Raw genomic sequence first — 72089 nt, forward strand, 5'->3', positions numbered from 1 at the left:
GTGTGCCTGAGTGTGGATGGTCATACTCTATCAGCGGATGAAATAAAGATTAAAAAACAAGGGGCTCATCACGTGCCAAAACATGACACGCGCGCCAGATCCAATCCATTCATCAGTGGCGAGAACTGTCAAAAACCGTTGCACATATGCCAGAGTAGTCCACTCATCATGCGGCCTACCTGATGAATGGACCTGATTCAACACGTGTATGGAAACACCGTTTACAGGGAGTTCCGGTGATACAAAGCCCTGTGGGGCCCACCAAGATGTCAGGATGGAATTCATCCGGTTCATCCGTTTGGCCAGTTCATATTACAATAAGAGTTAAAAAATGAACTACATCCAATAAACAAATGAACCACACCACAAGAAAATGTGGGGAATGAATCCCCACCATTGAAACCTTATCGGGGGCCTATAGAAGTTTTGGATCGGTCTATTAATTTTTCCCTCTGACCCTGGTGGGAATCACATTATCAACGGTGTAGATTGTATACAAACATCACGGAAAACCCCAAGAAGGTCCCAACGCTGGGGAGTTTCCGTGCCGACTGTCTACTGTGGTGTGGCCCACTTGGTTCTTGGATCTTCGAGTTCTCATCCTAAAATGATCTCGGGAAACTTATGAACGGAGTAGATTTCACACGGACATCTCGGTGGGCCCCACAGGGCTTTGTGTTGCAGGAACTCCCTGTAACTGGTGGCAGGAAACTCGCGCCCAGAAAAAAACGGACATTGGCGGTCCGTGCATGAAAAGACCAAATTACCCTTTCATAATAGGGAGGAATTCCGAAAGCAGTCTGCCATTTTTAAATAACTTATAGGTTTTTATGTAATTTTGTACTTTTTTAAACTTCAAAACCTTCTCCTATTGGCCCTAGAGACCCGCGGAAACGAGAATGGTAACGGCGTCAATCTCGCCGTTACGTGTATCCATTTGATGACGAGGAAGAATCTCAGCCGTCCGATTCCCGCTCCTTCGGGCTATATAATGCCTCCTGGCTTTCCTTATGAAGCAAACGCTCGCTAATTTCTCGTTCGATTTCCGTTATCTGAATTTGAGTTCTCAGAGCGAGAGAGAAGGATAGGAAAAGCTTCGAAACCCTATGCCTAGATTCGATCTGGTAAGAATTTCGATTATTTTCAAACACGATCGTTTCTGCTATTGATCCGTTCATTAATTATTTTCTCCATTATTTTCTCCATTTTTTGAATGAAATTTCATGAATTTCCACGACAAATTGCTGATATCCAGAGCTCTTAAGATGAATTATACGATCCTCGGCCCGAGGATGAATAGAGTATCTCTGTTTTGCTCAAGTGGGCCCAGATGTATGGAGATCCAGACCGTTGATCTGTGTGAACCATTGTGATTGCCCGTTTATAAGTAATTCTACCAGATTGGAAGATCCTATCAATCCAATTTTGAGTGTGTGTATATATATATATATATATATATATATATAGATGGTAGGCCATTTCCATCTACCCGCCACGTTTGTATTTTAGGCTGCCAATCGAAGGGTTTTGATTTTCCCTCAGAATATTCTTGGGGCGATGTATCAGCTGTTGGGCCCATCAGATCGAGGGTCTGGATCTACATTCTTTTGGCCTGTTTTCACCTAGAAATATTTTCTTCTTTAGAATTGATATAACAAATTTCTGTATTTTTTAATATATGATTATCTTTATCCGTTGGCTGTGATCTATTTTTTAGTTTTTGGCTTATCGTTTATTCTTGATTTTTAGGAGAAAATGTCAGATCCTGTTGAAGATATCAGTTCTGAATCTGTGATGAAGAAGATTCATGAGAAGATCCATCATTACCAAGATTCTTCCTCGTCTTCAGATTCAGAGAGCGAGAAGCTGATGCAGGCGTCAAAGAAGGTTCGCTTGTTTGGGAGGCAGCAGCCTGTGCATGCCCTCTTCGGAGGCGGAAAATGTAATGCATGTCTACTTCATTTATTATTTTTATTTTAATTTCAGTGCATTTGATAAGGAATTCGTGAATATCATATATTTCCCTGTTTGTTGCATTTATCAGTATCTGTTTTATTTTATTGTCCAAAAGAAATATCTGCAGACTCTGATACCACACCCATAGGATAGATAACAAAAGGTTTCCTTAGGTATTAGGCAAGCCATTGTATACATGATACATATGAGACCCGGACCTGTCAACCTGCAGGCCCGATTGCTGGTGGACCCAAAAATCAAGCTGATTGGATGATCTTAATCATCCGATTAAATGAATTTTGAGGATTACAAATGGATGGTTAAATAAAGATGACAAGCATCCTTGTGCAGTGGGCAGAAGTCATTTGAATGAGTGGTTAGGATTGTCTGGCTGGTGTGTTTTTCTCAGTATGACCTGCCCACACAGGGGTTGGAACGAGTTTGGATCCCAAACACATACCACTTGTATGGAGTTAGAGTATTTGGTATCTATGGGAAAATATGTGTATAACGTTTTGTCGTTTCCCAGTACAAGATTCTATTTCTAACTATTGTTATCTGTGTGGAGATGCCTGGATTGATTAGATTGGTGTATTTCAAATGTTCATTTTCTCTACTTTTATCTTAGGCCATGTTTGGAAACTGTAGACTGTGCCAAACAGTGGAAAAGGAAGAGGGTTTTCCTTTGATTTGACTATTTGTATTGTGTGGATAGCAAAGAAAAGGGTGATTCCACCAAATAATCACACACTTTTTCCATATTTTGGGTTCTTGGCCAGAGAAACTAGGTGAGTATCGTGAAAGGACTATGAGTTTTCCACTTGCCATCCAAACAAAACTCTAAATTGGATTCCATGTTTCAATAGTTCTCATGGAAACCATCATTGCATAATTAATATTTGTCCCTTTCTTTTCCCTTGGATTCCACGTATATAAACATGCCCTGAAGGTGACATGTATCCGTATCAATGCCATGATTTTTGGGTATTTGAAGAATGGTTCAAAAGTCATAACTTGGCTAAGTGATTCAATGCTCGAAAGGAGTCCGAATCTCAAAAATCAAGGAAACAGATTATACCTGGTTTCACTGGTTTGGACAGAAGTTCTGTCAGAACAGAAGATTCGAAGGATCTGTTTGCTCAAACTTGTATACCAGATTCAATGTCTATATGGAGGAATGATAAATGCAGGAAAAGAAAACTTTTGAATGAGATTTCAACTGTTTATAGGCATCACTAATTTAGGGATCGTCGCACCCAAAGAACTGAGTAATCACTCTTCATAGCAAAGAGAATCTGTGTTAAAAAGAAAATGAAGAAGTTAAAATTTTCACTTGAATTCATGATAGAACCACATTGATCTTAGGCTCATTTCAAAGCTAAGTTGATAGGCTTTCAAACGGGTACCTATTTTGTGTCATTTAGACATTGCGTGATATAAAAAGAAAAATAGCAGACTAAATTAGTATTGTAAATTACTTAAGCCCCCTGACTTAATTGTCTAGAACTATAATTGTTCCTAATTAAGACTATTAACTCGTAAGCCACTAAATTAAGAAATCCAAAATGTGTGACTTTATGAACTCATAAGATGATCCCTCTGATCATGGATCCGCGTACGATCAAACAACGTGGTCATGGGGAGGCCTGATAGATGCACATACTAGGAACAATCTGATCTGTTGAAGAATAGATTACAGGGGAGGCCTGATAGATGCACATATTAGGAACAATCTGATCAGTTGAAGAATAGATTAGAGGACCTCATCGATCATTGGGGTCCACCCTTGGATCTACATCACTAAGAGTGACAGGGAGTTTCTTGGTTTGATTTGTCTTGGAGTTCCTGAAAATATTATGAGTTTCCACACATGCAAAAGACTTAGACTATTTGAGGAGATTTTGCTAATCAGAAACTGAAAGTGTGTGTTTTGCAAGATCAAACAAATGGGCTAAATTTTGTTCTTGTGCTCAACATCAAACATTTCCCTTTTTGAATCATTTGGTCTGGAGTATGGATCATTGGCCATCTGGTCACTACTTCTAGCAACCTGAAATTGTGGTTCTATACTTTTATGTTGCTTAAGTTTAATGCAAATTTCTATTTACAATTTAGATCTTCATCCCTTGATTTATTTATAACCATAATACTATGCATGCAGGGGTCTAAAATATCAACATTCATCATTTCAAATGTACATTGCAATATGAATTCTCGTATAGAACTATATTTGCATAAGTTTAGTGTATGCATTGGAGTGGTCCGCATGATCCTACCCTTGCATATTATGCATTGTTGTAAGTAGCATACCACGTACCCATCCCTGTACCTCATACCAAAGTGATCCACAATCCAAGTAGCCTTGGTTTGAGATGGCTTGCTATTCGATGATTTAAATATCAATAGAATTGGCCAATACTATCAATATCGCATGTGGTGCCCGGTGGGAGTTTTTAAATTCTCGTATCACATGAAATATCACATTGTATCGCCGATATATTCCAATATATTGATACATTGCGATATTTCACAAAATTCCCCTGTATCGTCGATACATGTGATACATTGTGTATGTACTGGCGATACATTGCAATACATTCACCCACCTGAAATTTGATAAAAATTCAGAAAAAAACGCACAAAATCCATTTTCTTCCATTTTTTTGGGGAGAATCTGTTTTCCTTCATGTATTGTATGAACTCATTTTGGATATAGTTGCATCACTTTTGTCAAAAAATGCATAATTTAGGATTATACAAAGGAAACTTGGTTTGCACACTTTTTTTTCTTGTGGTCTTTGATTTCTAAGTGTGTAATCATGTCTCTTTCAACATATCTTGAAGTTTTATTGGAAATTTCCATTGTTTCCCGATATTTTCCACAAATAGCTACATTTCTCGATTCATGCAATACCGATATGCTTCCATATCCCAAGGGTGCAGTGCATGCATTGATACCGATATTTAAATTACTACTTGCTATGATGATTTTTTTTTTTAACCATGGAGTTATGAGTGAATCATCTGCTTTGCCACTGTAGATTCAATCAAAGCTTATATTTGTGTTGGAGAAAATTTTATTTTATTAGAAGATTTAAATGGATTGCTGATTTTATTTTATGCATATAATATGTTGTTTGAAACAATCACAGCTTGCACGTGCGCACACATAGTGATTGGGTTTTCTTGTTCTCTTGTTGAAATTACTGTCCCCTTTCATTGTGATTCTTTGTTCTTGGATGTTTTAGATCTTTGGTTCTCAATCTTATCTTCTTGCATGTTTTTGTTCTCGGATGCTTTAGATTTGTGGTTCTCAAGTCATGCATGTGATTCATTGTTTCTGCCTAGTAAATAACTGTTGGTTGGGTTTTCAGCTGCTGATATTATACTATGGAGAAACAAGCAGATATCAGCAGGCATACTCACTGGCATGACGGTCTTGTGGCTTATCTTTGAATGGCTTGGCTATCACTTGCTTACTTTCATTTGCCATGCCCTCATAATTTCATTGGGGGTATTGTGCTGCTGGTCCCATGTATCTTGCGCCATCAATAAGTAAGTTCTATTCCCTCCAGTTTGTTTACAATTTTTTGTCATGTTTCTTTAGAATCCCCTTCTTCTGCTTCTTCCTTTTCTTTTATCAATAATATGTATTTATCTATAGAGATATCAATGGCAATGTTTTAAATAGCAAATAGCATGTAGCATAGCATTCACTCCTCCGAAGGCCATGTGGGACATTATGTGGATGAAAGTTTCTCTTGCGCTGTCACGCATCAGTGATAGTTGCCATTTTTTTCACGTGAACGTGAATAATGCGTTGTGATGTTAGTCCAACTTTGGTTATGAGGCCACTGTGGTGGTTAGCTGGCTCTGCCATGTGAATGGGATATGCGACACATGTCATTGTTGTCGCCAACTGGGCTTACCCTTTTTGAGCTACTCACGACTTTATGAATTTTGATCTTATTTGGTTGTTAGAGCAGCTCAAGAAATCTTCCTTCTGTCTCTGATGGATATTTCATTGCTTCGTGACATCATCTAAGTCATGATGTTACGCAGTTAAATCAGGTGTAAACAATGCCCCCCCATGTCTCTTCGCATTTGACCGATATCTGAAGAGATGTAGCCATATTGTTTGGAGAATCGTACCGGCGTCCCCATGTCACAGCGCTGAGTTAATCCATAGTTTGCATCAGCTGCCTTTGTCTTAGGAATTTGACTAGCATTATTATCTGCATTAAATGTGAGCCTGTGATAGACTTGCAACACGTATACTAGCTCGAGTTCCATCTTCATGTTTGCCTACTGCGTTTAGGCTTCTTTCTTCTCTTTACTGGAAAGGACCTCCATTGCATTTGCTCCATCTTCATCTTCTAGACTTGCCAACTTCATGGATTTCGGGAATTCGTCATCGTCCAAATCCACTCCTTGTTTGGTGATCACTTTGCTCAAGCCACTAGAAAAAGCCATCAACAATCAGGTGCTTTTTTCCCTTGATGCATCCACACCTGATTTAGACTTGATTCGAGGCCCCACATTCATTCCAACTTTTTCTGTAGATCTCTTTCTTCTTTCTCTTTTATTTTCATCTTGTAAGGAAGAACTGTTCCTTCAGAGCTCCAACTGGCTTAATTGGTGATTTTGATCACCCCACAAACAACTTAAGACCTAGCCAAAAGTTCATGAAAAATGGCCTTCTTGGTTTAACCGAGTTTGAACCCAATATGGAGATCTCCAGAAGGATCTGGGGATCTTTGAATGCATTCGTTTTTCTTATCTCGACATACCCATGAACCCTTATCTCATAGCATTGGTCAGTTGTTTTTGGTGCTTATCTACTAATACCTTCCATTTCTGATGTGGACCGATGAGCCCCGACCATATTTGACATTTGTGCCCTTACTGGCCTCCCTGTACATGGTGAACCCATTTATCCAAGTTTCACTGTCAAAGCCACTGATGATGTTTTTAACAACGATAATTCCGGTGTCTCATACAACATTTATCTCAAGAAGGAAGCTAAGACTGTGGGACCAGTAACCAGTCAAGAACATTGTATGTTCCTACTCATGTGGTTATGTCGATACTTTTTTGCGTTCTGGTTGGAGAAACAACCAAGTAGTAAACGATTGTGGTCAAAAGCTTGGCTTTTGACCTAAAACTAGCCTTAGCCCCTTATGTTTTGTCACATTTGTATCAAGGTTTGTTTTACATTTGTACTGGGGGCTTGCAAGTAATAGGTAGTCCCCTGTGGATTTTGCAACTTTGGCTTTATACATGTTTTTTTGTTCATATGGACACTGTATATTTTTAAACAAACCAGCCAGTTCCTTTTCTTCTTATGGACACTGTATATTTTTAGCCATTTTGATAGACTGTAATTTCCCCAATTGCTTTTCGTTCTTTTACCATCTAGCCGTAGATCAGCTAGACAACGAATTCTTTCCCTTCAGGAATGGGGAAATTGTTCCAGATTGGTTTACTGGCCAAAATTTCAACCATACGATATTCGAGTCTGTTCATCAAAGGGATCACGTCTGGATAGTTACCTCTGGGCTGGACATATCCCTTTTGGCTATTCACTCGTTGCCAAAGGTCTGAACACCAAATCAAGGGTCAAAATATATTCTCCAAACTTCTGCTCTCGTCAGTTTGACTTGATTCAGTCGATTCCAATGCCGCTTTGTCACCTTACCAAGAGCTGATCGCCTATCCAATGTGATATTATCTCTACTGTGGACGATTATCCATTGTTGGCGAATGAATACAAATGCCAAGTCTTGAAGTTTTTGTTGCCGACCTGGCCTTCATCAATTGTTTCTTTTAGATCATAGTGGTCATCTTAGGGATCGTTTGGCATCTCTAGTGATATGAGCTTATTTTCTTATTCTAAAGCGACAAGCTCTCATTTTGAAAATAGACTGTTTGGTAAAGCCCTTTAAAAAAAAAAAAAAAAACCTAGTAAAAAAGCTCTTAAAAAATAAGTGGAGAGGTCATTTAATTTTTATGAGCTTATTTGGCTTAAACGGGTAAATATTTTTGGCCGATTTGGGACATGTTTGTCTTTAAACTTTTTAAGTAATTCCCATCTTATCCTTTTCTCTTCTGTTTACCATCTTTCTAAGGTGGGCACACATGATGAACAACTTATATTGAAGGTGGGGTCCCACATGATGAATGGACCACATCAAGGTGGGGCCACATAATGCATGGTCAATGTCGCATCAAAGGTTGGCCCCACATAATGCATTCTCAATTTCACATCAAAGGTGGGCCCCACATGATGGAAGGCCCACATCAAAGTGTGGCCCCACGTAATGGACGATCCACATCAAGCGGGCCCCACCTGATGGATGGTCTATATCAGAAGTGGGACCCCATGATGTATAGTGGACATTAAAGGTGGGACCACATGATGGAAGGTTGACATAAAAGGTAAGCCCACATGATGAATGGCCCATATTGAAAGTTGGGCCCTGCATTATGAATGGTCCACATCAAGGTGGGCCCACATAATGCTAACAATTCATTCTTATGAAAATAGCTGGATTGAGCTTTTTTCTCGGAATCCAGCTTTTAACTTAATGCGAAAGTACCGTGAGAAAAAAAGAGGCTCCAGATAGTGGTATTATTATTATTATTTTATATAACTGTGCTACGAGAATAGCAAATTATCTATCATTATGGCCCCATTTTTATGCTAAAAATAGTGCTATTATGCGTGCCAAATGGGCCCTTAAAGTTTGATGTCTCGCTATATATGCGTGCCAATTGTTTATGCTAAAAGTAGCACTAAACATTGTAATTCAATGAGAAATCAGGGGGAGTGACCCTTGAATCATGGATCATGGTTACAATAAAGTTCATAAAAGATAAAACCATTGTAATGTTGAAATACTGAAAGCATCATGAACATTAGTATAACTGTCCAGCAGCATCATCGTCACCTTCACTTTAAAGGGTTACATTTGCTTCCAATTACCAAAACAGGAACATTCCTTTTCTTTTTTTTTTTTTTTTGTCATGAAAAAATCAGTCAGTCCAGTTATCTATTTTAATGAATTATTGATTGTTTTATCTTCTTTCCAAAAATCAGGTCTCCGCCAAAACTTCCTGAGGTTATCTTACCTGAAGACCTTTTCATGAGCATCGCTTTGTCATTGAGACATGAAATGAACAATGCTTTTGCAACCTTCCGGGAAATAGCTTCCGGGAGGGACTTCAGAAAATTTCTGATGGTAATTTTTCTTACACAAAGCTATCTTAATGCTCTCCTTATTTGGACATAAAATGATGTTGGAAAAAAAAAAAAAACTTCTGTGCAGGTGATTGTGAGCTTGTGGGTTGTTTCTGTAATTGGCACTTGGTTCAATTTCTTGACCCTCTTCTACATAGGTCAGTTCTCTTCAATTCTGAAATGGAATTTCTAATTTGCACTAAGTACACTCTCATCTGCTCATTTCTAGTTACATGATTGGAGGTATTTAATGAAAATGCAGTTGATATATTTTTTTCCTACTTAAAATTTTAATATGCTTTCTTTTCTACACCATTTTTTTAAGGCACTTTCTTTGTTATTGTTGTGCATGTTAGAGGGACAAACCGTTAGATGAGGCAGCGATCATTCTCAGATACTTGCTTTTCAAACCATTTGATTTCCAACATCTGTATCTGGGCTGCCCATGAACTTTGGTTCAAGTTGTTGTGCTTCTTGGAATTTTGGTGTCAGTAGTCCTGTCTATTTGGAAAATCTTGTCCAAGTTATATTTTCTTTTTGGCATAGATACCATTGCGTTTTGGTACGGTCCCAAAACAATGTCCATGACTTAAAAAGTGTCTCAAGTCACATACAGGGGGTGTATGTGGGGTTCCGAAAACCATAAATGCAGCATACATAGATGAGATCTGAATTGCTTATCAGGTTTCCATGCAGTGTCCATGTGTGGAATGATACTGATTGGATGACCGTAGGATTGACGGCTCACCAGATGAGCACTAATAAACATAATGAAACAACAGTCTATACACTCGACAGGTGAAGCTCTCCCTTCCACTCAAGAAGGGCTACTGTATTCTGAGCAGTGTATATATATATATATTTTTAAACATGGACCAAATCACTTTAGGGCCCACCCGAACAGGAGCCCAGATCTTCGTATAATCAGCTATTTTTCATGTGGATGGCAACTTCATGTCAATTCCTTTTTTGTATGTCCATTGGTGTTTGCAGTGTTTGTGATTTTACACACGGTGCCAGTGCTTTATGAGAAGCATGAGGATCATGTGGACACCTTTGCAGAGAAAGCAATGAATGAGATCAACAAACAGTACAAGGTATTTGACGCCAAAGTACTCCGAAAGCTGCCAAAGGGTCTATCCATGCACAAGAAGCAGCAGTGAGAAATCCAAGATAAGAGAAAGCTTCCTTCTGCTTAATCGTTTTAGAAGGCAGTGATTGGTCATATGGAACAACCTCTTCATTTTTTCTTTCTTTTTGCCTTATTGAGTTTTGGTTTACATTTGGAAGGTTAGCTTTATGTAGTTTAGGCACACTTTAGGAGTAATCTACAGGGTGAGGATAGCATGAGCTGATGGTGATTATTTTAGCTCTGCCTCTGATGGCTTCGCTATTTCTATCCTTCAGTTTTCTTTCTACTAGGAGCTTGCTAGTAGTGTTTAATGACAGTGTGGAATTGATTGCCTTTAAATTTGGCAAGCTTAAAGGTGTGAGTTTGGATGCGCTGCTTTTTTTTTTTTTTGGGTCATTTCCTCGAGAAAAAAGATATATCACAACAGTTTTTGTTCCCAATTCAATTCGCTTGTGCATAAAAACAGGGCTGTTGTGGAAACATACAATTATCTTAGGGGCTGTTTGGATTCACAGAATGTGGAGCTGGTAAATGTCTTTTGTGAAAAATGATTTTGCCTCGTTTGTTTTGAATATTTTCACACAAAATAATCACTTTCTGTAGTCTATCTTGAAATAGGAAAATCTACCTAAACTAAGGAAAAGTACAATATTAATAACTTTGTTATTTTAAACCTTACATGGGAGAGTCTGAAGCACCAAAAACACATCAACTAAAAATATCTTGGGCCTGACTCCATTGCTCAGTGGTAGACAGACCGTGATTCAACACTGAGGTCAAGGGTTCGAGTGCCCATGTGGTGTGGGTAGATCCAAATCTTGTGTATTTCCACATTGGCTTATCTTTAGATGATCTTAACCATGTATTTTTCTATGTGAATCTATGTGAAGCTATTGGTAGATTATCTTAACCAACCAAACAGACACATTGATTGGATGATCTTTAAAAAAAAAAAAAAAACACACATGCCACACACGCACTTACACCAGTGGGATTTCAGCAAAATGGGTTCTTGAACCCATGACGTCGTGTTGAAACTCTTGTGAGTCTACCACTAAGGCATGAGTAAGGACCCATTGATTGGATGATCCTAACCATACTATCAACAGCTAAGAAATGGACCATCCATATTTATCATACCATAAAGGGTCAGATAATTATCCATTGCGTGTGGACTGCCTCTGAAAATTGCTTTTGACCTTATGATGCTTATTATCCAATCAATGTCTTGGAAAATGGATGGTCCGTATTAATTATCCCAGAAAGGGTCATTAATTTGGACATTGTATCATGTGGGGGCCACCTTCAATAGCCATCTCTCCGGATGATCATTTTAATAGGATGATAATGATCATCCAATCCCTCTATAGAGGGTGGAGCATTGGATGAAGAGAAGGTTTGAGCACTAGTACCGGGACATGCACTTGAATCAGAGGAGAGATTTTACAGAGAGAGGCGAGAATGGCTACGATGATAACATCAGGAAGGAAGATAGGTGGTGAATTCTTCTTGATTTTCTTCCTTAGAATTTTTTTCAACGAACGGGTTTTGCTGATGCAGAGGAATGACTTCATGCGCAAACGGTTGATATGGGACACCATTAAAATCGCCTATGTGAACTCCACCATGGTGTGTATGCGTGCGCTGTCCAATCAGGACAGCAGATTGCCTGTCACCAAGGATATCCCTGGTGACCCGACTCTGTGGGACCCACAATGATGTATGTGTTTTATCCGCCACGTCCATCCATTCCGTCAGTTCATTTACAATGAGGTGGACCCAACTGGCCCCATCTAGCTTGCAGAAGTTCCTGTAAATTTGAATTTAAAACCTGAACTTTTGATACTCTGGCAGAATGTGATGATTGATACACAGGCACTAGGTATTTAAAAATTGCTACGCAGCGTACAAGTGATACACAGGCACTAGGTATTTAAAAATTGCTACGCAGCATACAAGTGATACACAGGCACTAGGTATTTAAGAATTGCTACGCAGCATAAAAGTAATTAAAAAAAATCCGTTTGACAGTTTAAAAAAAATCTAAAGGTTTTATTTTAACATGTCCTCGAATCAAGGTTAGATTGTTGGACCAATCTGATTTTAGGACTGTGATTTAGTGACGGTGTGTTCTACAATTTAGTAGATAAATTTACTAAGATTATCCAACAACAAATGACTTTTCATACATTATTGAGATTAGAAGTCATAAATCCTTGCTATTCTACAATTCAAGATTCCCAGAATACAATCATATAGTTCAAGAGACTGTATTCATATGGTCCCACAGATGAAGGGACAGCATACACACGGTTACTGATCAAAATGTACAGTATTTTCATGGTTATGATCGAAATGGATCGCACACATAAGGTTATGTCGGAATTGTTAATTGTAGGTCTTTGTGAGGCTGTTGTCGCATCATCACTGGCCTTATTGAATGAAGGAGGGAGGGGAAGCGTCGAAGCCTCGCCCTAAACAAATGAATTAAGCAAAGTAGGGTTTACTAAAGCTTATAGGTTGAGGTAAATGGTAGGTCTGGCTCGATCGATAAGTTGAGGTGTGTTAGACCTCGACCTATAGCCCGAAACAGGAGTTTTATCTAAGCTTGTACATGGAACCGCATACGAACGGATGTATGGGATTAAGTGGCAAGATCGCATACGCCCATCTATATTTTGAATAGTTCTGGCTTGATAGGTGTGAATGCCACCCGCAGGGCGCGGATAACACTTGCGGGCTGCACTTCACAGCTGCTCGATTTAGAATTTTGAACACTTTTGTGCTTTTAAGTTGAATAGGCTGTATTTTTATTTTCTTTTTCAACATTGATTGTGTAATATTACAAGGATGATGGAATTGCCACTGGCCAAATAAGCTTACAGTATTTAGGGTTGCCCTAGCACAATCTTCAAATTCGGAAAATCTTAAGATTCCTGCTTCTGAATGACTCCCATGGTATTTAGGGTTGGTTAGATGTTTTCGCTCGCACGTTGTGCGGTCTCCATCTTTCAAAGTTTGTCAGCTTTTTCTTCTTCTTGTTTTTTTTTTTTTTAAAAAACGAAACTTTAGCAGTATCACATTCGGCCCTATTGTACAGAGATTTTATTTTGCAGGTAGGCAAACATATAAAAGAAAAGTAAAATGGATAGGGAAAGATGCTATGTAAAGAAATGCACGAGAATTGTCTGGATCTTTGGAATGCATGGAGTTGGAATTGGTTTAATTTTGAGAGGCGGGAAAAAAAAAGGGAGAAATTCAATACTCTTTACACCCTGAAGTCCATAACCCTAGAATCCCTATGCCTGTAACCGGCGTAGTCTCACATGCCCCTTATCACTCGTTCCTCTCTCAGGTATGGTCTTTGTGATGCAGTTTATATAGACGAAAATGGGTAGCTATTAGAAGACCACCTCTAGCCTTATAGCTCATAGTTACTATTAAGATAGAAGGTCAGAACGCGGGGTCTATGGGAGCATAGCTTTGGAAAATAGGCAGTCATTCAATTTTTTTTCCCCCATTTTTGGGCCTCAGCTGATGTGTGAATAATTCCTTAAAGTTTTGGGACTTACAGTAAACAATTTTAGATATTTCGTTTTTGGTTCATTTTCGAGTCGACCGGAGTCAGTAGTTGTATTTAGCAGGTGCCAAGGATCCGACTGGACCAAATTTGGGTTAGACTTGCTACCGTTGGAGTCGGAGAAATGCACCCTAATTAAGCATGTTTGTGATCATTCCTTGCAGACCATCGATTGTCCTCATCTCGGGCCTGCCGATTTGGACTGTTGATTGTTCTTGGGTCAAGTTATAGACCCATTCTTGCCAAGATATCTGGGCTTTCGGGGCTTCGGTTTTGTATATGCTCGATATTTGTGCTTGATATTTGTAAGGTTATGATCATATCGATTTGAAAGCTTTTTTATCAGACGATTTGTTCCGTTCAGTACTCCCCTAATGGTTCAATTTTATGGAAGCATGGTTAAGATGACAAGTATATGTCTCTCATATTGGGTGGGGTGTCTACGATAGGCCCAACATAGATTGGACCAACCGCAAGCCTACCCATTGGCGTACACATCCGTAGGATGTGCACATCCACACAATCAATTGCTTAAATCTCTTCCTAGAGTAATCTTCTCTCTATTTCTCTCCTCTCACGTGATGTAGGGAAGAGTGTGAAAAAGTGAAGAAGAAGATCACCGACTTCCTCAAATAGACAAAACCTTGAATCAACAAAGGGGGTTCTTGAGTCCACAAGAAAATAAGAGAGAATTTAGATATTTTATTGAATAATGCATGTATGATTTCTCGATTACACCATAATAAAGAAAACCCAAACCTTAATTCAAAATTACCCAAAAGAGTAAAACTCTTAGCTACCCAAAATAACATAACTCTTCTAAAGTTTAATTTTCTAAAAATAGAAAGTTTAGGTAAATCTTACCGGAGCATTCTTAGCATTATTAAGAGCAATTTTTTAAAAAGACGAAAATTCTAAAACTCTAAAAATAAGAAGATATGAAAAAATAACATTACAAAAAGTAGTAAAATTTTCTAAAATCACAATTTTGAATTGGAAGTGCATTTTCGTGCGAAATGAATGTCACCCCATAACCATCGTTACATCAAGATACATATGTTATGTGTTTCGGGATGATGCCTGGGTCGAAAGTTATTGTTGATTTATGGTCCACACTTTGAATGATAATTTCAACCCATCCAGAATAAATTTCTTTGAACTGGACATGCATAGGATCCGATTACTATATGCCCTACATAGGACTAGGCCCAAATTTGACGGATTAGTATCGGTTTCGTTGGGATTTATTTTGTCTAGCCATATAAGGAATGCATCTATGGCACATCCTACATCATCAAGTAGGTACATACATTTATTGTAGTGAGAATTAGTTCTTGAGTGCTCCATATATTATTAGTCCTTGCCTAGAGTTAGCCAAGTTTGGAAAGAACTCTTGTTTTACTAAAAGACTAATTTCATTTGGACTATTTTAGCAATGGGGTAGGAGATAATAAAGATCCAATAACTAGAGCAAACACCCTTACACACGCACACGCACATGTGTACGCGTGTAGTAAGAAAGTAAGTCTAAAACTATCTACAATCTTCCATATTTCACAGTTGGTGCATATGTTTTGTGTGATTTGACATTCATGTAATTTCTATTGAGTTATTCTTTTAGTTAAACATGTGGCTATAAATTTTCTTTGTTGTGAAGTGATTGTTGCTAGGTAAGAAAGTAAAGGTGAACTCCTTACATATCACAAAATTCTTCATATTTAATTTATGTATATTATATTAAATCTAAGAACTGAGACATTTATTGTATTCAATTAATGAATTTGACTATTACTTCATTGTTTATTTATATCATAGAATGTATACACAAAAGAAGAAGAAGAAGCTACTGAGACATGGGAGGAAATTGACCGTTAGGGGCTGTTTGGTTGGGATATGGATTGCGTCCTGGCCCGTGGTTATCTAGCCACGAATGGACAGTTATATGGGCGGGCCCACCATGATGTATCTGTTTATCCATGCCGTCAATCTCTCCTCTCATATCATTTTAAGGTATGTGCACAAAAATGAGTTAGATCCAATGCTCAAGTAGACCAAACCAAATAATAAGCTTGGGTTGCATTAAATGCACAAAGTATTAAATACAGGGTCGGTGTGGTAAACTTAAGGGCCTATTTGGCCGGACCGATCCCACGGTATTAGGAGGGATGGGATCACGATATCCCGGGATATGCATGATGAGCCAAACGGACCTGGTGAACTTGTCATAGGACAAAAGTAATCCCATGGATCTTAAAACAATCCACTGACATCACCATCGTTACCTTAAAATTGATCCCATCCCTTGGTTGGATGGATTGGAAGGTAAAATCCCGGGATACGCCGGGCGTGGCAAACAGATCCAGTGAACTTGTCCCGGGATATAGCAATCCCATGGATCTTAAACCAATCCACTAACACCACCATCATTACCTTAAAATCCATCCCATCCCTCCTAATCCCACGGGATTCGCCCGGCCAAACAGGCCCTTAGAGTTGAATATTCCTCATTTTTGTGTTCGTACTTTAAAATGATATAAGAAAAGGAATGGACAGCCTTGATAAACAATTACATCACGGTGGGCATGCCAACAAAATTGCCCATTCGGCGCGTCCCCTGGGTTGGATGCATTTAAAGGGAATTGTAATGTATTTTACATTTTTAACCATTAATTAATTATATAGGGATCGGGTGGTGGAATGGATGCCGTGGGACATTTGGCAGCAACAACTTTTAGGTACAAAAAAACGAGAGGGAATCTGTGGGTCCCATCATGATGTATATGTTCTATATGTAATGCACAAGTCTATGCTATTAGTTAATTGGTATACTTTCCAATTTTGTTTTTGATAGCATGAAATAGTAACATACTTGCATTATTCTCAGCAGTAAAGAGTTTGATAACCTTACTTGGTATATATTAACTCGAAGTTAAATAAAATAAATTGTACAAATTACAATCCTCTTACATCTCGGTTAAAAAATCCCTACCTTGGATTGCCAAATAATTATTTTTTGAAGTAAGACTACTGAATATTTTTCATTTTCAATGTCCAATAAATATCTACCAATTGGATAGTCAGATTAAAAAGAAGAAGAAGAAGAGTGTATATAAATATATGTTCATTCATAATACATTTAAAATAAGAACCATGTGGATAGTTTAATTTGAATTTATTATATGTAAATCGTGTAATTTTTAAATAATTTTTAAGTTAAGATCCTACGGCCCATCATAGCAATAATATCATTTTTTTTAAGGGAAGGAGTTAACAAGCACTGATAACTGTATCTAGTTTATCAAATCTAAATAACACTGTTTGAACTATCCTAACCTTTTATTTTTTACACTTATTAGCTTAATTCCTATCATTTTCTATTTTCCATCTCAACTGTCTAATTGATGTCATTCAATTGGCTAATTGGTTAATTAAACTAGTGTGACTTTGGTTTATTATTCATCTAAACTAGACCTCCCAATTTAAATAGTCTATGATGAAATATTCTGGTACACTTTTTCCTTGGATGCTGCGTATTAGCCATTAAGAGCATGTGAGCCAAAGTTATAGTTTGTTACATTTTATTAAGAATGTGAGCCACATCAGTGTTACAATTTAGTATGGGTTTGGACAGCCCAATTGGATCACATGTGATCGATCTTGGCCATTCATCAAGACCAAAAATGATATATGTCCTTTGATCAGGCACACCACACTAGCACCAAAGAAATTGATAGCTAGCAAAAAGTCCATTAATCCAAAATTAACCTAAATATTGTAAGAATTACATGCCACTCATGTTATTGTTTAAACAGACCACCTTAGATGACTATAGATAAAATAACAGACACTCTTAGACCCTTTGATCATTTGACTCATTTCCTTTGAACACGGATGACCTTTTTAAACTTTGAATGTGCCATTTCTCTCCAACATCTCCCATCCATGGTTGGTCCATCAGACATAAGGTTTTCATCATTTTTCATCATTAAAAAGAACCCTAATCCAACAGCTAACGTCTCGACATACCTGCTGCAGACTTGATATGAACAAAGTAAACCAATGGCTGGAAACAATTTATTTTGGCCATTCATTTATTTTGTACTATTGACACCAATCTGACCTGTCTACATCAAATGAGACCCTAGATGTTACACCTATATCCCAAATTTCATCCTAATCAATAACTCAGGTGGGCCAAACCAAGGGGAATAATGGGTACATTGGGTAAGAGGAAGCCCACAATAGAAACTTTGCAACTTGAATATCATCCAACCCAATACTCAGGTTCAACCCACCAGGATGAATGGACACAACAAGGCTCCAGCCATTCCAAAATTCAGGCAGGCAACAAAAAGTGAATATATATGATTTTGGCATGATTGTGCATTGATACTGTGGTGTCTTACCTGGGTTTGTGACAAGGGATGATTCTTGGGTTGTATGGTTCTTTCTTATAGTTTGGATAGGTGTGACCTAGGGGACTATGATCTAGACCATGTATTTGTTGGGCCCCATTGTGGATGGATCGTATCACAAAAATTTATTTAATGGACGGTTGGAACCCGTTACGAGTGGACCATATCCCAAAAGTCTCCACTATACCAAGAATATAGGCTGTGATTCTTCCATTTAATGAGAGATTTAGGACTTGTAAATCCATGGCGACGCCCAACAGATCAACGGTCTCGATCAGCGAACCACAGGTCCCATCATAGAAACTGAAAACCCAAGTAGTCTATGGATATCATCAGTTCCATAATGATGATCATGTGACTCTTTTAACTTCTTGAAAACTTTCTCTCAGATTTTCAAATCAACTGTCAAACCTTTTTCATAACTTGTGGTGCGTTTGGCTGCATCAAATATCATGAAATATTATGACATTCCATGATATTTGAATTATACTCAACCTTTGAAACAAGTTACAGACATTAGACAGAGAAACAACAAAAGAGCTCTGAGAAGTTTGCCTACAACTCACAGAAAAATGCTGGAAATACAGTAAGATGGCGAAAGCGCAAAATGATTTATGCAGCTCTTTTACTTGAAACCGGCGGCAGAAAGGATTCCCACCATCCAAACTCGTATTTTGGATAGGGAGCCACCCAATTTTCTGGCTTCTCGAACTGCAAGTCAGTGGGATTGCAAGCCAACGCTTCTTCTAAACTATCGGCTTCGTAGTTATCTGCTAACACTCGGTCCAGTCTCAGCTTCATGAACCTATAAATCCCATTTCAAAATCAATCAAATGAAAATTGAAGGAAAAAAGTAACTAATGCTATACATTATCATCTTAGTTACCAAACATTCAATTCCCATACATGTAGCATGTACATCAATTTGAGATTTATGTAAAAAAAATAAGCCAAGGAAGAGCGAGAAACTGTCCTTCACATTTCATAATCACTCTGCACTGGCATGGTTTGTGGGATAAAACAAGGTTCTTACAATTGATAATTTAAGAAAGTAGAGAATGACTCAAACCAATATTTGCTTGCTATGTGTGTGTAGTGAAGAATTGGTGAATCATCTTTTAAATTGTTCCTTCATGTCGGAAATGTGGCAATGATTTTTGGACATTTTCGGCACAGCTTGTTGATGCCAGGATCTATTGAGGGCCTCCTTCTGTCTTGGCGGATGGGGTTGTCAAGAGAAGGAAGAGTCTATTATGGGACTTATGGGGAGAGACCTGATGATTCCACAATCTTTGTGGAGATGCATTGGAGTTGTTCAAAAGGGCTAAAGTGGATGTAATGGAATGGGTTTCAATTTTAGGTGCGGTTCACAATTGCGATCTTTCTTGTATTTCACGTATTTCACGGTTTTCTTCGTCATTTTTTGGATTTTTTTGGCCTTAATTAATAAAATCTTAATCTTTCAAAAAAGATGAAGAAAAGAGAGCATTAGAAGAGAGATACTTGTGTAGTATAGGGAATCTTCTCATAAAAGGAAATTCCCTATTTTTGAGGGGAGAGAAAATCAAGATCTTTCCCAGAAAGAACTCTATGGGCCCCACAGTTTCTCACATCCAAAATGCTAGATGAAAATGCCGTAATTATTTAAAAAACTTCAGTCAGCAAGTTAACCCAAATAAAAGTAGTTTCAGGTTAACTATGGGATATAGGATTAAAAGATCTGTGGGATATAGGAGAGCTGTCCTTCCTATTTCTTATTTGGGGTTCCATTGTAAAAGAGTACATCTTCGGCTTTTTTTTTTTCTTCTGCCAATTGTTCAGAAAATTGCAAACACTGTAAGTCCATATATGGTTATCAGCTGGAGTTAAGCTATCGTTATTGGAAAATGTCATAGCTGGCATTCCCATTCATGAGATGGCAGCTGTTCCTGTTCCAGTTAGTCTGATGAATGCATTGGAGCTGCATTTGTTGATTCTTTTGATGGAAAAAAGAAGTTATTAATAAGAAACATTGGGTGAAATGGGAGAGAATTTGCAATCCAAAATCTGAAGATGGCTTAGGAATTATGAGGCTGGTTGTTGTGATGAAGAGTTTCTGGATGTGGTTTTACTGGAACTTGCTGAACGACGACTGTTTTTGGCAAGTATCTGAAGGCAAATTGCGTATATTTATGGGTTTTGCTAACGTCCCCACCCACTTTAGGGGGATGTTGCCAACATCCCCAAACCTTTTGAATGACAGTTGAGATGCTCAATCATCAATCGGGACGGTTCATTCAGTGGACCACCATGAGCAACCCATGGTGCAAGAATCGCGCCAATCTAATGATCCTAAAGATTTGAAAGGAGCCAATTTCTTATATTTGTCCATTGTTTATGAGCCATAGATCACATGGTTAGAATCATCAAACCAAAGTGCTACCTTGGTATCATAAGCACAATATAATATGTAATATGTATGTATAGATATAATATAATATGTATGTATTTATAGCTCGTATTTCTAATGCTGTCCTTGTTTCTAATGGCTCAAAAACATGCAAGTATTCAGACATGCCTTAATGATGTGTAGAAATATTTAGTAGATGCTGGACAAAGGTGAGGAGAAATTTTGATTGGATCAGCAGTTGATAGGCATTTGATTGACCAGGTCAACGAGCATCATATACCTATAAATAAGAATGTCAGCGGTATGAAAGGGTGCTCTGATTTTGATGTTTCTGTTAGAGAGTATATTTTGTATTCGTATTTGGTGCTCCCTCAGGGAGTTTTGTGCTATCATTGCCAATCAGCCCGGATGAAGGAGGGTTGTGTTAGGTTGGCAATCGGCATCAAACTTATGCCATAACCTCCAACATGAATCCAAACAATATGACATTCCAAACTCATGCTAGAGCATTAGTTTAGATGAAGTTATGACCCTTGATAAAGCGGAATGGCCGAAAAGGATTCATGTAGCCGACCCCAATTCATTGGGATAAGGCTTAGATGATGATGATTAGGTGCTCCCTCATGATACTTGAAATGCATGCATTTTGAATTCTATCCTTCCTCATCTTGCCACTCATACACATCAACATCCTCATTTCAGCTACACTCATTCTACAAACATGTTCCTTGACTGCCCGACATTTAGTCCAGTAGGGCATAGCTAGTCTTATACCTCTTTTATCAAAATCTCCCCTTCATTCTGATGAGCCTGTGGGGATGCATAAATCTCATAGGCAGATCTCCACTTCATCTGCCCAGCTCTAATTCTATGAGATCATCCTTCTTAATCTTTAAGACTCTAGTGAGACAAAATAAGTAGCCTTTGATCATAAATAATCTAAAGGCAACTACTTACATTATTGAAACACCACCTATCTATTGTCATATAACCTCGATTAAACTGAATGCTTGCAATGCATTTCATTTGTTGACCCCGTTAGGATCTATGGAGCCTGATCATTAGAGATGTACTGTTCATCCAACCAACACTTTTGCAGAGGGCAATTTCATAATTTCACATGGAGTTTTTATGTAAACCCTAATTCATTTTTGGGTAATATATATTCTATCATGAGAGAGAGAGAGAGAGCCGTCATTGTATTGAGAGCTGCTTCTTCAGTTTTTTTGTTGCTTTTGAGCATAGTGGATCGCTGTGAATCTGTGGACGAACCGAAAAGGAACCATGTAAATCTGTGTTGTGGACCTGTGATTTGCATCTTTTCTCTATTTTCTTTTGATTTTAATATTGTTGTGTGTGTAGTTGAGAAGGGATCCTTCTCCCAACAGACCCAAATGCATCATTAGTGGCACAATTCGAACAAAGTGGGATGAATGATGGCAACTATAAAGAATAGAAGAGCATACAAAAATAATTTCTAATGCAAAAATAGGTTCAATATCTCAGACGGGGCTATGATGGTGGTGGTGGTGCTGAGGATAACTTAAATCTTGGCGCAATATGCTAAAATGTTTCTTTGATTAGCAAAATTCTTTTATCGTTACATTTGCTCTAGTTGCTATAGTGAAAATTGGGAACATGGCCATTTCCCAAAGTCCCCTTGAAGCACTAGTGCAAGATTCTTTTCAAAGTTCAATGTACTATGATTCTCTCACACTGACCCATCTAGCTCTATTTGTAGTTACAGAAACAAATTTTCTTGAAATCGACATGCATTTATATATACATACACACTATACCTGTATATAGAAAAAGATAAAATTCCCCTGGAAGAACAAATTTTCACAAGTCAAACTTCTTTACCAATATGGTGTGTGTAAAAAACGAACCATTGATTCATCAGGTGGAGCCATGAATGGGCCATATGTTGTAGGCTAGGTTGATTCATTAATCTTATGGTAAGGGCTCAATATTGTGTGATGCAATAGGCATAACAGATATGAAAAACTCAAGAAGTAATGATAGAGTGACCTCCGTAGGCTTATAGATTATCAAAGATGTGAGCACCCATCTCTACCTGGCTGTGACTTAGTCACTGCCAGAGTACTCATCCAATTCCATAACAACCTTTCTGATACACTTCCCACTTCATTGGTTGAGAACCAGTTTTTTATGTTACGGAACTGCAAGGCCAAGTCTCTCAGTGTCATTGACTGAATCAGTTCAATTGGCTGACTACAATGTTATCAGTGGACTCATTGAATTATATCGACCTATGTTTTAGAATAGAGCCGTTAAGATGCATTTAATTAGAATGGGAGAAATTTATACTGAACCATGGCGCATTGTGAACAGGCTCCTAGCAACTGATTGGCTTTTTATAGGCACAAAAGCCTACACCATAGACCAAAAAGTGCAGTCTGGTTCAACAGCGCCCTCCTGAAAGTAGCTGCTTTTGCTTGGTTGGTGGGCAGAAATCACATTCTGATTGTGGATAATCTTCGCAAAAGAGCAAAGATCCTCCCCAACGTTTGCCAGCTTTGCTACAAGGATGCTGAGTTGGTGAATCTCTTTGTTCGCAGTGATTTTGCATTGGAGATTTGGAGCAGAATCCTTCAAGCTCTCAAAGTCCTTTGGGTCATATGCCAGAGTTGATCGAAGCTCTGTTTAGGTCCTTGTTGGTGCGAAGGAATAAGAAGAAGAGAAAGTCCAGTTGGGATCTATCTTTGCTGCCAGTTATCTGGGGTATTTGGGCAGAAAGAAACGATTGTTGCTTTAGTAACAGGAGTTCCTCATCTTCGGGGGTAAACCAGTAGGGTCTTCTCCATGGTGAGAGACTGGACATCTAAAGTCCCTTTTGGGTTGGGTTGCCCTTGGGCTGTTGAACTTTTATTTTTCCCTTTTGTTTTGTTTATCTTTGCCGTTAATCCTTAATAATAGTCAGTATCTTTTTTTCTTTTTTTTAGTTCAGTTATTAGACGATCCTAAATATTTTAAAGGTGGTTTAAAAAATTACTGGAACTCACTCAGTGATTTTTACGCCGTTTTTACATGGCTACAAATGTTCAATCATTATGATTTATGGTCTACGGTCAGTTCGTGGTTGTCCATCACACAGCATTTATACACTATGAAAAGTAGAGGCCTGAAATTATGTGCTCCAACATAAATAAAGTAAGAAAAAACAGAAATCCTGCTCTTTATTACCATTGGTTGAAACATTGGTTGAACCAAAAAATAAATAAATAAACACTTACGTGATCCAAGTACCATTGGTTGAAACAAGGGCAACTGCAGGTCTCTTTAATCTTTTGGTAATATTTGGGAATTTATCAAGGAACTTTGGTTCAACCACCAGCCAGAAATCCTGCTCTTTATTACGTTCACTGTAGTTTCGGAGCCTCTCAAACAATAGCTCCTGAAAATGTTCCTCTTCATCCAACATGAATTTTGCATTTGCAACCACAAAATAGTATTTTTTGGATTCTTCCTGGAATTTTGAGAAAGAGATAATGAGGTTTCCATCTTATAATATAAGTTCTAAGGAGAAATTACAAAAAGCCAATGTCATTGTGATTGTATCAAACTAAAGTTCCATGAATTTGAGAAACATGAAGAATTGTGAACTTTTGTTGAGAACAATATTAAAAAGAGGAAGAATTAGGGGCCTGGACTGTATACCATTATTCAGTGTATAGTCCATCATCTACCATCCATTTAGCCTTCAAGAGTCAAGGCAATGTACCATCATTTTGAGGTCAGTTGCCAAGCAGATTTCAATATTGGATCTACTAGTAGAGCAATTAGTGGGTTACAAAAGAACAACAGTGTGTAGTCTATACCAGAGTTTAAAAACTCGACGAAGTCTATAAAAAGCCCCATGGGGCCCACCATGATGTCTGTGTAAAATCCACTCCGTCCATCAGTTTCGCCAGCTTATGTTGCAAAACAGCCCAAAAATGAACCAGATCCATGAATAAAGTGGGCCACAAAACAAGAAACAGCGGATACTGAACGCTCACCATTGAAATCTTCGTGGGGCCCAAATAAGTTTTGGATCAGTCTGATATTTTTGCTTTCCCTTCATCCTTGTGGGAATCACCTTATGAACGGGTTGGATGGCATATAAACATCGCGGTGAGACCCAGGAAAATTTCGACGGCCGGAGCTTCCTTTCCTACTGTTTCCATTATTTCAGCCCACTTGATTCTTGGATTTGTCTCGTTTTAGGGTTTTCACCCTAAAATGGGCTGAAAAAATCGATGGAAGGAATGGTTTTAAAGGACGCGGATTCCCTGCGAAGAAGTTCCTGCGCTGGAATGCAAGGTGGGGCCCACTATGATGTTTGTGAGAAATCCACCCGTCCATTCGTTTTTCGAGCTTATTTTAGGAAGTGAACAAAAAAATGAGACGGATTCAAGGCTCAAGTGGGCCACACGAGAGGAAACAGTGGGAATTCAGTTACCACCGTTGAAACACAGAGGTTCGTGTTGCAGGAACTCCCATTGCAGTAAACTCGCGTTCTTGTCCATTGTCAAGAAAAGAGTATTTACAACCCGTCCGAGTCAAAACACTGAGTCAAAAGAATCGCCCGATTTAAATCAGTCTGCAACACTTTCGGGAAATGAGTCATACGAAACGCGCGAGTCGACTCAGTATCATTTCCCTAACCTTAACTAAAACGGTAATCATAGTAATTAACAGAGAGAAAGAGAGAATAATCGGCTTGCCTTTTGAACTGGCTCGGAGGAGCCGAACTGGTTGGAGTCGACGGCAACGGCTCTTGTAACGGAAGCTGAACGGATCGACGCTCTTTCGCTAGTCCGTACAATCACCGGTTTGATTCTTCTGTCGAGATAATTAGGCGGAAGACGTTGAGTTGGGGTGATGAGGAGAGCTCGCTCGGCTCGGCTCGGAGCAAGGCCGGCGAAGGAGGCTAGAGTTAGAGCCGCCGGAGCTGCTCCGACTACCATTGCAGAGAGGTGTTGAGAGGGAGGAAGACGAAACTAGCAAATGCATCCACCTTATCTGTTTCGAGAATAATTTGATACTCTGGCGGAGTAGGATGGATGATATGCTGGCACTTCAAAATTCACATGTAGAGTACAAAAAATTAAAATCAAACTGTCCAAGTTGTGTTTTAACATTTTAAATGTATCATCAAACTGTCTAAATTTATTGTGTGGTTCACGATGGAAACATCAAGTGGGTTATATGTCCAAAAACAAGTGTCCAGGAATCAGCGGTTAGGATTGTCTGACCAATCCGAATTTGTGACTGTGATTTAAGAAAGGCATGTGCCACATTTCAATCCGTTTAATGTGAACTATTTTATATATAGTTTATAATTTCGGAGTGCATGCGTATCAATCGACGTAGGGAGCCCGACTATAAAAGCATTCACCATTCCATCTGTCAGAAGGTCATACGATGCTTACTCGACTGTCTTTGTGAGAATCCTACACGCGTCTCCGTGCATGCATGTGTAGCACGTGTGGGAGAGATCCGGGACGTTCATCAGGTGGGACACATGCGAAATGAATGGAGAAAGGACTAGATTAATCCGTTCATTAGGCGGAAGCTATATATTTGAAAATGGACAGTCACAAACAAAAGTTTGCAGGGTAACGGTTTTGCGCAGGTTATTAGTGGAACGGCCTGATTTTCGAGTAAGGGATTATTCAAGAAGGGTCCACAATGTTGAATGGTCAGGATATATAGCACGTATGTTTGCGTGCTTGGAAATGGAACCCTCAGTCTCCCTGTTCCCACGCGCCAGTTTTTACGTGCACACACGGCCATACGTGCCCATGTGGGGCAGATGCACCGCATCGAAAGAAGGGGACGTGGATTGCGTCCTACCCCTGTCTACGCCGTTCATCGCTTTTATCGTATCATTTTAAGGTATGGTCCTTAAAAATGAAGCAGGTCCACAGCTCGAGTGGACCACATCAAAGGAAGCTGCATTGATAATGACACCCACCGTTGAAACCTTTATGAGGACCACCTTGATGTTTTTTGACCATCCAACTTATTCGTGTATTCGTAATGTCATGTAGACTTGGATGAGGTGACAAAACAAATATCAGCTGGATCTTTCCGGCGTAAAATGATATGAGAAAAATGATGAACAATGTGGATAAAATACTTACGTTATGGTGGGCTGTACATATCCTTGCCTAGATAATTTACCGTCCAGGGCAGGAATAGGACTGAAGGTGTACAGGAATCGAACCAAGTCAAGCTTGGCACAGCTCGACTCGATTCAGTCAGTAGCTCAGGCTAGCTTGAGCCAAGATCAAGCCGAGTTTACCTCCGCGGCATTTTCACAAACGCATGAACTGCATCTCAAATTTTCATTGTTTGTAAAACAATAGCAGCAGGTTTTTATAGATATTTCATCAAACATATCATAGGCAGTATCAAAATCAAGAAAAATGGATATTCGCTTCACATACATACCTTCCTTGCCATCGGTTGACACTTGGTTGGGTCATTTCATCAAATAATTGGTGAGCAACATCAATATTATAGTAATTGAGTCACCGAATTGGCTCGATTGGAGTTGGGTTCGATTCGAGTCGAGTCGAGCTCGAGGTCAACCAAGCTCGAACTTAGTTCAAAATTTTTTCAAGCTAAAAAATCAACTCGACTTGGCTCGAACTCAGTTTCAAACTGAGTCGAATCAAGCTATTTCAAGTCGAGTTGAGCGAGCTAACCTAGCTAACTCTACTCGTGTACAACCCTATGTAGGACACAATCAGCGTTCGAAGAATGGTTTACCAGATGGGCACACCATGTGATATGCGTGTGCGGATTTGGTACTAACCCGCCTATTCGGAGCTGGGGATAGTCTGAGGCTTGGAGGGCCATTAAGGGGCCACCGTGATGAATGAGTTTCATCCACACCATCCATACATTTTAAAATATCATTTTAGATTACGATATTAAAAATAGATAAGATCGAAGGCTGAAATGGACCTCACGGTAGGGGTTAAATTTCTACCGTTGAAAAATTCTCAGGAATTACAAAAGTTTTGGATCGAGATGATTTTCTTCTTCTTCTTCCTATTCTTCTTCATTTTTTATTTTTATTTTTTTTTCACTTTATCATATATGACCATATCAGCAAGTTAGATGGAAAATAAACTACAGGTGGACTCTGAGAAGGTTTCAATGGTGGACATCCTTAGCACTACTGCATCCTGTGTGGTCCACTTTAGTATTGGGTCGGCCTTATTTTCTTTTGTATTGGGTGAAACCGAATCAGTCGACTTCAATGAGTAGCTTCGGACCGTCGAGTCGTAAAACCATGGTAGTGGCCGGTCTTGTCCATCAAATGTATAATTCGATAGACAAGCATGCGTGCCCATTATTTGTTAATCTAAATGGTTTGTCTCGTAAGTTGGGAAATCCTAACTCTTTGTTGTTTGATATTTCCTCCAATAAACATGGACTGTTGCTCTATTTTTCTTGTGACCGTCAAATCAAATTGTGGGTCACATATAAAAGGGTCAACATCTCGTAAGTTAGAAGATTTGATGTAGAGTAGGTCGTGCCTAATTTAATGGTCAAGATGGACCAGAAAAGGCCTGATCAGAGATGGAGACGATCAAGACCATCAGAACTTGAAACGAACATATCTCGCAAACCAGAATGAAATATCAAATGTATATGATTTTGGAGCAGGAAGAGCTACTTTAGCCACAATTTTATTATGCCTTACCTACTCCATGCAAGAAGGCCATCAGGTTTCATCAAAATCCACTTAATTTGATTTAGGCCTGACCCATCTAACCATAAATTTAAAAGTTTGGGGTTGGGGTGGTAGGGCTAAAATATAGATGGATTATTAAATGGGTTAGGACTACAACTCCCAATAATCCAGCCCCACTCATTACCTACTTGATGAGTGAACCAGCTTGATATTTCCTTAGAGAATGCTTATTACATGCAAGAACTTACACCCATAATTTGCATTTTCTTGTTGGGACTCTTTTTTCTGCTTGCATTTGAATAAATTTGAGATGCTAGTAGTTCATCCTTCTAATCTACTTTTCTTTATTTTAGAAAAAGTTTGCTACTCTGGTAGAAACAACGTTCATACACATGCACCTGGACGTTTGTATGCTTACGTTCATGCGCTCAGTTAACACCAGCTTGTAATTTAGATATTATTTATTCGTCTCTCATCAACGTGCTGCTCAATTAAGCACTCTGGTACTTTCAAGTAAGACAGTGATCCCGAATTAGTCGTATATTTTCGAAATTCCTGGATTTTGAAGATGAAAAGAATTTTGCAGAGGAAGAGGCTCAACTCCCGCAAATCACCTAATTAGTGTAATTAGCCGTTGACAAAATATAGGGTAGGTATGCCGACTATTTGATCATGCACCGCTATATCTCATTGCCAATCAAACCACAAATTAATTTCGGCATGCACACAAATCACATGCGTACATCTTTTTCTTAGTTTTAGAAAAGTGGTACACATGCACTAAGAGTTTTTTTTTTTTTTTTTTTTTAATTTCTTTACATTGTACGGATATCTTAGTTGTCCCGCAGGTGTGTATATATATATATATATATATATATATATATATATATATATATATATATATATATGAAAAGATGGTCTAAATGAAAATAGTCCTTTGACTGTAATTAATAGTTAGCTAGGATCGTTCAATCAATATAATTTTGGATTTATGACCTATCTGTAAGGGGTCATGATTTGGACCGTTAGTTTGAGCTACCTCAATAGATACACGAATAATTTCTGATTGCATGCATATGGACCACTGCACTCTGATATCATTGGATTATTTCACTTGAGGTACGGTGGGGTGACCTTTTAACTACCCCTGTAACCAAGGAGTGGGACCCAACCATTAGTTATGTAGATTTGAGCTCGTGTTGCCTCCAACAGTGGATCGAATTTGCGAAATATCAACAGATTGACGAACGAATTCCTATTTTAATTTCATTTTTACTATTTTTACTATATTTTAGTCTGAGTATAACTCTTCATCCATTGGTTGAAAACCATGAAGCCTAGTGGAAATCACGACCGTCTATATGTAGTAAGTTTATTATTTATAGTAAGTTACGGTGAGCTTTAGTTATAATATGAGTCTGTAATTTTTTCCTATGGTTTATGTTATAATTCTTCAATTTATTACTAATTTCTAAAAATTATTCTAATTTTCTTATTTTCCTCATGGATTCGGGACATCTCGGTGAGTAGTTCAGAAAAGTTCAGTGGATTTGGAATAGTTATACCCCCTGAGGAAGACGGTGTTTGACCTCTACACGTCCTTCCCCACATCAAGATTTAAGGGGCATCAACCATCTATGGTGGGTCTGATGTGACGTCCCGAATTTTCGTTATTTTAGATTTTTAAAAATCTTTGAAATTTTTCATTATAATTAACTTATATTGTCACTTACTGACCATTAATACTTGATGTTAGCTTATGCATGTGTGGTACCAATAAAGAACCACACCAATTTGATTACTCAACTGTAGGAATCCAACGAATCCAACCAATCACTTAAACACCGAGTTTAATCACATGATTTGTTCACATGGGGCCCACATCTAGCTGACTTATCACTGACTAATTAAAACAACCGTAACTAAATAAAGATCTACCCAAAGCCGAGACAAGTAGGCGTCAGATCTTAATTAACAAACCAAATCAATCCAATTACTCCTTTAGCCTAAAAACCAACGATTTAAGGTTATTTAGACCGAATCGCCGTTTTCGCTAATTATAAATAGGCCACACTATGAACGTAGTTAATCTAAACCTTAATACTTACGCATAAAAAATCTCGATACCAAATTCATTTTAGAAATGCCCCGATTTTCTAAACAAGCTTTAGACCGCTCGTTAGTGGGTCACTAGTTTCGAAAATATACAATAATGTCCGTCTCGCTAGGCTTGATGTCCATTGCGAGACATTCAGCTAAGATCGCGTCTCAAATCGTTCGACTTGGACTTGTAAGTCGAGTGCTTGGGTTATATGAATATTTTATATGAAAATATAGAACTTAATTGAAATAAATTCATTTCTTCTTTCACAAAGTTGTAACTTTTTGACCGTCAATTCATAACCAAAGTCAAGGTAACGACTAAAGATATTTCTCCAAACATATCCGTATAGCCGCGGCCCCGATCAACTATCAGTGACCGTTGAACAGACTTCTAATTATATCTGTTGATCGACGCATCTAAATGACGGGCCGATCATATCCATACGTAGATCATCATTAAGGCTAATTATCTTACGATGTATATCAATATATACACCCCATAATGGGCTATAAAGGTTAGAAAAATCCTCCCATAGGGCTAGTATAATAAAAACTCAGCCCTTGGGCCAATTTGCACCAAATTTGACACTATATAAGGGCTTCATTTGGGCACCCTATCTCTCCATACGAATTTATATTTTCTAAAGGAGAGAAAGAGAGAAAGAGAAAGAAGAATGGTAAGAGTAGGAGTTGGAGGTTTTTGTGCTTCCTTTCATCGGTCTCCTCCAACCAAGGCCCTGGCCTCGATCATTTTCCTCCATCGAATCCACCCTACTTACGATTGAGAGGTAAGAAACAAATCCTACTTCCTAACCTAGGTTTTTCCAAAATGAATTGCATGAATCTCATATAGTTATTGGTGTTTATATAGGAATTTATGATTTCCCCAAATCCCTAACCCTAAAAGCTCAAAATCGGATATTCCTTCTTAAGGTGCGGACCATTATTTATAAGTTTCTATTTATCGACTCTTAAGGGTCTCAGTTAATAATGTATTGTATTGAATGAGTTATAATAGCTAGCATGTTCATATTTCATGTTTGATTGTATTATATGTTATTGGTTGGATATGGATGCTCACATGTTCAACGAAATGTCTAAGTGGTAGAATTTGTTGATTTGTTAATATTCACATGCTTGATTTATTGCCTAAGTGATTGTATTACTTTATGCATGCCCACATGTTTGATTTAATGCTTTAATGAATGTAATACCCTATGGATGCTCATGTGTTTAATGAAATGCTTAAGTGGTTGTGTAGTAAAATTTATGTTATAATTATTGATATAAAGTTTAGTCTATATAAACGCTTAAGATTGCTAAGATGTTGGGTCAGTCGGTAAATCACTTAAATCAAGGGGTGGCCCAAGTTAAGGCGGTCACCCAAAGCTTGTTCGATTGACTCAGGTTGAATATGGATGACCGACAGTAACTGGACTACACGGCTGCTTGCACCCAATGTCGGTTGTGTCGTAATTTTTCCAGGTTAATCAAATTAGTCTACTAGCCGACTGTCATATATGTTTACAATGTATGATACGACTAAATGAAATCTATCATACCTCGTTCTCAATTGATGTGTCCATTCATAACCGTTAGTGTGATACGATCCCAATAAGACTCATGAGCAGGCATGGTGGTATAGGATACAGTGTACAAGCTGTCGGCTTATGCTGGAGTAACGAGCCTCCCCATAGTGACCAGTGAGTACTAATAGAGGTGATAGACCATTGTTCGAACGGCCCCCGTTAAATTATTCCAGCCAATGGTTGCGTACTAGAGTACCGTTCGAATGACACGAGCATAACTGGAATTGGATGATGAGCCCTTTCCTTATAGTAATTTTAGTTTTATATGATAAGCTCGCACATCTGTAGCGCCCTGGCCACTGTTCATTCGAGCTATGGTCCAAGCGTGGGTTGGGGTGAGTTATCTGATTCGGACCCCCTTCGAAAATAACGCTCTAGTCGATGGGGGCAGCGTGTTGTGGGCTATTACAACCGTGGAACTGAGTGATCATATTCGGTTTGGGTGACGACCCATTCCGGGTTGATCCTTATACATTTAGGTATCATACCGTACGCTTGAAATTATTGATTTGTGAAATAAATGTTGGATTAAGGGACACTGGTAAGGAATCGCTACGTGTGGCAACGAGCCACGTGATCCAAATAAGGACTCGTGATATAACATCGGTATCCTAGCTTCACCAATATGCTAATTACTCGGCTAACATAATTATTTATCGCATCACATTAGATCAGAATGTGGCGAAATAGGCGTGGTTGTCGCATGTTGAGGAAGTGTTGTCATTTACGAACCAGGTGATCAGAGTCGCGTGTGAGGGAGTGTTATTTGAAAATGGCATGCATCATGTCATATCTTCATATGCACAATTAACAAGAGTATTTAGGAATTGTTTAGTTTTTTTGTTTATCATTAACTGCGTTGATTGTGTCGATAACATGTGTAACTTAGAATTAATGGAACTACTGAGTTAGTTACTCACTCCCACTTGGGACGGTGTTTTAAAATACCAACCAGGCGTATTATTGATGCAGGTACTAGTGAGACCTCAGACAGGTAGGCCTATATCGGGTTGTGCCAACACCGTTATGTTTTGGAGTATTGGGTGTAAACTGAAAGCTTTACATTTTAATCATCTTAGGTATGTATATTTTGGATTGTGGTTTGTATAATCCCATTTTGGGTGATCATCACTAATGAAATTGTATTTTTAACTCTTAGCCTTATATTTCTGAATCTATTGTTATCTCTACCTCGCTTTGGATCCCTAATTGGAATTGCGGTATTCTGATTATCTGTGTGTGAACTGGATTTGAATCTAAATGAGGACATACGTACGTTTTCATTTGGTTAACACCTGGGAACTCGAGATCGGAGTATATGTACTCGGGTGCCGATTTTCGGGGCGTTACAACCGAAGGGGCTAGATTTGAGCTAGACAACATAGATCTTGTCCTGTGATGAAAGAGGCTTTACAGGTGACATGTGGCTATCAAGATCATACCAAGACGTTAAGAATGATGTGTGTATGTCAATGTGTAGCTGAAATTAGGAAAAAAAAGAAGAAGAAGTTAAAATTCTTTCATTCTACATAAGATAGGCACAATGCACGTGTAAATCAGCTAGTATACAGGACACCACATATGCGAACAAGGGACATAGGTGAAATATCCAAGCCATCCATCATTTTGACCTCACTGTGTAGATGTTATGGCCAAAAGATAAGAGGTAATAGGTGTGCCATGATATCAGGAATAAGTGGATGGGTCATAAAACACCGACTGATTTTTCACAGCCATATACTTGTTCAGTCAATCGTGGCCCACTTCAATAATGGATAGACTTTATGCTTGGGTTAGGTTATTTACACAATGATATACTTCTAATGGACGGCATGGATACCAATTGCACTTGTCCACCACGCCAGCATAGGTCATGGCATGTGGGTTTAGCAAAGCTAGGGTTTGCTATTTGTCTGTTGGAGTTCATTTCTAGAGAATAATTGAAGGTCTATCATCATGAAAACATTGTGATTTTTTAAAATGGCCCACTCACCCTTGAATATACACGTTGTTTTGAGTTGAGCCAAATCTACAAGTGAGTGAGTTGACAAGTCGGGCCAATTGGAGGCTGAGTCAAGCTTATAAATCATGATGACTCAACTTGAAATCATGTCAAGTCATTATGAAATCATCTATATTTTTTTTATGCCTTACCTACTAGGGCTGCAAGTCGGACGGGTTCAATTCGACTGACCTGACATTGGCTTCGGCTCAAGCAGGATGTATCAGGTTCAATCTTGGGCTTGGGCTTTACAAACACAAACCCGATAAAACTTGGATTGGGCTAGGGTTGAGATCTCAGGTTGCCTGATCCAACTTGAACGGATCGATATATAATTGAGTGTGGATTGTCTATGTTGAAAGCACATGAAATTTCAGTGCCATCGGGTCTCATTAGTCCACATTATTTCTAATGACTCAAGTTAACAAGATACACCGGATTTCTCTCTCCCAAATAGATTACGTACTACACAACACGACTTTTAAAGGAGTGGTTGTCCTATGTTTTAGCTCATTTATTTAGAAAAAAGGAAGTTTTTTTACAATAAATAATTACATATATAATTAGTAAAATCATAGGTATAAAAAAATAAAATGTATATCAAAATATAATAGACCAATATAATAACAAAAATATTAGCATGTATCCACCCGACTAACCCGGCCGAGCCCACTTAGGTCGAGCTTGGGTTGAGAATTCCCAACACTATCTTGGGTTGGGTTGGGTTAACTTTGAGGTATAGGAACCTCAAGTTGGGCTAGGGTCAAGCACCAACCCGACCCAACTCGCCCGACTTTCAACCCTATTACCTACTCTATGCGATAAGCCCATTAGGTTTCGTAAAAATCCACTTTATTTGATTTGCGTCCGACCCATCTAACCCTAAATTTAAAAGTTTGGGGTTGGGGTGGCAGGGCCAAAATATAGATGATTATTAAATGGGTCATGACTACAACTCCAATTAATCCAGCCCCACTCACGGCCTACTTGATGAGTGGACCAACTTGATATTTCCTTAGAGAATGCTTATCATTTGCAAGAACTTGCACCCATTATTTGCATTTTCTTGTTGGGACTCTTTTTTCCGCTTGCATTTGAATAAATTTGAGATGCACGTGGTTCATCCTTCTAATATCTAGTACCTTTCTTTATTTTAGAAAAAGTTTGGTACTCTAGTAGAAATGTTCATACACATGCACATTTATACACTTACACTCATGCGTTGGGTTAATAATAGCTTATTATTTAGATATTATTCATTCCCCGCTCATCAATAGGTTGCTCAGTTAAACACTATAATACTTTCAAGTAAGACAATGATCTCGTATTAGTAGTAAATTTCACTTTTTTACATCCATCTCTGGCTTTTGTTTGACTAAATACTTACTATACTTTCAAAAGTCCTTAATTTTTAAGATAAAAAGAATTTAATGAAAAAAGATATTCAACATCTGCAGCATACTTAACAGTTAACAAAATACATAGTAGGTATGCCGACTATTTGATTATGCACCGCTCTCTCTCTCTCTCAACGCAAATCAAACCACAAATTAATTTGTGCATGCACACAAATTACACGTGTATATATTTTTTTTCCTAGTTTTAGAAAAAGTTTGGTACACATGTACTAGGAGATTTTTTATTTTTATTTTTTAAATTTCTTTACATCAAATGGATATATATCTTAATTGTCCCGCAGTTAGATATGAAAAGATGGTCTAATGAAAATAGTCTTGACTGTAATTAATAGTTAGTTAGGATCGTCCAATCAATCTAATTTTGGATTTATGACCCATGGCGTCATGATTTGGACCGTTCGTTTGAGCTACCTCAATAGCTACATGTATAATTTCTGAGTGCATGCATGTGAACCACTGCACTCTGATATCATTGGATAATTTCACTGAGTTACAGTGAGCTGACCTTCGAACTACTCCTGTAACCAGGGCGTGGGACCCAACCATTGGTTCTGTAGATTAAGCTGGTGTTGCCTCGAGCAGTGGATCAACACCGTCCATCGAGCGAGTCCTATCTATCGATGGTGCACCCCATGTTTTAAGCATTTCGCTTCTACCGTCCTTTTAAACGAAACAATTTGGATGGTTCTGATGTCTGATCACCATTTCTTTTTCAGTAGAGGGCCATTCATGACTAGGCCCACTGGATAAACAGTCTGGATTCACTGTTCAGTACTAAACTTCTGCGTTATAACTGAACAAGTTGGCTTACGTGGACTAAATCTAAACCATTCATTTGCTAGTTCATATATGGTGAATGGGCGCCTATAGTTGTAAAATCACATTGCTTGGACAATCGTAACCGTTAAATCTGTGGCGTACAAAGGGACACTCAAAGACAAGAATGGCTCGTATTCACTTTAAAAAAAAGGTCTATTTTATTAGATGGTTAGGATAGTCCAATTAAAGATTATTATTTTTTTCAATCAATGGCAACCAAAAGCAGAGCGCAGGATCGTGATTCAGATCATCATACGCATCGCACGTGCAGGGTACACGATTGGGAAGGCAGTAGATCACCTCTCACTTGTGCAGGACATCTGAACCGTAAAAGCAGTGGGCCCGGTCATGAAGATCACCGGCTACAAAATCGTGCCAATCTTCTTATCAGATGGGCCACAAACGTTGCCCAACGGACAACCACCGGACTGACTCAAGATACAGTTGTGGCCGACCAAGTTAGTTGAGCATTTAATGAAATTTCTGCCAGGTTATCCCTCAGTCGTACTTTTTTTTTTTTTTTTAAATGTAAGCTGTACCCATCCCATGGAACGCGGATTAATTAGCTACGGACACGGAAGTGACATCACCAAGCTATGTGGCCCCCACCTGATACAACAGGTACATCCATTTGCGTTGATATTAGGGCAAGAGCCAAAGAGTGAGTCAGATCAAAAGCTTGAGTGGACCCCACCACAAAAAAATAGTAGGGATTGAACGCTTACCATTAAAATTTATCTCTAGAGGCTTTCGATCAAGCTGATACTGTGTTTTCCCTTTGTTCATGTCTCTGTTAACCCGTGAACTGGTTGGTTTTTAAATGACCTTCACGAGGACCTTAGGTTCTGTTAGATTTTTCAAAGCAGTGTAAATACTTTGTAAATAGGCAATTAGTACCCTTTTAAGTCCTTGTTCTTGCTCTAGTGGTAGACTCTGAGGAGTTCGAGTACCATGAAATTCCACTAGCGTGAGTGTGTGGGTGTGTGTAGAAAAAATATATATAATAAAAATAATAAAAATAATATAATAATAAAAAAGGGTAATTAGTAGCTTTTTATCCCGTTTGAAAATCCATTGGAATTTTTACTTTGAAAACTGGTTCAACTGTGGGCATTATTCTCCCCACTGTTTCATGTGACGTTAACTTAGTTCTTTGGCTCATGATCTAAAATAATCTCTTCAAGTGGATACATAGTGGGGATACAACACATACATCATGGTGGGGCTGATAGGGCTTGGTCACATCACTTCAATATAGAATCTGGCTACTTGACCTATCAATAGTTAATATGCTGATAGGGCTTGGTCACATCACTTCAATAGAGAATCTGGCTACTAGACCTATCAATAGTTAATATGCCTCCATTATACGGGTGGACCGGTGGGGCGTTTTAGCTCATTCATACTTGAAGGAAAAAAAAAAAAAAAACTATGCCCATCCTAATAGTAGACTGGTGGGGCCATTTCCTGGTGTGCCTAACAAAGAGGCGCGGCTAGGGTGGATCCTGGATCCAACATCCCTGACTGTGAGGCTCACTGAGTGATGTATGTGCCTTAAATCCATACTATCCAACCATTTTGAAAGATCATTTTAAGGCGTGATCTCAAAAATTAAGCTGACCGTGAAAGATCATTTTAGGGCGTGATCTCAAAAATTAAGCTGACCCAAATCTTTAGGTGGATCACATCACAGGAAACAGTTGTCATTAAAGACCCACCATTAAAAACTTAATGAATTCCACCGGAATGTTTATTTGCCATCCAACCTGTTGATAAGGTCACAAAGACCTCTAGATGAAGAGACCACACAAATATCATCTTGGTCCAAAGCTTTTGTGCCACACAAGGAGTTTTTAATGGACAATTGCCACTGTTTCTTGTATTATGGTCTACCTAAGATTTGGTTAAGCTTCATTTTTTGATATCATACCTTAAAACTAGCTTTCAAAATGGTTTGCCAGTGTGGATTTAAGGCACATACAGCACTGTGAGCTCTAGGGTCAGGGATCCCACCCATCCAGATCCACCCAAGCCGCACCGTAACAAACTGCTTAACAAGAGACACAGGTTGGATACTAGCCCAGCCTGTTCCAGGCTCACCACAGGTAGGGGCTCTGAGAGGCTCACTGTGATGTATGGTTTACGCTCCATTCATGTTGTCATATAATCTAAAAGATGAGGCAATCTAAAGTTCAAGTGGACCACATTATGGAGAAACGAATGCTCACCACTAAAAATTTTTGGGGAGCAAAAGTTTTGGATAAACTGATATTTGTGTCTTCCCTTGTTCCCGGTCAATGTGACCTTATGAATAGGTTGAACCGCAAACATATGCCATGGTGGGTCCTTGGAAGGTTTCAAAAGTGGGCGTCATTTTCACCACTATTTCCTAGGGTGCGGTCCACTTGTGCCTTAGATCTGTCTTATTTTTTGGATTATGCCTCATAAAAATATTGCAAAAATAGATGAATGGTATGGATAAAACCCATACATTATGTTGGGCCCTCAAAGCCCCTACATGTGCTGAGCTCGGGACAAGCTGGGGTAGCACCCAATCCCACATCCTTTAACAAGGGTCTCTACTTCCTTTCTTGGTCTAGGAAATCCTTGTAATAGTAATCCTCTAATGAATAGATTTAATGTTATATCAATGTGGCATAATTGGCTCATTGTTGATGGTAACCAACTTCAATGGTGTATTGACGTCACCAAGTTCCGTGGGCCCCATCACGAGGTACGTGTTATATGTAAATCGTTTATTGATTTAGCAAGATCATCACAAGGCTTAAAAAGAAAAATAAGACAGATCAAAAGCTCTGATAAACCATGGTGCAGATATTAGCTAGGGTTGAACATCTACCATTGAAACCATCCTAAGGGTGATAAAAGTTTTGGATTAATCTGATTGTGACCTTATGAATAGATTGAATGGAAAGTAAACATAGCTATGGCCCTACGAATATTTAAACCACCTTAATCATTGTCCCCACCACATGTGGTGTGTGATACATCATGCAATCTACTTCAAATTAAATGCATTATGTGGAATTAACACTATTATCGCAGAATGATTACATATGAGGAAATACCAGGGATAAACCACACGTATCAACATGGCCCTACTAAATTTTGATTTTAAAATCCATCATAAATCTTGCAATATCCACCGTTTGCTTTAGAATATATTATACGTTTCCATTATTTCCAAACACTAGTGGAATTTACACGTGACCAAAAATGCAATTGGTAGAGCCTTCCTTTGACTAGTACAGATATTGCTCATCAGCGTAACCATCTAGTGTATTATTTTCCTGCGATTTGGAAAACATAATCCCTCTTTCCTTTCATACAAAATCTACAAATGATGCTCTACATACAGTGGTCCACCGTGGATGTCCCAGAGCCCGACAGGATAATACCAACCATCCTTCGAGTGGGCCCCAAACTAACATTTCAAACAAAAATTCAACGCTGGATTTCACGTTAGGCGGGCGAAAGAACCGTCTAGATTAGTGCATGCTAGTTTTTGGGTTGTTGCCCATCGGCCGCAGGCCCCACGTAATGACCGATTACGATACTCACACATGCATGGGACACGTGTACGGTGAAGATTGGAATGGCTTGCATTCCTGATACACGTGGAATCGGAAGTAAAGCGGGCTACCGAACCAGACCTCTGTTAATTACTTCCGCAAGTTGCTGAGATCATGTTAGGAGAGGAGATCCCATGGGATGCAACTACGCACCAAGCGCAATTTAAGAACGCCGCATCTAAACCTATTTTCCATCCATCGTCAGCGAGTTTTGTTGCCTTGTGGACTGGCGTTAGGGTGGGAAAATCCTAAACTGCACACCGGCGTATTCTAGAACATTTCCACATTCGATAACAGTAGTAACAAGCTCCACCACCCGTCACAACGACCATGCGTCGACGGAAGGCGGCGTGATCTCCGACGTCGACGCCAACGACACCTCTCTGCTCACAACCTCATTCCCCGTGGGGCCCACAGCCTCGACCTCGGTGGACCCCACACCCTCCAAATCAGCTAGCACCCTCTTCAAAACCTCCAGCACTTCCTTCATCTTCGGCCGTTCGTTCTTGTACGGCTTCACGCACCTGTACGCTACCTTGAACACCTCCTCGACCGAACCGGGGTCGAGAACCGGTCCGAGCTGCCGGTCCATGATCTTCCTAACATCCGGCTCGGTCCCGCTCCCCATCAGCTCATGCGCGATGTACACTATCGACTCGGCCCCACCAGAAGGAGTGGGGACCACCGCCTTACTACCCGTGATCAGCTCCAGCAACACAATCCCAAAACTATACACGTCCGTCGCCTCTGACACGTGTCCCATGGAGAAGCACTCCGGGTCCATGTACCCCCGCGTCCCCCTTATCTCCATCGTGGACACGTGGCTGATTTCCGACGGTAGGATCTTGGACACCCCGAAATCGGACAGCTTTGCCTGTCCTAGATCGTTGAGGAGAACATTGGTGGGCTTTACGTCGCGATGTATGACCGCTCCTCCCGGAAACTCGTGCAAATACGCCAATCCCTCGGCGATGTCTACGGCGATCTGCACCCTCCGGTGCCACGTCAGCTCGCCGTGGTAAAGCGCATGTGACAGATTCCCTCCTGCCATGTACTCGTAAACCAGCACGTGCTCCTTCTTATGGAGGCAGTACCCGACGAGCGTCGTCAGATTCCGGTGCCGGAGCTTGACGAGGATCTCGATCTCGCGGTAGAATTCGCCGAGCTTTTTCTCCAGCTGGATCCTTTTAATCGCCACGCGCTGACCGCTGGGGAGCTTCCCCAAATAGACCTTCCCGGCCCCACCTTCCCCCAGCAGCAGCTGTGGATCGAAGTCGTTCGTTGCCTGCTTCAGCTCGCTCCTCGTGAAAATATACAATCCGTCGGTTGGAAGCGGAGATTCAATTGTGGCCGTCGGATCTTCAACTGAGAACGATACGAGCGTTGATCTTCTCCGTTTGCGGATTGCCAGCAACAGAACGAGTACTGCAGCTACGGACAGAAGCCCGGCAGCTGCTGAGCTGACAGCGATTTTAATAGCAGCACGTGGTTTTTTTGGATTTTCCACACGTGGAGGAGAGGAGGGAGGAAGAGGAGGAGATGGGATGAGATTGCTGGTGCCGAGACTGCCTATGTCATCAAGAACCTGGACCATACAAAGAGCGTAAGATCTGAACCGTCCGATCTCGGGCAACGACGCCCAGATCCCGATCGTCGTGGCCATCCCGCAAGGAACGAATTCCTTGCTTTTGGTGATTTGGAGGAGACTTAAAGTAGCGGCGATGACGGACCTCTTGCAGGCATTGCATGACGCCTGGTCGAACGTCGGCTCACGGAGACCGGAAGTACAGAGCTTGATTACGGTGGATAGGTTGACGGTGGAGCGGATGTCGGCGACGGTGTAGTACTGGCACGCGCGCTTGCCGGCGGCGAACTGGGACGGGTCGTCGCCGTTGAGGTTGCAGCGGCCGGCGCTCAGGAGGAATTGGGGGCGGACGAGGCCGTGGCGTAGGAGGTAGGCAGCGAAGGCGTCGGAGCATGAGGAGGCTGTGGGATCCGGAAGGAAGGCGTCACCGGTGGCGTTGGAGTGGCGGATGGCGGCGAAGATGTAGGCGGCGAAGACGAACCAGCAGCAGTTGGTGGGAGGAGCGGCGGCGGCGGCAGCGGGAGTGTAATTGCCGTAGCAGGCGGGCGGGATGAGGGCCGTTGATGAGGGGATGTCGTAAGGGCAGGTTGTGGAATTGACGGTGGAGATGATGGCAGAGAGTAGAAGAGCTGCTCCTGCTGCTAGTAGTAGAAGAGGAGAAAGTGATGAGCGCACGCAGCGCATTTTAGCAGAGGGTGGGATGGGCGGGGAAGGGAAGGGAAGGGAAGGGAAAGTCGGTTTTACTGCAGTGGTGTTTCGAGGCAGTCGTGTGGTATTTGGAGTGATGATTTCAGTCGTTGGTCGGACCGTTGTATAGTATTTGACTTTGACTTTTGGGTCTGCCCTGTGCAGGGAAGCGATTGGATGGCACACACCAGCTATATAGCTGCTGTATTTCAGCAAGTTCTGTGGGTCTCATCATGAGCGATGTGTTATATCCAAACCGTCTATCCATTTGGAGAGCTGCTCGTAGTGCTTGAGACGAAAAATAAGACAGATCTAAAGTTAAAGTGGACCACACTGCAGAAAGCATCTTGGGAGCTAGGGATTGAACATCTACCCTTGGGTCACATAAGTTTTGGATCAATATGAAATTTGTTTTTTCTCTTCATACAGGTATGTGCAACCATATGAAAAGATTGGATGGAAAATAAAAGTTATGGTGGACCCTACAACTTTTTTAACGGCGAAAATCATTATCCCCGCTGCTATTATTGGTGTGGTCCATTTGAGCTATGGATATGATTCTTTTTTTTTTTTTGGATAATGATCTAAAATGATCTCAAAAAATTGATGAATGGTGTGGATATAGTAAATACATCATTGTGGGGCTCATGTAACTAGAGGTGTGCACCAACGGAGCTAGCTTGGTTAGCTCGCTCGGCTCGACTCAAAAAAGCATGATTCGGATTGGTTTGAGGTTGAGTTCGAGTTGAGCTAAGTTGATTTTTTGAGTTTAAAAATGAGTTTGAGCTGGCCCTAGCTTGACTTGACTCAGTTCGAATCGAACTTGGATCAACCCAATTCGTGACTCGATTACTTTGGTATTGATGTTGCTCACTAAGTGTTTGATGAAATAACTCAACTATGTGTGGCAGGTTGCAAGGAAGGTATGTATATGAAACAAATACCTTTTATTTATTATTATTATATTTTTTTTTTATGTTGCTTAGAAAGTGCTTGATAAAATTATATCTATAAAACTATTGCTTCTGTTTTATATAAAGTGAGACTTTAAAGGTGTAGTTTAGGTGTTTGTGAAAATGCTGCGCGCACAAGGAAATTTGGCTCGAATTGGGTTTGAACTGACCCGAGCTGCTGACTGAATTAAGCTGAGCCAAGCCGAGGTCAGCTAGTGACCGCGCCGAGTCACAGTTCGACTTATGTACACCCCTACGTGTAACTTTGATCCCATTTGAACCGTATGTACAACTCGGGGGTCGGGAAGCGTCGGCGCTCGTCTTCACACACGACACGTGTCAACAGCAGCTATATAGCTGATGTCTGGTACACCAGCCAATCCACTTCCCCTGTGCAGTAAGGTCGACGCATGCGGGCCCCCACTAAAACGTGCATCGATCATGACTTAAGTGGTCCCCACAACAAGAAACAGCTCAGAGTGGATATCCACCCATTAAATATTATCGGTTGTGTGAGGGCCCACCAACGGAGTTTAGACATCTGACCTATCCATTACATGTGTTCGCATGGGAGGGATGGGATTGTGTAGCGAGCATATCAAGGCCTTTTTATCATGGTGTGAAGACTATGAGGGTGCACTTTGATGTATGTATCTCATCCACTCCGCTCACTCATTTTTCCAGCTCATTTTAGGGCATGAGCCTAATATTGAAACATATTCAAAGATTAAGTACATGTGGAGCACACCGTGGAAAACAGTTTGGATTTGATTGGCCCATCGGCCCTTATGGAAATGAGTTCAGTAATGTATAACTTTCTAGCATGCTTTGCATTTCCCCGATTTTTATGAGGGCCATGTGCTAATCAACCCACTGTGCCCATCCGTCACCTCGAGTAGTGCCTATTGTGGCCTAACTTTGGCTGAACCGATTAAGAAAGGAAACGTGCCGTGCATGCGAGGATGTTGGGAGCGCTTTACACGAACTTATAGTTGGCACGGTTAAGCAGTCCAAAGTATGGAAAGCAGTCGAGCAAAAACATGGGGTGTGGTCAAGCAATCCAACATACAGCTGATGTGCATGCAAAGCATGAATGATAATCGAAAAAAAGAAAGCCTAATCGAAAAAAACAGGGCCCGGGTTATATAAGAGGAACAATTACAAAAGGAAAACATGCAAAGATAATCACAGGAGTAATAACAAATATATTTAGAAGAATTAAGTTATGTAGCATAAATCTTTATAAACTTAAAGAGTAAGTAGGAATACATGTCTCACACTAATTATACCTAATTTATCAATTTATTTTATCTCAAGTTATTTTAGGAGTAGCGATAATTCTTAATTATAGTTCTTAATTGTAATTCAAATCTAGGCTTATGTTGGATTTGTATTTTATCTAATATCACGTAGTTCTTTCAAGAGACACATTTTTAATTACAATCGTTACTAGTAACCGATTGTAAGTTTTTTCTTTTGTTTGATTGCAATAATATTATAAAAAGCCTTTTTTTTTTTTGGAAGGAACAATGCAACGCATCTTCAAATGGAGAATCCCATCCCCTGACAATCACCTGATTGTTATAAAAATTCTATAAGTGACTTGATAGGTAACCAATCTTCTTAGATTTTGATCATATATATTCATATTAGACATATTTGCTTATTTTGGTGTTTAGGGTTAAAGTTAATCGGTTTCAACCATGCCGTGCGCTATATCGATTCTGGTATGCCACACACACAGTAAGTGACATAAAACAAACCAAGTGCCAATAGTGCCCCAATCAAATTATTGGAAATAATGACTGCCACCATTAAAACCTTCCCAGGGCAACAATAATGTTTATTTGTCATCCAACATATTGGTAAGATCACATGGACTCGAATAGTATCTAAAACAAGTGTTCGATTCCTACATTTCTTAGTGTGGTCTGCTAGAGTTCTAGATATCCTTTAATTTCAAGCCCATGTCCAAAAATGATATATAAAAATGGAAAGGCAATATGAATAAAGCCCAATAGACTCTTCACACCATGGTAAAGGGCAGCAAGAACCTCACTACACAATTCACATTTCATCACATTCCAAAGCTTATATGAGCCACAATAAATCAACTAACACTTTTTACAACAGAGTTTGGATTGTACCATAGTTTACCCAGTTATGGACATGACTGAGTCTTGAGATAGATTTATATGCATGGTTTAGATATCCTGCAAAAATCATGCTAGAGCTTACGAAGCTTGACCTTTGTTATAAGCTTACAAGAAGGTGAGGAACATTTTCGTTCTTTCAACCTTTAATTACCAAAGCAAAATATCACTCCATGATTGGAATGCGGGTCGTATGGAATGCCGATTACCAGCCACCCCCTTACTGTGGAGGGAAGCTACAAATGCCATAGTATGTTTGTGAGAAATTTGTTCTGTTAATGAATTTTTTAGATTATGTTTGAACATGAGCCTAAAAATGAGACATGTCCAAAACTCAAGTGAGCCAAGTGATAGGAAATAGTAGGGATTGAATGACCACTGTTGAAATATTCGTGTGCCCTTAGAAGTTTTGAATCAGGCTAATATATTTCTATTTTTAATTCATCCTAGTGAGTTTGACCTTATAGACAGTTTGAATGGCATATAAATATCATAGTAGGTCTTTGGAAGGTTTCAACCGAAGACATTTTCCTTCCATCTTTTCCTATTTTGTGGCTCACTTGAGTTTTGTATCAACCTCTTTTTGGCTCATACCCTAACATGAACTAAGAAACGATGGACTGGATTTCTAGGACCATAAAATCATTTTGTCATTGGTTGCTTGCAATCTGCATCTTTTTTTACTTTTTTTTTTTTTTGGTTAGATTGATAGTACACCCCACTGTCAGTTCACACTTCGCTGTTAGCCACCCCCACTAGGGATTGATGCTAGGACCTCAGTGTTGAAATGAGATACCTTTCACTCAGTCTACCACTTGAGCTATGGATCAGGGTGTAACCTTTTTAGGGCCTAGCATGATGTTTATTTACCATCCATTTGTTTTGCCAACTCATTTTAGAACATGATGTCAAAATTGAAGCAGATCCTAAGCACAAGTGGACCACACCACAAGAAACAAGCATTTAATTGCATCCACAGCCCAATCCAACATCAATGAAAGAGCAGCCATGTTAGGCAATGGGCACACGATAAAAGGGATAAAAATATTATTTTATGAAGGGGAATCTAATTTGCGTTTTTTACTTTAGCTATGTTATTTAACAGGCACATGTGGCACTTTTTTCACCGGCACTAGATGAAAAATTGCTTGGGGCGTAATTTCCTGCAGCACTCACCATGGGAATGCAAATTTCTTGGTGACTCATCAATCACTCACAATATCCTTGGTGATCCAATTTGGCAGGATTTGATTGGGACACTTGCCTCGAGTAGACAAGGGGCTATGCAAAGTGTGTTTGAAAGTTGTTCCATGCTCAGAGGGCCTGTCTCTAACAGCAACATGTATCCCAATCAAACCCTGCCATATTTGGTCACCAGGGATTTTCCTGCAATCCATAGTCACAAGGCAATCTACTTCCTATCCTTGGCAACATGACTTTGTGGGGCCCACTGTGATGTATGTATTTCATTCATGTCATCCATTCATTTTGCAAACTCATTTTAAGGCATGACTATAAAAATGAGGCAAATCCAATGTTCAAGTGGACCACACCATGCTAAGGATGCTAACGTCCTCCAGTGAAACCTTTTTAGGGCCCATCATGATGTTTATTTGCCATCCATTTATTTTGAGAACTCATTTTAGAACATGATCTCAAAATTGAAGCGGATCCTAAGCACAAGTGGACCACACCACAAGAAACATCGAGGATAATGACACCCACAGGAAAAACTTTGATGGGGTTTTCCTCCTTAGTTCAGATGAGAGATCGAGCAGCCAGTTGTAAAAAACGGGTGTTTCACTGCACTGCTCGACCGGTCGAAGACTGCTCGGCTCAAAGTCCAATGACCAGGTTTTTTTATTGCTCGACCAGTCGAGGGTTCGCTCGACTAGTCGAGAACCCAACTCGACTAGTCAAGGGTTATGCAGATTCGGCCCGAATCTTGTGTGGACTGCGTAAATTTGAGGCAGTTTTCGTAAAGGTGCGAAAAAGAGTTTCTTAAACTATAAATAGGGGTCCCGAGGGCTATTTTAGGGCATACTAAGGTTTTCTATTTCACGTCCAAGGTGAGAGAGGAAAAAAAAAAGAGGAAGAGAGAGAGACAGAGAGAGAGAGAGAGAGAGAGAGAGAGAGAGAGAGAGAGAGATGAAGCTTATGAAGGGAAGATTCTGCTCATAGAGGTGATTTACTTTGTAGTCGACGTCTCAGCGCTTCTACATCCTCGTGATTGGTGAGATCTATCTGTTTTTCATTATTCTCTTATTATTCATCAACTCCTGTGTGAGTGAAGAAGGTTTGATCAAGCAGTATGTGCTTGTGATCGGTTGTAACGTTCTACTTCATAGTGAGTTGTTGTTCTGGATGAAGTTCCGTAATTTTTACCTCTTTGAAGGTTTTTCACATAAAATCACTTGTGTCATGTGGTTTATGTTTTAATTTATTTCATTACTTTATTATTTTCCATAATTCTAGTATTTTTGGGAAGCGAGATCCTAAAGTTTTTGTACAACGCTCCCAACAAACCTTTTGGGCCCACCCTAATATTTATTTGCCATCTAAGCTATTGATAAAGTCAAGCGACCTGGACAACACAATATATGAGCTTGATCCAAATCTTTTGTGCCACAAAAAATATCCAACGGTGGGCATTCAATAACCATTGTTTCTGTCGTGTGGTTCACTTTAACTTTTGATCTACTTCATTTTTTTATTTTTTATTTGGCTCATTTCTTACAATGAGCTGGCAGAATGGATTCGGCGGAACCCATACTCTGGGTGGTGTTGGAGTCACAACCCAATTCTCTTCCGTGTGAATATGCATTCCCACGGAATCCAGACGGGTCTAGTCAACAGGTCTCCCATTCTAACCGTCTTTTTCGCTTGAATCACAACTGATGACTAATTGGCCTTGTTTTACGGGTTAGGGCATTTTCACTGTCAGCCCCACCTAATGATCGGCTCAAATCTCACGCACGCATGGCATGTTGATACGTGTGCCAGAATTCACCTCTTTCATCTCTCCTCACGTGTTTCTCTCCACCGTTCATTTTTAAATGGGTCTGGCTACACTGTACACGCTGTAGGAAAATCCAATTAAAGTTCAAATGTGGGGCCCAGTGTTATTTGACCACCGAATGAAATTTACATTTTATAGTGATTTAATGATTCTGACCATCTAGAGGGAGGTTAGTCAAATTGACGGATAAAAATTAGTTAATGATCCAAATTCAATGGGAAAAATTAGAAGGTTGGGATCATCTCGTTAGTGAAATTTTTTGGACTGTGCTCCATCTGGTGGTAGAGTGGGCCACGTGGATTGGACCATCCAAATCATATTGCTTGCTTGCCACGTATGCAGTTGATTCCTAGGAATTTTTGTGTGACTTGAGAAGGTTATCTGTGTCCTTCAAAATAATTGATTTGGGCCCACTAACATAAGCTGTTTGATTTCTCACATGCCTCAAAAGTGCGGGTCTTTTTGGACCGTCCGTTGGTTTCTCGAGTGTTTTTTTGCCTACTTCATGGTTGAACAGACTACGTTTTCTGGCTAATGATCTACACCGTTGGTCTGATCTGTTGCTAAATGCAGGTTTTCTGTCATTCGGTGTTACATGTACACACATCCAAACCAACTGGTCAGGTGGGCTACACCATGAAAATAAATGGAGGGCCCACGATCTGGCCCCATGTATAGTATAGGTAGGGATCAGCCCCATATACCCGCCCTTTGCCTAGCGATGTCGGGCCCACGTGATGCATACATGCAGCTTATCCGACATGTCCAACGAATGATTGACCTCAAATGTGAATGTTTTTGAGTCACGGGGTCGTGAAATTTTCCAACTCAAGTGACTCTTACAATTGATATACTATCCTTAATTCTAAATAAGGGTCTTAGTGAGAGAAGATGAAGAGGTCACGCATCCTCTTCTCTACACACGATGTGCGGTCTCTACTTTCAACATTATAATCTTGTTATACTTTGCATAACCCATGACGCGCTCGGCAGAAAAAAAAACTTTCCACTTAGCAAAACCGAATAACTCTAAGCAGGTGAATGTAATAAAGAAAAAAATGCCAAAAGAAAGAAGAAGCAAAGAAATTAGAAGTGCAAGTTGGCGGTGCAGACATATATATGTTGAGGAATGTGATCTAAGCTTGATTAAGACGTGAGAAGCAAAAAAGAAGATATTATATTCTTTTTATGTAAACAAGGATGGTTAGGTATTCCCTATTCTAACCACATTATTTGCCTTTAGTGACTCCTTTGGTAGACTGTTTTTCCAGAGATGGCCTCCTGAGTTAGGTAGGGTCCCGGTGTTGGTCAAGAACTCTCCAAAATCTCTAGAGAGTAAGACCCACCTTACGGCGCTTGCTCACTGGCCCTGTCTATCTCTCTGTCATTGGCCCCCAAATGACAGTCATATAGTAATTGGATATCCACCATTTAAATCCTCCTAAGGCCCATTGTATTGTTTATTTAACACCCAATATATTCATTAGGTCATACAGACCCAGATGAAGGTAAAAAACAAAGATCAGCTTGATCCAAAACTTTTATGGCCCCAAAAAGTTTTTAATTATCAACGTTCATTCAACACTATTTCCAGTAATGTGGTCCATTTGAGATTGGGATATACCTAATTTTTGGACTTATATCATAAAATGATCTAGAAAAATAGATGAATGGAATGGATGAAACAAATAAATCATGGTAGGGCCCACAGAGCACCGACCACCAGCCAATGGCTTGGCTACTCCCCCTGCCACCGCCCCATGGCTGGTGGTCGGTGCTCTGTGGGCCCCACCATGATGTATGTATTTAATCCATTCCGTTTATCCATTTTTACAGATTATTCTGGGGTCTTAACCCGAAAACAATAGGAATATAAATCTCATGCGGACCACACCACAGGAAAACAATAGTGATTGGATCTCCACCATTAAAATCCTCCAAAGGCCCACTGTACTGTTTATTTAACATCCAATACGTTGATTAGGTCATACAAACCCAGATAAAGGTAACAAACAAAGATCAGCTTGATCCAATACTTTTATGGCCCCAAAAAGTTTTTAATGATCAGCGTTCATTCAACACTTTTTACAGTAATGTGGTCCATTTGAGATTGGGATGTATCTAATTGTTGGTCTAATATCATAAAATGATCTATAAAAATACATGGACGGAATGGATGAAACACATACATCATGGTGGGGCCCACAGACCGCCAACCATCAGCAATTAGCTGGTGGCAGGGGAGTAGCCAATCTGTTTACTACACCATTCTTTCCCCCTTAAATGGCAGCTTCCTCCCTGTCAACATGACCACCAACCGCCGCCACCAGAGGTCTGCAAGCACTATCGGCACAACCGGTCGGCTACCCATCCAATTCCACGCTTCCTCCCCGGAAGGGGGCAATGACCTCCAACGATGGCCGCCGAATACTCGCGATCCAGCCTCACCCCAGGATTCATTCAGATGGATCGTCTATCAAGCCTTGCCACGGGTGTCATGGCTTTTTTCGTTACTTTTTAATTTATTCCAATATCTCATCGCCTAAACAAAATACTTACATAGATTCTTTAAAGATAATAACATTACCAACATAACAATCAAATAAAATATAATTCATTTGAATTTGAAAAACTAAAATATCAAATTAATAAAATATAATTATCCGAATTTGAAAAACTAAAATATAATCTCACACAACTCTTAAGTAACTACTAACATTTCTTACGTGTGTTTATGCAGCAAAATTAAGACCTATTTAAGTTACTATATCATGTATTTTCATTATCATGTAGTACAAGATCCAACATGCATGACACAGCTGTATGAGATGAGTGTCATGCATCCAACATGATACAGCTGCATGAGATGTGGGCCCTGCATCAAGATTACATGACACAACTGTATGAGATGTGGGCCCTGCAACATGTTCCGCATGAGTATGTCTGCCCTGCAGGAACTATGTGGGGCCAACCGAGATGTTGTGAGAAATTCAACCCATCCATCAGTATCTCCATCTCCAGCTCATGTTAGGACATGATCCCAAAATGAGCCGAATCCAAAACTAATGAACGGTTTCAGTCGCATATAAACATCATGGTCCCACTGTTTCCTATAGTATGATTGCTTAAGTTTTGGATCTTACTCATTTTTGGGATCATGTTGTAATATGAATGGGAGAAACTGATGGATAAGGTGGATTTCTAATGGACGTCTTGGTGGTGCCATGTGGATCATGTTTCCTGTAATGTGGTCCATTTGATTTTGGAATATACCTCATTTTTTGTCCTATATTATAAAATTATCTAAAAAAATAGATGGACGGCATGGATGAAACACATACATCATGGGGGCCCACAGAACACCGACCATCAGCCAATGCTGGTGGCAAGGGAGAGTAGCCAATCGGCCGTTTCCCACCGTCAGCCCACCTCTCTACTCTCTGCCATCATCTCCACCGTCCATACATAGAAAGACAGTTGTAGGCTGACCAGCACTTTGTAACTCTCAACTATGATCTGAACTCGCTCAAGCACTTTGTGGGTGTACTCACATGGAATTAAGAACACGTGTGTAGATCTAACCGCTCATCAGACAATCCACTCCGCAGAAAAAAAAATAAATTCAGGACACGAACTCCGCTCCATCGGTCCGTTCGTTTTTTTAAGCTCATGTTAGGGCATGAGCCAATAAAAAATAAAAAAATGAGTAGGATCGAAAAGTCAAAAAGGAACCTTTTGGGATTCACCATCCAAACCGTTCATATGGTTATTCGCATTCGATGAACTGTAAATACACATTATTAGCATGATCTATACTTCTGCGGCCCCACGAATGTATCTTTTGCTTTTATAATTTTAATTTCACTTCTATTTATTTGCTGCTCTGCCAATGTTGATTATATATGGGTATTTTCCCATAGGATGGATGATCAGAGGTTGGATTTTTTGGGGGGATATCTCTCATCTAAAGTCCCATATGACCATCACATCCTTTACAGGCCTTTCATGATTTGATTTGTCTACTTGCCGTTTGCCGACGTGCGACACTATATTTTCTAGAAAGAATATTTTCCGCAACGAACACGTTTGCCTTTTGTTGGTTTGCCCGCAATATCTCAAAAGGTTAAAAGAACTCAGATTTTATACAAAAAAAAAAAAAAAAACAAGGAAATCAAGTTGATAATCTCCTCCACTTCCATTGGATGGATGTCAATGTATCTGTCTACGCCCTGGATCACGTGAATCTATTGTGTCTGGTCCCACATTTACAGCCCTGATAAGACATGGGTAGACAGTGCTCACGTGCAAGACTGCTATGCTAGCTCTGTCAGGGACGCGGATTACCTGAGACCAGTTCAGTTCATCCCTGATTACCTGGTAAAATAAACATATGATGTATGTCTTTTATATATATCATCTGTTTATTTTATCAGTTGATGAGTTTAATTTATCCATGTTTTCTATTTATTTTGCTAGCTCATTTCTTAGAATGGGCTAAAAAATGAGGCAGATCCAAAGCTCAAGTAAATCACACCCCAATGAAACTCTTTTAATGCTCACTATGATGTTTATTTGCAATTGAATCTATTATTAAGGTTATATAGACCTGGTTAAAGGAAAAACTTCTGTGACTTCCCAAAGTTTTCAAAGGGAGACATTCAATCCTCTATATTTCCTGTCGTCTGGTCCACTTGAGTTTAGAATCTGGTTCAATTTTAGGTTCATGCCTTGAAATAAGCAGGCAAGATGGATGAACGGCATGGATAAAACATATATATCACTGTGGTAATTCTTATGGAATTGACAAGGTTATAGTAAGCTATGGTGGTATCTGGTATAAATGGGGCCCACCGGTTATATATGGGGCCTACGTGATGCGTGCATGAAATCCAACACGTCCATGGGATGCATCAATGCAGGTTAGCCCAGCCTCTAAAATTAGAAAATCCTTGAATTAGGCGGGCCACACCACATGGAACAAGTTGAGAGGGGATGCTACCTTTTTTATTTTACAGGCACCCTCGCACCCACACACACTACAATGGTTACTCAACCCATGACCTTAGTGTTGAAACAACGGTAAGTCTGCCAATGAGTCATGAGATGGAACCGATGCCACCATCATGTGGGGTTTAGTGTTGTTCATATGGAATTGGTACAATTCAGGCGTAGATGAAGGGCTTGGCCAAAAGTTCATGCTGTTTTGAAACTATCGTGATATCGGAATTAAATAAAGGATAAGCATTCCCTCCCATTCATATGATTTGGTGTATGCACTACTCCGTGGAACAAGACTAATCTACTCTTTTGACTTTGACTAGGCTTTAATAAAATCACTATTAGTCAAATAAAAAATCATTGGAAATCTAATCGATCGAAATGGCAGAACCCTCACACATACATCTTGGGGACAACCAACCAACCTGGTTGACAAATATGAAACTTGATAAATCAAATCCTAATAGAGCATCCATACCCTGTAAACCTTGTTTAACACCTTAAGGTTGTCTCTATTCAACTTGTAAAACATCGCAAATCCAAATAAATTGTGTATTAAAGGTCCCCAGCAACTTCCGAATGCAACTAGCGGACTAGATTGATAAAACAAAATCATAGGTTCGTGGCAACCTGACAATGATATTATCATCCCTACTTCCATTTTCATTCTAACATGTGTCAATGAATCTATTATGTCGAAAAAATCAGTGGAGGATTGTTAAAAATTAGTGGTTTTTGAAAAAAAAAAAAAAAAAAAGAGAAATTCAAATTTCCAAAATTTCAGGATTTTGCCGCCAAAATGCTTTTCCGGAAATTTCAAATCCAAAAGTGCCATATATGCTTTGTCCCACATCGGAAATGGTTAAAATTTATTTGTGGTTTATATGTGGACTTGTGAAGAGTATTTTTACTTTGTGTTTTGGATGTGAAGATGCTCGGGTTGCGTGGAACATACGCACCGCGCGCTCGGGCTCGAGCTCGGGCACGGGCACGGGCGTGAGGGCATGGTGTAGGTAGTGTGGTCGTAGTGGCGCACTTCACACCTATGCATCGAGCATGGTCGAGGGTGAGGGCGAGGGCATGGGCAATGTGGCTATAGTGGCGCTAGATGGCGCACTTTGCGTTCGCAAATGTCGCAGAGTGGCCGCTCCCTCGCGAATCGGCGTGATTCGGTGCGATCACTTTGCGATGGGTCAGTAAGAGCCTTAGGGCGGTGTGGATTTAAAAATCTGAAATGAGCCAGGGTTTTATAGGTGACCGAGAACGGTTGGATCTTAAATCCGAAATGTCCAACCGTTTCTAAAAACGGATAGCCACCTTGAAAGCCAAATGGTCCGAAAACGGACGGACCAGGATGATCCAACGGTCAGATCTTCTAATCTGACGACCAAAAACGTCTGGGATTAATTGACAACGCCTAGAAACATTTTCAAATGTTCTGGACCATTGAATATCACATAGCAACGGTGTTATACCTGATGCCTATATAAACTGGACCATTCCAATCCGATTTCATCATCTCAACACACCATCTCTCCCATTAGAAATATCTAAATCTCTTTAGTGAATATTGTGAGCATTTCTCTCTATCCGATCCTGCTAGAACAGATCAATTGTAGTTGTTCCACAGTAGACTTATCGTGATTGCTGCACGCTGGATCCAGATAAGACTTGTCTTATCCTAGAAGCAATTCGCCTGTAACCCATCAACAGTTGATAAGGGGGCGAATCACGCTTTAAGGACAACGTATTTTATACGTGATTCAGCCAATTGAAATATTTTATTTTCAATTTATTTTTTATATTTCGGTATATCCAAACTCAGATTCTAACAATCTTAAAGTGTGATCCATGGACATCGAAAGTGTTGCATCAATCAAATTCATGAACTAGGATCTGATCCGATTGGACCGATTTAATGGTTCAAATTTCACTAGATGGCAGGACAAACTGAAATTCCTGCTGACCACTCTGAAGATCTTTTACATCCTGGACCCGACTCTCTAGCCTCTGCCTAAAGCAAAGGACATAGACACTCCAGAACAGATCGTTGTTAGGATCAAGCGACAAGAAGATGAACTGCTATGTCGTGGCCACATTCTCAATGCTCTCTCTGATCGATTGTACGATTTGTATATGGGGAGCACGTCAGCGAAAGAAATTTGGATCGCGCTGGAATACAAATATAAGGCTGAAGTGGAAGGTACACAGAAATTTCTAATTTCCAGGCATTTCGACTTCACGATGGTAGACAATCTACCGTTGCTTGCTTAAATTCAAGAATTGCAGCTTATTGTAAATAAAATAAAAGCCATAAAAATTGATCTTCTTGAATCCTTTCAAGTCAGAGCTATTATTGCAAAATTGCCTCCGAGCTGAAAAAACTACAGGAAGAAACTATTGCATAAATCTGAAGAATTCACCCTGGAACAAATTCAGAAAAATCTTCGTATTGAAGAAGAATCCCGTAACTGAGACAAAAAGGATGACGCTAATGGTGCATCCTCATCCAAGGTGAACGCAGTAGAACGACCATCCCAAAATAATACCTATGAGAAAGTTGATTCCCTTAAACCTAACAAAGATCAAGGAAAATTCAAGAAAACCCAAAAGAAGAAAAATGACAAACCTAAGGGAGCTTGCTATGTCTACGGAAAGACCAGACATTTCGCCCAAGCCTGTAGGGACCGAAAAAAGCTTAAGAAAGAGGCTAATGCAGTAGACGATGAAATCGTAGCCATGGTCACAGAAGTGAACCTAGTTCAAGAGAAAATTCCTGGTTAGTGGTATGATACAGGTGCCACAGTCCATGTATGCAACGATCGATCTGCCTTCAAAACCTATGAAGACGAGACCAATGGTCAAGAGGTTCAAATGGGAAATGAAGGACGATCGAAAGTTGCAGGCAAAAGAACCGTGGAATTACTCTTTACCTCTGGAAAGAAGGTAATCCTGACCAACGTACTGCATGTCCCAGACATATGGAGGAATCTTTTCTCTGGGGATCTCTTAAGCAAATATGGGATTAGGGTTGTGTTTGAATCAGACAAGCTGATCTTGTCTAAGAATGAGAACTTTGTGGGTAAGGGTTATACTTGTAATGAGATGATCAAACTTTCTTTAAATGAAAAGAATTCTTCTACTTACATGATTGAGTCTATAACGCTATGGCATGGTAAATTAGCTCATATTGGCTAAGAACGGCCTAATATCATACAATGATAGTGAAAAAGATAAATGTGAAGTATGCATATGGTCTAAAATAATCAAGAAACCATTCTCTAGCTTTGAGAGATCATCTCAAATATTAGACTTAGTACATATTGACATATGTGAACTAAATGGTGTTCTTACACGTGGAGGTAAAAGGTACTTTGTAACGTTTATAGATGATTGTTCAAGATATGTATATGTGTATCTGTTAAAATCAAAAGATGAAGCATAGACAGTGCTCACGTGCAAGACTGCTATGCTAGCTCTGTCAGGGACGCGGATTACCTGAGACCAGTTCAGTTCATCCCTGATTACCTGGTAAAATAAACATATGATGTATGTCTTTTATATATATCATCTGTTTATTTTATCAGTTGATGAGTTTAATTTATCCATGTTATCTATTTATTTTGCTAGCTCATTTCTTAGAATGGGCTAAAAAATGAGGCAGATCCAAAGCTCAAGTAAATCACACCCCAATGAAACTCTTTTAATGCTCACTATGATGTTTATTTGCAATTGAATCTATTATTAAGGTTATATAGACCTGGTTAAAGGAAAAACTTCTGTGACTTCCCAAAGTTTTCAAAGGGAGACATTCAATCCTCTATATTTCCTGTCGTCTGGTCCACTTGAGTTTAGAATCTGGTTCAATTTTAGGTTCATGCCTTGAAATAAGCAGGCAAGATGGATGAACGGCATGGATAAAACATATATATCACTGTGGTAATTCTTATGGAATTGACAAGGTTATAGTAAGCTATGGTGGTATCTGGTATAAATGGGGCCCACCGGTTATATATGGGGCCTACGTGATGCGTGCATGAAATCCAACACGTCCATGGGATGCATCAATGCAGGTTAGCCCAGCCTCTAAAATTAGAAAATCCTTGAATTAGGCGGGCCACACCACATGGAACAAGTTGAGAGGGGATGCTACCTTTTTTATTTTACAGGCACCCTCGCACCCACACACACTACAATGGTTACTCAACCCATGACCTTAGTGTTGAAACAACGGTAAGTCTGCCAATGAGTCATGAGATGGAACCGATGCCACCATCATGTGGGGTCTAGTGTTGTTCATATGGAATTGGTACAATTCAGGCGTAGATGAAGGGCTTGGCCAAAAGTTCATGCTGTTTTGAAACTATCGTGATTTCGGAATTAAATAAAGGATAAGCATTCCCTCCCATTCATATGATTTGGTGTATGCACTACTCCGTGGAACAAGACTAATCTACTCTTTTGACTTTGACTAGGCTTTAATAAAATCACTATTAGTCAAATAAAAAATCATTGGAAATCTAATCGATCGAAATGGCAGAACCCTCACACATACATCTTGGGGACAACCAACCAACCTGGTTGACAAATATGAAACTTGATAAATCAAATCCTAATAGAGCATCCATACCCTGTAAACCTTGTTTAACACATTAAGGTTGTCTCTATTCAACTTGTAAAACATCGCAAATCCAAATAAATTGTGTATTAAAGGTCCCCAGCAACTTCCAAATGCAACTAGCGGACTAGATTGATAAAACAAAATCATAGGTTCGTGGCAACCTGACAATGATATTATCATCCCTACTTCCATTTTCATTCTAACATGTGTCAATGAATCTATTATGTCGAACAAAATAATGCCATGTGGACCATCGGCTCGCCACAAGTTGACGGCCACCTAACATGATTTTTATCTACCCAATATCTCCATCCCCTCTCCTAGATGCTAACCTCACGAGAAGGGGACAAGTATCCACCATTGGCTTATGGCGAGTCAACAGTCTTAATTTATAAATGCAACATAATGGCTGTCATTTTGGGGGCCAATGACAGAGAGATAGAGAAGGCCAGTGAGCAAGAGATGTTGTATTTTAAATTATTTTAAAATAATTTGGTGTTTCAAAATATCCATTGGGACGGACTATGGCTGTGGCCATACGTGCCCTATAGATGTGTCTTTTCACTTAAGTCTGAAAGGTTGCATCCTTTTATATTTTGTTTTGAAAAGTTGTGTCTTTTGAAGTCTAAGTCAATATAATAACTTTCATTCTATTTCAAAAATCATAAAAAAAAAAAATCTTTCTGCTCTTTCTATTCATTCTCTGTTTTACGATAACGAGTTAACGTTTTGGTTACCGAGTTCATCGCTAAGATAACTTAGCACTTGTGGGATAAAACTACAAGTGGTTCGAGCCCGTGTACAGTGAGTGCACCGCTGGGATCGGATCATAGTCGTTGTATTCTGGAAGTCGATTGCTCTGGAAACCTGTTGCACTTGGGACGTTGTCCAAGCGGAGTAAAAGCCGAATGACTCACGTCACGCCTCGACTTCTATAAATCGATAAGTTTTCTATTTTCTTATTTTAATTTTAATTTTAATTTTAATTTATTTAAATAGTTTTTCAAACTCTACATCCCAACAATTTTGAAATCGAATATGTTTGAAAAACTATTTAAGAATTACGGTTGCATCTATCTAGTTGAAATAGTCCAAAATGAAACCACACCAACTCGATTTGTGAGCCATGGCCCATAGAATCTAAAGTTGTCATATCTCACCTAATGGTCAAGATCTTATAGATACTTATTATGTAAGTTCTTTGGATCACATGTACAAAAGTGAACGTATGCACCGACTGAGAATGATTAGAGTGATCTTAACATCCCTGTACAATAAAGATCAACCCATATAATCTGGAACCGTCATATACTTGGTCGGGTTCGTTGTAACCCTCGTTAGCACAAAGTATGATTCTCAAGTTGTCAGATGGGTCGGGCTAAGGCTATCTTGGGTACTAGAGTTATAGCCTACATATGGTTTTTATGACCCAAAGATATGTCATTCTATCACACGCATGTAAAATCCAAGAAATTTATAGTGCCTACTTCTTGGATAATGTCGGACCCTGTTTACTCTTAAGAAAGCCTGTATTTAGTAGATTTTCTCAAAATCATGATATAACATTAAGAAGCCTTTCTTTTAGATATCAAAATTTACAATTTATTTTCTCATAGTTTGAACCAAACGTAACCTTCACATGAAAATAAATCAAACTGCCGAAGACTTGACATGTTGCATGAGAGCAAACAGCATTCCGATGACCCTTGATCTAGTCCATTGATCTGATAGACCTCACATAGGAACAAAATCGCCAAATATAGAAGGAGTTGAATGTCCCAATAACGAGATTTCTTGGACAATCTCATTAAATAAATAAATAAGGTGGAGATGACTCAAATCCAAATGGGTGTAAATGAAAAAAAGAAGAAGAAGTAATAATGAACTGATAATCTAACCATTTGTTCAGTGGGATTGAAGTGGATAATTAGAATCATCTATCTTAATTGCTCGTGGGTTTATTCTCTTGCGAGTTTTCTCTCCTAGGAAACCTTTAATACTTTAACAGAGCACCGTGGTTCATACACATACAATCTATATTTTTATATGATATATATATTTAGATAATCTAATCCGAGCCCAATTTTGATGATCAAGACTATTCAATTAATATGCCAGACCATGGTGCCTACTATATCACTGGTGCTAGAACAAATATAACATATTATTTTGATCAAGTGCATGTTAAGGAGTTGAGTTTGTGTGATTGATGCGCATAGAATGAATAGCTATATTAATGTTGATATTTAGAAATGCAATAGAATTCACGGTTACATACTAAGGCGTCACTATATCACTGGTGCTAGAACAAATATAATATATCATTTTGATCAAGTGCATGTTAAGGAGTTGATTTTTGTGTGATTGATGCACATAGAATGAATATCTATATTGATGTTGATCTTTAGAAATGCAGTAGAATGCACGGTTTCACACTAAAGCGTCACTGCACACATGTTTGTAACATCAATAGTTCATTGTGGGTTATTCTTTGTATTTACAATAACCTAGAAATTAAGTTATAACGTGAACCAACTATTGGTATGAATAACTTTTATAATAATAAGTGCACATAAGGAATAAATGGGTATGTTATATTGAACTTAATCAGATCAATGACTAAGTTTATCAAACCTTGGGCTCACTTATTACTATGCATCTATAGATAACGCACATTATTCATTTTGTATCATTGCATGTATCTTGTGGCCTTTGATCCATCCTATGTAGATATATGATTGATATGTTTGAATCTTGTATCCATGTGTCACATGTACAAAATATAGTCTTCTTATTATAACATGAAGCATTAGACAATGTATGACACTTGATACATAGACACTCAGAAATTGTACATATGTAGAAAAGATCCTATTTATAAAGATTTTAAATTGTGGGGGTTATATACTTAGATGCACTACAATGTTCCAAAGTTATAGATCTATACAAATATTATATTGGCCCATGTGGGATGATTGGGCTGGTGTATTTTTAAAATATTACCTTTTGCAAACTTAATAGATAAAAAGGTCTAGATTTTGTGTGTGTGTTACTTTTATGAATATTAAGTATTTAATAACTCACATTATATGAATGCTCGTATCTCTGGAGTTTCACTTACCATGAAGCAATGAGTAGCTTCAGTTTATCAAATGGACTAGTAGTGAATGTGTCTTAATTCAATGATAATTCTGACTTACATTTTATTATATATGTAAAAAGTGATATTATATAATATTGGGTCCAATAACAGACGAACCATCGGCACATATCACTTAATTGTTTAACACACTTATCGCTGTTTTTCTATAAACGGTTCATATTATTGCTCTTATACATAAAGTTGTTGATAGAGTGACGAGTACGCATGTTTAATTTACGAGACAAGTTACATTCACTTTTGGCATCGTTCACAATACTTTCTAGACAATATTACCTGCTTAGAAAGGCGGAGGAAATGTTATTTCCATCCGATCATGTGCCAACCTAGAACACCTGTTAGATCCAGTCAATTCATATGATAGATCTTACAAAAGATTTATCCAAGGGGAGCAAATTCGATTTCAAGCCGAGTGACTCACGTCACACCTCGACTTCTATAAATTGATAAATTTTCTATTTTCTTATTTTAATTTTAATTTTAATTTTATTTTATTTAAATAGTTTTTCAAACTCCATATCCCAACAAGAGACGTAGGGTGGGTCCTACTCTTCAGAGATTTTGGAGAGTTTTTTACTGGCACCGAGACCCTAACTAACTCATGAGGCCAATTCTAGAAAAACAGTCTACCAAAGAAGCCACTAAAGGCAAAGAATGTGGTTAGAATCGGGAATATCTTATCATTATTTTTGCATAAAAAGAGTATAATGTCTTCATTTTTTCTTCTCACATCTTAATCAAGCTTAGATCACATTCCACTCATATATATATATATATATATATATATATATATATATATATATATATATATATATATATATATATATATATTTATATATGCATTTCTTTTTTCTTTTTTCTTTTTTCTTTTTTTGGCATTTTTTTCTTTATTACATTCACCTACTTAGAGTTATTGGATTTTGCAAAGTAAGACTAAGTTTTTTTTTTACTGCCTAGCTCATCATAGGTTATGTGAAGCTTAGTTAGATTATAATGCTGAAAGTAAAAAACCGCACATTGTGTGATTAGAAGAAGATGCATAACCTCTTCATCTTCTTTCACTAAGACCCTTATTTAGAATCAACGGTCGTATATTAATGGTAAGAGCCACTTGGAAAATTTAACGATCCCATGACCCCGATTCAACTACATAAATTAATAAGTGAAAGTGACCTCTAGCTGGCAGGAGCATTCACATTTGAGGTCAATCATGCAAAGGGCGGGAAAATGGGGCTGATCCCTACCTATACATGGGGCCAGATCGTGGGCCCTCTATTTATTTTCATGGTGTAGCCCACCTGACCAGTTGGTTTGGATGTGATGTACATGTAACACCGAATGAGAGAAAACCTGCATGTAGCAACAGATCAGACCAACGGTGTAGATCGTTAGCCAGAATACGTAGTCTGTTCAACCATGAAGTAGGCAAAAAAACACACGAGAAACCAACGGACGGTCCAAAAAGACCCGCACTTTGGAGGCATGTGAGAAATCAAGCAGCTTATGTTAGTGGGCCCAAATCAATTATTTTGAAGGACAGATACGAACCTTCTCAAGTCACACAAAATTTCCTAGGAATCAATTGCATACGTGGCAAGCAAGCAATATGATTTGGATGGTCCAATCCACGTGGCCTACTCTACCACCAGATGGAGCACAGTCCAAAAAATTTCACCAACGAGATGATCCCAACCGTCTAATTTTTTCCATTGAAATTGGATCACTATATAATTTTTATCGGTCAATTTGACTAACCTCCCTCTAGATGGTCAGAATCATTAAATCACTATAAAATGCAAATTTCATTATGTGGTCAAATAACGCCGGGCCCCACATTTGAACGGTGGAATTTCCTACAATATGTGGCGTGTACAGTATAGCTAGACCCATTTTAAAATGAACGGTGGAGAGAGACACGTGAGGAGAGATTAAAGAGGTGAATTCCGGCACACGTATCAACATGACATGCGTGCGTGAGATTTGGGCCAATCATTAGGTGGGGCTGACAATGAAAATGCCCTAACCCATAAAACAAGGCCAATTACTCATCAGTTGTGATTCAAGCCAAAATGACGGTTAGAATGAACCGTCCAGGAGACGTGATGACTAGACCGGTCTGGATTAGGGGTGTACACGGACCGAGCTTACTCGGTTAGCTCGCTTGACTCAGGCTCGAAAAAGCTCGATTCTACTCGGTTCAAAGCTGAGTTCAAGCCAAATCGAGCTGATTTTTTTAGCTCGAAAATGAGTTCGAGCCGAGTTCAAGCAGGCCCCAGCTCGATCCGACTCGGATTGAATCCAGCTCGAATCGAACTCGGATCGAACCAATTCGGTGACTCAGTTACTATACCATTGATGTTGCTCACCAAGTATTTGATAAAATGACTCAACGAAGTGTGGCTGGTGGCAAGAAAGGTATGTCAATGAAACAAATACCCTTTTTTCTTTCTTGATATTTCTTGATTTTTATGTTGCTTAAAAGGTGTTTGATATAGTACCTATAAAACCGTTGCTTCTGTTTCACATACAGAAGGATTTTGAAGGTGCAGTCCAGGTGTTTGTGGAAATGCCTCAATGGCGAACTCGGCTCGATCTTGGGTCGAACTTAGCCCAAGCTGCTGACCGAACTGAGCCGAGCTAGCCAGTTAGGCTCGAGGATCGAGCCAAGCCGAGTTCGAGCTAAGGTCAGCTAGTGGCCAAGCCGAGCCGTGCTAAAGCTAGCTCGACTCGATGTATACCCCTAATGGTGAGCCCCACCAAGATTTTCAGCGCAGCAACACGCTGAAAAAGGCTTTAGCAGGAAATCCACGGGGTTTGGCTAATAATGCTGCCACTAGCCAAGTGTCTAATGGTAGGTGCTATGTGGGCCCCACCATAATTCATGTGTTTTATTCACACCATGCATCTATTTTTACACATCATTTTAAGATCGTAAATTAGGCATATCAAAATCTTTAGTGGACCACATCATGGGAAAACAGTAATGATTGAACATTTACCATTAAAATCCTCCTAAGCCCTATTGTAATGTTTTTTTTTTTTTTTTTTGACATCAAACCTATAGATTAGGTCATACAACTTGGATGGAGGCAAAAATACAAATGTCAACTTGATCCAAAACTTTTGTAGCCCCAGGAAGTTTTTTAATAGTGAGAGTTCAATAAACATGGTATCGCCCACTTAAGATTTTTATTTACCTCAGTTTTGGACTCGTACCCTAAAATTATTTTTATAAAAAAGATGGACAGCACATCATGTTAGGGTCCACAGAGAGCACCGACCACTAGCCATTGGCTCTATTTTTCTAGATAATTATATGTTATGAACCCAATAATAAAGTATATCCCAATCTCAAGTGCACCACATTACATGAAACAGTGTTGATTAAACCTCGGCCATTAAAAACTTTTTGAGGGCCGTAAAGTTTTGGATCAAGCTTATCTTTATTTTTTCCATTCATCTAGGTCTGTATGTCCTGATCAACAGATTGGATGTCAAATAAACAGTACAGTGGGCCTTAGGAGGATTTTAACGGTGGATATCCGATCACCATTGTTTTCCTGTGATGTGGTCCACCTAAGAGTTATATCCTTCTCATTTTTGATATCAAACCTTAAAATGATTTGTAAAAATGGATGAACGACATGGATAAAATACATGCTTTATAATGGGGCCAGCAGAGCACCGACCATCAGCCACCGGCTAGTGGCAGGGGAGTAGCCAATCCCTTTCCTTGTTTTGCCTTATTTTTGTGTTAGCACACGGTGGGCCCCACGGGGCAGCAGTAACCGCATGATTAATTTAAATGTACCAATCCCTCTGAGTTGGTGGTTAGAACTCGATAGAAATTAGGCTAATGATTCTACGGCCACGATCCATCAGATCGATGGTCTAGATGGCGAGAAAAGGGATGGTTGGATGGTTAATATCATCCAATCTGGTTTATTACTCAGGACATGGTACATACAGGAACTGATTCGATCAACGTTCTGGATCACTGAAGCATGGGTCCGCTTTTGTTTTATGCGGGTATCATGTCGACAAGAATCGTAGGCCAAGGGTACTTTAAGCAGATCAATGCCTACCAAGTGTTTGTCAAAACGTCCAGACTACTGGTAGGCAGATCAATGCCTATCAGGTATTTGTCAAAACGCACAGCCTACTAGTGTTCCTCCACATGTGGTATTTCAAGGGATAGGCTAACGGCTAAGCAATTTAGTGGAGAGCAAGAGGGTTGGAGCAGTACTAGCTCAGGCTTTAGATAGGGAGGAAGCTCAACGTTTGCAGCAATGTAAGCCTCAGCTGAAGATGTTCACTTGCTATTCTTCCTACAGCAGTTGTAAGGGATGAGAGGACCAAGAAATGCGGGGGCAGTGATAGGAAGAAGAGCCAGATCCATTTCCGAGTATTGTGGCATTGATTTAACCTATGCTCAGTGATAAGAAGAGGGTTAGAACAGGTTTCAAATTGAGATTCCATTCTTCTATTTCTAATGCCAGGGAAGGCGGGAAGATCTGGATTTTCTTCAAGGATCCTCAGCAAGTGGACATTGTAGCAGCTACTGACCAAATGATTTCCATGCAAGTGTCTACTCATGGGGCCATGCTTTGGGAATTCAGACTGTTGTTCTGATGGATCCTCCACTGTGGATGGACAATGCTCTAAGATATACTATTGATATATGGCAATTACATCTTTTATGGGAAAAATGGATTGACCGATAAGATAAGGTCAGGTTGGTACTGTGTACACTTCGACAGATCAGTTGACGACATATACGACTAAAGATTCAACCTCTACCCTAGACCGAGTAGGAAATGAGGTCGAACTCGGCCTCTCGTCAGTCCTCGAGAGCTTGTCGGAAAACCCATTGATCTACCCGATGTCAAAGAAACTCAACTACTACTTGTCAAAGGAGTCAAGTTGGTATAACCGCAAGTCCACATAACCCTAGGTCGGCATAACCCCATGTCAGCATGGCCCCTCTTCTACTGGTTCTAACCTGATCCCTACGGTGTCTACCCAAGGATCTAAGAAGGTGGCCGCAACATGGATCTACCCAAGATCCACTCAGGCCAACCCAATCATCACACGGGCCATACAAAATCGAATAATGGATAACCATTCAAAAGCTCCAAAATGCATGTGGCCAACTTTTAGGTTTTTATGGAATCCAATTCATCCAAATGGTTCGACCCACCGTAAAAATGGGACTTCACAAAAATTAGAAGAATACAATCATCATGTGGGCCCTACTACTTGAATTTGTAAATTTTCTTTGTAATTTTACATTATATCCCTGTGCTAGGCCCCTAGATTGTCCTGAAATCGTGCACAACAGCCCATCAAGCAGCTCTCTCTCTCTCTCCGCATCCTATTCCAGATCGTTTAAAACTATAAAAGCCATAAATCATTAGAAACATATTTTTAAAAAGCCTAAAATAAAATGATTCATTACAACATGATCCCAAAAATGAGTAAGATACAAAACTTAAGAAATCATATTATAGGAAACAGTGGGACCATGATGTTTATATGGGATTGAAACCGTTTATAAGGTCATTATAATTGTGGTGAACTTAAAAACCCAAATATTAGCACAATATTCAAAACTTTTGGATTAAGCCCATTTTGGGATAATATCCTAACATGAGCTGGAGATGGAGATATTGATGGATGGGGTGGATTTCTCACAGCATCTCGGTTGGCCCACATAGTTCCTGCATCGCAGACATACCCCGAAGCGGATTGGCTGGTGTACCACACACCAGCTATATAGCTGGTGTATTGATGTCAGAAAGTTATGTGGATCTCATCATGAGCTATGTGTTATATCCAAACCGTCCATCCATTTAGCTAACTCGTGTTAAGGCTTGAGACGAAAAACAAGACAGATTTAACTATCAAGTGGGCCACACCGCAAGAAGCAGCAGGGGATTGAACATCTACCATTGAAACCCTTCTAGGGTCACAGAAGTTTTCGATCAATATTGAAAAAAAATTTCTTCTTCATCCAGGTATTTTTGACCTTATGAACAGATTGGATGGAAAATAAACGTTATGGTGGGCCCTATGAATTTTTTAACGATTAAAATCATTAGCCCCGCTGCTATTTGTGGTGTGGTCCAATTAATCTTCAGATATGATTCATTTTTTGGATAATGCTCTAAAATGATCTCGAAAAATGGATGAATCGGTGTGGGTATAATAAATACAAGACAAGCCACACGTACCACCATGTACATAGGTGGTGTGTGGTACACCAGCCAATCCGCTTCCGACATACCAATATAGAACCTGATGCTGGGCCCACATCTCAACCAGTTGTGTCATGTAATCTTGATGCAGGCCCACGTCTCATACAGTTGTATCATGTTAGATGCATGCTACACATCTCATACATCTCATACAGCTAATGTCATGCATGTTGGATCTTGTAGTAGGTGGTCATGAAAATTACATGATATAGGAATTTAAATAGGTCTTAATTTTGCTGCGTCCATACAACTAAGAAATGTTATTAGTTACTTAGAGAGTTGCTTGAGAAAATATTTTGTTTTTCAAGTATTTTGTTTATGCGATGCGATATTGGAGTGAATTAAAAGGTCGAGGCGAGGCTAGATGGCTTGGCTGGTAGCCGATCGGCTAGTGGAGTTGAACGGGAAATGATTTCCAACCTGCCGGTTCATTTGATTATACGGAAGGGAGCAACCGAAAATGAGATTAAAATCATTTTTTATTCAATAATGGTTTTCAAATATCTTGTGAATCGTGTACTTTTTTTTGTTCTTGTTCTTGAAAAGAATTTTGATTCTTGTGGCTTCCTGTTCTTGTACATTTCCATTGATTGTTCTTATTTTTGAAAGGATCTTTGAAAAGAATTTTGGTTCTTTTAGATTCTTGTTCTTGTACAATTCCGTTAATTATTCTTGTTCCTGAAAAGAACTTTGATTCTTATTGGCTCTTGTTCTTATATATTTCCATTGATTATTCTTATTCTTGAAAGGAATTTTGATTCTTGTTGGTTGTTTTTCTTATACATTTTCTATGATTGTTCTTGAAAGTCCGGCGGAAGGAGCCGAGAGTTAGAGCCTCTGGAGCTGCTCTGACCAGAGAGACGTAAAGAGGCGTTCAGAGGGAGGAAGACGAATCAGCGGTTAGGATTCTGTGACTAATCCGAATTTGTGAATGTGATTCCAACTATAAAAACACTCACCATAAAAACACTCACCATTCCATCTGTCAGAGGTCATAGGATGCTTACTCGACAGTATTTGTGAGAATCCTACACGCGTCCCATGCATGCCTGTGTAGCACCTGTGGGAGAGATCCGGAACGTTCATCAAGTGGGAAACGTGCGAAATGCCTGGAGAAAGGACTAGATTAAGCCGTTCATCAGGCGGACTCGATTTATTTGAAAATGGACCGTGGCAAACAAAAGTTTGGAGCGTAACGGTTTTGCGCAGCTTATGAGTGTAACGACCTGATTTCCGAATAAGGGCCTATTCAAGATGGGTCCACAATGTTGAATGGTCAGGATATATCTCACGTATGTTTGAGTGCTTGAAAATGGAACCCTCAATCTCCCTGTTCCCACGCGCCAGTTTTTACATGCACACTCGGCCACACGTACCAATGTGAAAATCAACTAGTACTAGGGGTGTACACGAACCGAGCTAGCTCGGTTAGCTCGTCTCGGCTCGGTTCAAAGCTGAATTCGGGCCGAGTCGAGCTAATTTTTTTAACGCGAAAATGAATTCGAGCCGACTTGGAGCAAGGCACACAGGTGAAATATCCAAGCCATCCATCATTTTGACATCACCGTGTAGATGTTATTGCCAAAAGATAAAAGGTCATCCAGTCAATAGGTGTGCCATGATATTAGAAATAAGTGGATGGGTCATAAAACACCATCCGATTTTTCACAACCGTATATTTGTTCAGTCACTTGTGGCCCACTTGAGTGATGAACTGATCTTATGCTTGGGTTATGTTATTTACACAGTGATTTCCTTCTAATGGACGGCATGGATATCAATTGAACTTATCCACCAGGCCCGCATAGGTCATGGAATGTGGGTTTAGCAAAGCTAGGATTGCTATTTTTCTGTTGGAGTTCATTTCTAGAGAATAAATATTGAAGGTCTATCATCATTAAAACATTGTGATTTTTTAAAATGGCCCACTCACCCTTGAATATTCAAGTTATGTTGACTTGAGTGAAATGGACCGAGTTAGTGAGTTGACAAGTCAGGAGGCTGAGTCAAGATTATAAATCCTGATGACTCAACTTGAAATCTTGTTAAGGCAGTATGAAATCAGCTACATTTTTTTTTTATGCTTTACCTACTCTATGCAATAAGCCCGTTAGGTTTTGTAAAAATCCACTTAATTTGATTTAGGCCCAACCCATTTAACCCTAAATTTAAAAGGTTGGGGATGGGGTGGTTGGGCCAAAATATTGATTAATTATTACAAGCTCATTTGGCCAACTGCATTAGGTAGGATTAAGGTAGATGGAATTGTAAAAGTAATAATAAATGCATGTGTAAGGAATTATCTTTGAATTGGGTGTATCTCATATACCATGTTTGGAACGCATGCATTAGAAAGTAAATCCTTCATATTATACTTGGATTGAACTTAAATAAAGGAAAAATTCATCATTCATGTAATTTGTAATCCCTTCTCACACTTTCCAACACAAGGCTTATTTTCCAAAGCCTATAAAGTTAATTTTAATATCATCTCACACTCCTTCCAAACACACCATTCCCACTTTTGATGTGGGATTAGCAATGCAATCCTATTTAATAAAACTTAATACCACTAGCTAAACAGTATTAAATGAGTCAAGACTGCAGCTCCCACTGCCCCACCCATGGCTCACTTGATGAGTGGACCGGCTTAATATTTCTGCAGGGAATGTTCATTACATGCAAGAACCCATAGCATAATTTGCATTTTCTTGTTGGGGGCATCATGATGCTGCCTACTGTTTGCATGGTACGGATGTCTAGCAGAAGTGGCCTGTTTGGGCCTTAGCAGGAAAAGATCTTGTGGCTGTTGTGGAGCCCACATCAAATATGTATCCAATCCATCCTGCCCATTAGATGCGCCCTTCAATGTTAGTTCATGTGCCAAAAATCAGCCCAAACAGAAACTCAGGTGGGCCACACCACAAGGAAAAGATGGGAGGGGATTCCCAACCAATAAAACCATACCACTGTCTTGTTTATATTAATCCATTATGCCTCATTAGGAGAAGGAACACAGGGAAAATCAGCTTATTCCAAAACCAAGATAGGCCATACCACTTGCAGGAACTCACTTAAAATCAGCATAATCCAAATCCAACGTATGATTATACACTGTTTCCTGCGTTGTGGTCCACCTAAGTTTTAGATTGGTCTTCTTTTCTTTTTTTTTGGTTCCCATGTTGAGTATGAAGGAGAGAACACGATGCATGGCGTGGATTGCATGCACATCTGGTATGGGACCATGGTTTGAGGTACCAATCAAAACCAGTACCTACCTCTCCGTACTATGGTGAGGTACAATGGACCTACATGTGGCTTTAAGTAATTTTATCCTCATATGTATACGGGTATATTTTGATATTTTGGCCAAACAAAGTAAAATAATAGAAAATATTTTTGTAGCCAAAAAGAATTTGAGCAACACAAAAGGAGTATTTTTTATTAGAAAAATAAATAAGAAGGTTGGCGGAAGAAGAGGATGTTATTGTTGAGGTGGAAAATAAAAAATGAATCATTTAAAAATAGGCTTAAGGTGCGTTACGATATCGTTATCTTTAAGGCGATATTCGCACTCTATTAGTGATTAAACCAATTTGCAAGAGGGTTACAACAAATCCGCCTCCAGGATACAATAAGTCTCTTCTCCTAAACCGAAGAAATGTGGGTTTCAGCCTGCAAAACTGAAAAATCGCACCCCGAACACACTTTTACAGCGTACAATCCTGACTTCTGTGCTGTTACAATTTACCCCCTGAAAACTGTTTGCAATTTACTGCCTGAAAAATTATTTGCAGTTTAGCGCCTGAAAACTGTATTTTTCTAAAGAACATCCAAAAATGAAAATGAAGAAGAAGAAGAAGATGGAGAAGAGATTGTTGGAAATTGTGTATTCGAATTGACCCAAAGATGGGTTTATATAGAATCACAAGAGATGCTTAAAGCCCTTTTCATGAAAAGACATCTTCTTCCATGGTGTCTTTTCATCAATGGTAGTATCTTTCCAACAATGGTATCTATCTATTTCAAATTCAAAAGATGCTCCCTTTACCAAGAGGCATCACCATTCACACCAACAATCACCAAAGCTACAACCCTTCTTTTTCAATTTTCTTTTCTTCTTATTTTGAAAAAACTTAACAATCCCCCACTATTTTTCAAAATATAGAGGTCAGGGTATGTAAAGAAAATATGTGCATAGGAGAATGTGTCTTATGGACTTGAACCTTCACTTAGTGTAAACAAATCAAAGTTGAATCAGAATCCTTAGTGACTATGGTCTTGAACTAAGTATTCTATATGACACAACCAGACATGTTACATACACGTATATTTCAATTATCATGTGTTCTAAAATTATAGCACATTAAGGGCTTTGTGCTCTGTCCTGGATTCATGAGTTCATGAGAGTAGCCAAAAACCCTCGAACATCAGGAAGCGGCCCTACTTCCAATACTCATATAGGTGAGTCCTTATGAATGCCCCTGTAACTATAGCCTTAAAAGAACTCATTAAGAGCAGCAGCTCATCCTCCTTTTTATCATTACAGGTACCCAGCACTATACATACATCCAGGAATGAGACAGATAGAAAACGTACAGTGCTACTTCAGCCACTTCCTGTGAGGTACTTTGCCCATTGAACCTATTAACTTAGGTTGGGTTTCCCTCATCCGGTGTCTGTGAAATTGGCTTAAGTCTCAT

The 72089-nt window shown here is 39.4% G+C and overlaps 3 protein-coding genes across 5 annotated transcripts; 1 reads left to right on the forward strand and 2 right to left on the reverse strand.

Annotated features, from left to right (window-relative positions):
- Positions 1-855: 855 nt before the first annotated feature.
- Positions 856-10712, forward strand: LOC131253696 (reticulon-like protein B5). 3 transcript variants are annotated; one of them, XM_058254818.1, is made up of 6 exons: positions 856-1124; positions 1750-1942; positions 5331-5511; positions 9056-9197; positions 9285-9354; positions 10190-10712. In XM_058254818.1, exons 1-6 carry the CDS (start codon positions 1107-1109, stop codon positions 10357-10359), a joined length of 774 nt encoding a protein of 257 aa, XP_058110801.1. In that variant the 5' UTR covers positions 856-1106; the 3' UTR covers positions 10360-10712. The 3 variants fall into 3 exon arrangements, with proteins under 3 accessions (XP_058110801.1, XP_058110802.1, XP_058110803.1); XM_058254819.1 differs by lacking the exon at positions 856-1124 and adding an exon at positions 1188-1332; XM_058254820.1 differs by lacking the exon at positions 856-1124 and adding an exon at positions 1509-1589.
- An 8001-nt stretch (positions 10713-18713) lies between these two features.
- Positions 18714-25721, reverse strand: LOC131253697 (uncharacterized). The gene is made up of 3 exons (XM_058254821.1): positions 25443-25721; positions 23970-24202; positions 18714-19128 (listed from the first exon to the last, which is right to left on the reverse strand). The coding sequence occupies exons 1-3, from the start codon at positions 25683-25685 to the stop codon at positions 18936-18938; spliced, it is 669 nt and encodes a 222-aa protein (XP_058110804.1). The 5' UTR covers positions 25686-25721; the 3' UTR covers positions 18714-18935.
- A 13912-nt stretch (positions 25722-39633) lies between these two features.
- Positions 39634-42304, reverse strand: LOC131253699 (LRR receptor kinase SERK2-like). Its single transcript, XM_058254822.1, has 2 exons — positions 39999-42304; positions 39634-39729 (listed from the first exon to the last, which is right to left on the reverse strand). The coding sequence occupies exon 1, from the start codon at positions 42220-42222 to the stop codon at positions 40273-40275; it is 1950 nt and encodes a 649-aa protein (XP_058110805.1). The 5' UTR covers positions 42223-42304; the 3' UTR covers positions 39634-39729; positions 39999-40272.
- Between the last annotated feature and the right edge of the window lie 29785 nt (positions 42305-72089).

The sequence above is a fragment of the Magnolia sinica genome, chromosome 8 (assembly GCF_029962835.1).
Source record: "Magnolia sinica isolate HGM2019 chromosome 8, MsV1, whole genome shotgun sequence".
Taxonomy (NCBI): domain Eukaryota; kingdom Viridiplantae; phylum Streptophyta; class Magnoliopsida; order Magnoliales; family Magnoliaceae; genus Magnolia; species Magnolia sinica.

Bases quoted from the DNA above. Each gene is read 5' to 3' on its own strand.
- LOC131253697 (XM_058254821.1), bottom strand. From the start codon at position 25,685: ATGGTAGTCGGAGCAGCTCCGGCGGCTCTAACTCTAGCCTCCTTCGCC. The intron at 24,203-25,442 runs GCAAGCCGATTA...TCAAAATTCCAG, and splicing joins CCTCCGAGCCAGTTCAAAAG to GAAGAATCCAAAAAATACTA. The intron at 19,129-23,969 runs GTAAGTGTTTAT...TGGGATTTATAG, and splicing joins ACCAATGGTACTTGGATCAC to GTTCATGAAGCTGAGACTGG.
- LOC131253699 (XM_058254822.1), bottom strand. From the start codon at position 42,222: ATGCGCTGCGTGCGCTCATCACTTTCTCCTCTTCTACTACTAGCAGCA.
- LOC131253696 (XM_058254818.1), top strand. The intron at 1,943-5,330 runs GTAATGCATGTC...TTGGGTTTTCAG, and splicing joins CCTCTTCGGAGGCGGAAAAT to CTGCTGATATTATACTATGG. The intron at 5,512-9,055 runs GTAAGTTCTATT...TCCAAAAATCAG, and splicing joins GTATCTTGCGCCATCAATAA to GTCTCCGCCAAAACTTCCTG.